This window comes from Pan paniscus, chromosome Y, assembly GCF_029289425.2.
Source record: "Pan paniscus chromosome Y, NHGRI_mPanPan1-v2.0_pri, whole genome shotgun sequence".
Classification (NCBI taxonomy): Eukaryota; Metazoa; Chordata; class Mammalia; order Primates; family Hominidae; genus Pan; species Pan paniscus.
In genome coordinates, this window is record NC_073273.2 from 27,479,830 (window position 1) to 27,551,918 (window position 72,089).

The 72,089-nt window shown below is 43.4% G+C and overlaps 1 non-coding gene and 3 pseudogenes across 1 annotated transcript; 1 reads left to right on the top strand and 3 right to left on the bottom strand.

Annotated features, from left to right (window-relative positions):
- Nucleotides 1-24,586: 24,586 nt before the first annotated feature.
- LOC130541187 (cell division cycle protein 27 homolog) lies at nucleotides 24,587-41,632 on the bottom strand (annotated as a pseudogene).
- LOC129395644 (cell division cycle protein 27 homolog) lies at nucleotides 41,295-42,357 on the bottom strand (annotated as a pseudogene).
- Nucleotides 42,358-44,015: 1,658 nt separating this feature from the next.
- LOC129395643 (proline-rich protein 2-like) lies at nucleotides 44,016-47,320 on the bottom strand (annotated as a pseudogene).
- A 2,954-nt stretch (nucleotides 47,321-50,274) lies between these two features.
- LOC129395799 (5.8S ribosomal RNA) lies at nucleotides 50,275-50,426 on the top strand. Its single transcript, XR_008623012.1, has one exon. It is a non-coding gene; the product is annotated as a 5.8S ribosomal RNA (ribosomal RNA).
- Nucleotides 50,427-72,089: the final 21,663 nt, after the last annotated feature.

Here is a 72,089-nt window from a genome sequence, read left to right on the forward strand (position 1 = left end):
GCCACTTCTGCAGAGGCCTCTACTGCATCCCTGCCTCATGGGCACAATGTCACAGAACAGAATTACATCATGTGGGAGACCATGTGCAGTGTAAGTGTCATAATGGAGCTGGACCCAGAAGGTCCCAGACCCAGGTACAGCTATGTCTCTGCTATAGTCAATGTTTGTATGCCCCTAAAATCTGTGTGTTGAATCCTAACTCCTGATAGGTTAGGATTGAATTAGAAGACAAAGACTTTAGGAAGTGATTTCATCATGAAAGCAAAGACCCCATGAATGGGATAAGTGGCCTTGTAAAAGGGAGCCAAGGGAGCTTGTTCTTCTTCCACCATGTGAGGACCCAGCTAGGAGGTGCCCTCTACAAAGAGCAGGCCCTCAAGAGACACCCAATCTGCCACTACATTGACCTCCCACTTGCCACCATCCAGACCTATGAGGCATAAGTTTCTGTTGCTTATAAGCCCCCTAGGCTAAAGTATTTTGTTACGGCAGCTCAAATGGAATAAGACAGCCTCTGACCATCTTGAGCAACTCACTTACCTGCTGAACTCTTCACAGATTTAACTGTGATGAAATCCCTTCAACAGATGTATATTGAACACCTACTGAGTATAAGAACACACTGTGTTATTGGATAGGATTTAAAGCAAGTCACAATTCCCCAGGGGAAGGCACTGCCATAGCTGAAGAGCAAACCCAAGTTGCTGTGGCAAATGGGGGAAAGGGTGGGTGTCAGAGAAGAAGATAACATGCTAGAGTCCATGTCTGCAGCAATACTGGAACATCCAATAGATGTTTCCCAAAGTGGTGACTTCTCTTCTTACAAAAACTCATAGTTGTCCCTGTGTAAAGTCTTCCCAGAAGTGCAGGGCAGCAGAGAATATGCAGATCAGAAAAGAGAAGAGGACAGAGAGCGCATTCTTGGCATCAGCAGCCACGGCCTTCTTGAAGGAAGGAAAGTATTTCTCCTGGATCCCTGGGTAGCACATAAACATACAGAAATACATTTGTTGGCTATTTGATTCATGGACTCTGAACATTTGCAGACCGGGAGGCTGAGAATCTTCTCCAACCAGATGATGTGGGGCATGGAAGTACAGAAAGGGATCAAAGTAGGAGGAAAACAGAGCAATGAGAAGGGAGCTCTCAGCATGACCAACACAGAGACCTGGGTCTCTGCTACCAACGATAAGAGCTAATGTATAATGATTGCAGGTCTGCAAACAGCAGGCTTTCCATATCACATATGGCAAGCTCTGATGACAACCCTGTGTGACAGGTATTGTTGTCAGAGGCAGAGAGTTGCTACATAATCATATGCAACTGGTGGAATGCCAGAGAGTTTGGTTTTAATTGGTCTTCTTCCTGTTTGCTTTCTATTTGTCCCATCTGTATTTCGTTCTCCTTTTCCTCTTTCTCTGACTTCTTTTGAATTTGTTGAGTATTTTTATTTTGTTTAATCTTCTTTGTTGGCCTTTTACATATAACTATTTTTGCTTGGTTTGGTTTTGAGTTTTAATCATTGCTCTATGGTTTGTGGTATATCACACAGTTTGGATCTGTGTCCCTACCCAAATCTCATGTGGAAATGTAATCCTCAATGCCAAACCTGGGGCCTGGAGGGAGGTGATTGGAGCATAGAGCCAGTTTCTCATGGTTTAACACCATCCCCGCTTGGTACTATATAGCGAGTGAGTTCTCACAAGATCTGGTTGTTTAACAGTGTGTGGCACCTCTCCCTCACTCTCTTCCTCCTGCTCCAGTCACATAAGATATGCCTGCTTCCCCTTTGCCTTCCGTCATGATTGTAAGCTCCCTAAGGCCTCCCAAGAAGCTGAGCAGATGACAGAATCACGCTTCCTGTACAGCCTGCAGAACTGTGAGCCAATTAAAGTTTTTTTTTCATAAATTACCCAGTCTCATTTTCTTTTTTTGAGACGTAGTCTCATCCTGTTGCCCAGGCTGCAGTGCAGTGGTGTGATCTCGGCTCACTGCAACCTCCGCCTTTCTGGTTCAAGTGATTCTGCTGCCTCAGCCTCCTGAGTAGCTAAGCCGGGAATACAGGCATATGCCACAAAGCCCGCCTAATTTTTTTGTATTTTTAGTAGAGACAGGGTTTCACCATGTTGGCCAGGATGATCTCAATCTCTTGAACTCGTAATCCACCCATCTCAGCCTCCCAAAGTGCTGGGATTACAGGCATGAGCCACCATGCCCAGCCCCAGTCTCAGATATTTCTTTTTTTAAAATTTATTTATTATTCTTTTTAAAATTATTATTATTATGCCTTAAGTTTTAGGGCACAACGTGCAGGTTTGTTACATATGTATACATGTGTCATGTTGGTGTGCTGCACCCATTAACTCGTCATTTAGCATTAGGTATATTTCTAATGCTATCCCTCCCCCCTCCCCCCACCCCACAACAATCCCTGGTGTGTGATGTTCCCCTTCCTGTATCCATGTCTTCTCATTGTTCAATTCCCACCTATGAATGAGAACATGTGGTGTTTTGTTTTTTGTCCTTGCAATAGTTTGCTGAGAATGATGGTTTCCAGTTTCATCCATGTCTCTACAAAGGACATGAACTCATCATTTTTTATGGCTGCCTAGTATTCCATGGTGTATATGTGCCACATTTTCTTAATCTCGTCTATCATTGTTGGACATCTTTGTTGGTTCCATGTCTTTGCTATCTTGAATAGTGCAGCAATAAACATATGTGTGCATGTGTCTTTATAGCAGCATTGTTTATAATTCTTTGGGTATATACCCAGTAATGGGATGGCTGGGTCAAATGGTATTTCTAGTTCTAGATCCCTGAGGGATTGCCACACCGATGTCCACAATGGTTGAACTGAATTACAGTCCCACCAACAATCTAAAAGTGTTCCTATTTCCCCACATCCTCTCCAGCACCTGTTTTTTCCTCACTTTTTAATGATCACCATTCTAACTGGTGTGAGATGGTATCTCATTGTGGTTTTGATTTGGATTCCTCTGATGGCCAGTGATGATATTGTGGTTTTGATTTGCATTTCTCTGATGGCCAGCGACGAGGACCATTTTCTCATGTGTTTTTTGGCTGCATAAATGTCTTCTTTTGAGAAGTGTCAGACATTTCTTTATAGCAGTGCAAGAACAGAATAATACAGTATATGTATTTAACTTAGCCTTGGCTGCCATCAACATTATGCCATTTCACAGAAGCAGGATCTGAGGCTCAAGTTATCATCCTGCCTTGGCCTTCCAAAGTGCTGGGATAACAGGCATGTGCCACCATGTCTGGCCTTGCGTTGTTTCTAACCAGATGTCTGCTACCTTTGTTTTTTATTTTTTTTGAGACAGAGTCTCACTCTGTTGCCCAGGCTGGAGTGCAATGGAGCCATCTCAGCTCACTACAACCTCCACCTCCCAGGTTCAAGTGATTCTTCCTGCCTCAGCCTCCTGAGTAGCTGGGGTTACAGATACATGCCACCATGCCCTGCTAATTTTTGTATTTTTAGTAGAGACGGGGTTTTGCCATGTTGTCCATGCTGCTCTTGAACTCCTGGGCTCAAGTGATCATCCTGCCTCAGCATCCCAAAGTGCTGGGATTACAGGTGTGAGCCGCCACGCTCAGCCTATTTTCATCTTGGTTTCTTTCTGTATAATGTCCTTTTCCCTTTGGTAACCTTTCCGATTTTCTCTTTGTCACTGATTTGGGGCAATTTGATTATGATGTCCTTCAGTGTGTCATCCTCATGTCTCTTGTGATAGGGGTTCATTGGTTCTTAGATCTCTGGGTTTACAGTTTTTCTCAAATTTAAATTTTTTCAGCCACAGTTTTTTCAAATATTTTTTCTTCTACTCCTCCCCACCTTCTTCAGGAAATCCAATTACACATATATTAGTCCTGTTGGTGCTGATTTTCTGTTCAATTTTTTTCCATTATTTTCTCCATGTTCCATTTTCGATGGTTTCTACTGCTACAACTTCCAGTTGACTAATCCTTTTTTGTACAATATCTATTCTATTTTAAACACCATTTAGTATATTTTTCATCTCAGGCATTTTATTTTTCATCTCTAGAAGTTCAAGCTGGGTCTTCTATGTCTCCACTTCCATGTTCTAGCTTACCTTTACCTTCTTCTTGTGGAATGTTATCATTACAATGTTTTAATATCATTGCCTGCTAATTCCATCTTATTTGCCATTTCTGTATCTATTGATCAAGTTTTCTTCTCATTATTGAGACATTTCCTTTTTCTTCACATGCCTGGTAATTTTCAGCCAGATGGCAGACAACATGAAATTTATCTTATTGTGTGTTGGATATTGTTGGGTTCCTATAAATATTATTGAGCTATGTTCTAAGATGCAGTTAAATTATCTGGAAAGATTTTGGTTCTTTGAGGGTTTTCTTTGAGGTCTTGTTAAGTAGGACTTTAGCAGCCTCGGCCTAGATCTAATCTTCCACACTACTGAGGCAATTCTTTTCTGAGTGTTCCATCCAATGGTCTGGGAAGTATAAGGTTTGTCCACTGTTGCTGGTCGGAACACCAAATATACCTGGTTCTGTGGGAGGTTCAAGCATTCTTCTTTCTGTTTCCTTCAGGTATTTTCCCCCCACAGACTTGTAGTTTTCACACATATATGTGCTAATCAGTATTTAGGTGAAGACTCTGGAGGTTTTTGTTTTGTGACTTTGTCCTTTTCATGCCCTGAATACTCTGCCCTGCAGAGTTTATCTGAGCTTCTTTAGTCTCCCTGGACTCCCAGCTTCATCTCCTCAATTCAGGACCATCACCAGGCTCAGCCTGGGTTGGCCCTCCTTGAGCTGTGGCCTAGAAATGGTTTGACTTCTGGTCACCGCACCTGGGCAGTCCAGAGTCACAAGAAACCCTAGGCCATGTGGTAGAATGCCCACTGTCCCCACTTCACCACACTGTACTCTCTCCATCCAGTGCTAGCTTTAGCCACGCTGTCTCACAGTCCAGAATGCTAGCCAGAGACCAAACTTTCTGCAGTGCCTTGGCTGGGGCCCACAGATAAGAATGGCCAAGCAGTGCTCCCAGAAGCCAGCAGATGACATCAATCAGTTTTACATCCTCCAGGCACTGAGAATCTCTGAACACCAGAAGTGTCCTCTGTTGCCACAGCTGAACTCTCAAATGAAGACTCCAGAAGGCCCTGAAATGTGTTCAGGCTCTCATCATTGCCTGTCTGTGGCCAAAAGGACACAGACTCTTTCCATGTCTGGTGAGATATCTAGCACACTGGGGGCACTGGAAAGCCCCTTTTCAACTTTAGGCCTTAGCTGTGCTCTCCATTGACCTCAGGCCAGACACTGCACATTATGGGGGACACCGCTGGGTGCTGGGATGAGAATGGCAGTTGGCATGTGAGCTAGGATTGAGAGCCCACCACTCTCTTCCCCAGCCAGGCGGTGGGCAGTTACCATCTCTGGCTTCTGTCACCTTACCAGCCTCCTCTGCTACAATTGCATTTCTGGCAGGCAGTGGATCAGAGAAGCACTAGCAGTTGAGGACGATGTGGAGAATCACTACTGGCCAAGCATTCCCAATCTGACAGCAGAACAGAAGTACAGCAGTGCTGAGGTGAACTTGACAGAGAACTTTGAGACCATGAAGGCAACCATCACTTCCAACTCATCACAACCTGCATCTCCCACAGATTTATTGTAGAAGAACTCAACCATCTCCGTGTCAACAAGAAATGGTCCTCACTCTACACCATCACGCTTGGATTTAGATCATGGGGCTGTTCTGTCTTTAGTATGGAACTGAAAACTTTAATTTCCACAGAAATGTAAGGTTTTGGGCTACAGCCTTACTGAAACAAACAAATACAAGCATAGTGGTCTACAGATGGAATATCTGGGGCTCTAGACAAACTGCTACTTGAAAGTATAATCACTCTCTTTTTGTTTGTTTCTTTACCCTGGTAGGACAATGTCAGAAATTTCCTTGGTCATACAGAATATAAAACATAGTTTCAACAAAAGCAGAATTACAGCTACAAACTATTTTTGGTGTATTTGCCTAAGTATAAGATAGCTGATTGGGGCTTTATCACGTAATGTTAGTTTGCTTAGTTTTCATTAAGTTTGTTAAACTTAAATTGTGAATAAATATATGGCTGATTCATTTTGTAATTAAACTGCACATTGACATAAGGTGTACATTAAAAGTTGCTGCAGGCTGTCATCCAAAATAAAACTTATGTAAAACCAAAAATTCTATAAACCAATGTCAAGGAATGTAACCTAAAATAAAAATACAGTTAACATGGAATTGCAACACTAGAATGGGTGAAATATTTACCCATAAAATCTTCTTTGGAACATTGATATAACACTAGAAAAGAATTTTTCTAAATAACTACAATGTTCAACTCTGACTGCATCTGTGAAGACCAGGCATTTTGAATCATTTCTCTGTGGTGTGTGGCAGTACAATTTTACAGAAATGCACTACAATAATTAATAAAATTCTCTAATGGGAAGATTTTAATGAATAAGTATTTACACTATAAATATTTATAATATTGGTGCTATTATTTCACAAAATAAAAAAGCTGTGTTACAGCCTTTAAAAGCAAATAATAGCCTTGCATTTCTAAATAAAGAAAAAATATAAATTTTATGAAATATGGTTAAGAGTAATTGACAAAATAAAAATTGGGGCATAAATTATATTATAGTTTGGATAGAGGTTGAAAAAAGTGGATGAAAATTTTAATGAGCCCTTTTTGCCTGCACTAAACTTAATCTTATAGGTAAATATTATAACACATATAGGGTACCTACTAGCTGTCTAATTTATTTTTTACATAATGTATAAATCCTAGCCTATTGGTCTTAATATTTGAACCTAAAATAACACACAAACATACAAGAGAACAAAACAAGGAAGAAGTGTATGGAGACAGTGACATTATCAAGGTGGTGGAATAGGGGGTCCCTACTTTTGTATTCCCCTGCAGCCATAAAAACTAGTCATCCATCCATCAACCAAAGTAACTTTATGAGAGATCCAGTCACAGTGGCTCATGACAGTAATCTCCTCCATTCAGGAGCCTGAGGCGGGAGGACTGCCAGGCCGGGAGTTCAAGAATAGCCTGGTCAATATAGGGAGCTTTGGGATACAGGGCATTATGAAACCTTGCTAAAACCCAAAATCGAGGAGAGTCATTTTGAGAAGGCAGGGCCTTTGGTTAACAAGGTGTCATATTATCCAAAGCAATCTCTAAGTTAACTCAAATCCCTATCAAAATCCCTGTCCCACTTTTTATAGTAATAGAAAATGTAAGTCTGCAATGTAGGCTGAATGGCCAAGCCAATCATGAGGAATAAGAAAAAAGCTGGGGACATCATACTCGTGACTCACACGAAACAGTTCAAAAGTCACTGTTTGTAGAAAACCTGGGGAAAACCGGGGGTACTCAGTGGGAGCCACACTCACCCACACATCTGTCATTAGGCTCAACATATAGCAGAACCTGCCCTAGTACCTGTCCCACAAAACAAAGCCCTGAGGACAATCCACCCTGTCCAAAAACATGACAGAACTCACAACCACAGGTGCTCCTGGTAACAAGCCCACTAAAGGTAAAACCCACGTCAGATTCGGCAGCCACCTTGTGATGCAGCTACAAGCCTTTTTACTGCAAACCCAGTAAAGATCTCATCAGCCTTGAGACCCAACAGATGAAGATCTTTACCTACTAAAACGAGTTTATAAAAATGAACAGAAGTGGCTGCGCACGATGGCTCACACCTGTAATCCCAGCACTTTGGGGGCCGAGGTGGGTGGATTATGAGATCAGCAGTTCAAGACCAGCCTGGCCAAGATGGTGAAACACTCTCTCTACTAAAAATACAAAAATTAGCCGGACATGGTGGTTGGCGCCTGTAATCCCAGCTACTCGGGATGCTGAGGGAGACACTTGCTTGAATCTAGGAGGTGGAGGTTGCAGTGAGCCAAGATTGTGCCACAGCACTCCAGCCTGGGTGACAGAACGAGACTCCATCTCAAAAACAAAACAACAACAACAACAAAAAATGGAACGAGGTGTTTGCTTCTCCAAATGCGCAAACACCAATGCAAGTCTATATTATGCCCATTCTAACGGTTCTATTTTAACATAGAACTGGAAGTCTTACATAGAATAATTAAGTCATACATCAAATAATTAAGCAAGAAAAACTAAAAGATTCAAATTGAAAAGAAGAAATAACGTCAGTTTGTAGATGACATAATGTTATATATAAAAAACATAAATAGTACATTTAAATAATGCATTTAATGCATCTATATATAAATAGTCCATCTAATAAATGCACTCAGTAAAGAAGCAGAATATACAATTAGCATACAAATATCAGTTTTGTTTCTATATGCTAGCAAAATACCAGTAAAAAAGAAAAAACAATCTCATTTACAATAGCAATGAAATAATAGATTTCTTAGCAATAAATTTAACCAATGTGGTGAAAGATCTTTACAATAAAAAATAAAATATACTGATGAAAAAAATTAAAGAAGATACAAATAAATGTAAATATATTACATGTTTATGGATTAGAAGAATATTGTCTAAGTGCCATATTATCCAAAGCAATCTGTAGATTAATTTGACCTCCTATCAAAATTCCTGTGCTACTTTTTACAGTAATAGAAAATAAAGTCTGCAATGTATAGAAAACTATAAGAAATATTGAATGGCCAAAGCAATCATGAGGAATAAAATGAAATCTGGGGACATTATACTTTATTATTTAAAACTACATTTCAAGACTACAGTAAACATAATAGAATAGAATGTTTATAGGAACCAACACAAAAACCAATGGAACAGAATACAGAGCCCAGAAGTAAATCTATGCATCTAGAGTTAATCTTTGACAAGGGCACTATGAATACACAATACAAAAAGTGTAGCCTTTTCAATACTTAGTGATGGGAAAACTGGATACTCACAAGCACAATAATAAAACTTGATCATATTTCTTACATAAGACACAAATTGACGTAAAATAAAGACTTAAATTTAATACATAAATCCTTAAAAGAAAATCTTTAAAAAAGCATATGAAAAGCCTTCATGATACTGGCCTTGGCAGTGTTTTTAAATATGATATCAAAAGTATAGCAATAAAACCAGACACAAAGATGTAGTGTATTAAACTATTGTGCACAGCAAAAAATAAGAAAACATTTAAGATGGGAAAACACTTGCAAACCATGCATGATAAGAGGTTAGTATACAAAATATAGCAGAAACTCATAAAAATCAGAAGCTAAACAATAATAATTATAATACCCAACTAAAAAGTAGGCAAAAGACTAAACTTTTTTTATTATTATTATACTTTAACTTTTAGGGTACATGTGCACAACGTGCAGTTTTCTTACATATGTATACATGTGCCATGTTGGTTTGCTGCACCCATTAACTCGTCATTTAGCATTAGGTATATCTCTTAATGCTATCCATCCCCCCTCCCCCACCCCACAACAGGCACCAGTGTGTGATGTTCCCTTTCCTGCGTCCATGTGTTCTCATTGTTCAATTTCCACCTGTGAGTGAGAACATGCGGTGTTTGGTTTTTGGTCCTTGCAATAGTTTGCTGAGAATGATGGTTTTCTGCTTCATCCATGTCCCTACAAATGACATGAACTCATCCTTTTTTACGGCTGCATAGTATTCCATGGTGCATATGTGCCACATTGCCTTAATCCAGTCTATCATTGTTGGACATTTGTGTTGGTTCCAAGTCTTTGCTACTGTGAATAGTGCCGCAATAAACATACTTGTGCATGTGTCTTTAGAACAGCATGATTTATAGTCCTATGGGTATATACCCAGTAATGGGATGGCTGGGTCAAATGGTATTTCTAGTCCTAGATGCCTGAGGGATTGCCACACTGACTTCCACAATAGTTGAATTAGTTTACAGTCCCACCAACAGTGTAAAAGTGTTCCTATTTCTCCACATCCTCTCCAGCACCTGTAGTTTCCTGACTTTTTAATGATCACCATTCTAACTGGTGTGATATGATATCTCATTGTGGTTTTGATTTGCATGTCTCTGATGACCAGTGATGGTGAGTATTTTTTTCATGTGATTTTTGGCTGCATAAATGTCTTCTTTTGAGAAGTGTCTGTTCATATACTTCACCCACTTGTTGTTGGGGTTGTTTGTTGTCTTCTTGTTAATTGGTTTGAGCTCATTGTAGATTCTGGATATTAGCCCTTGGTCATATGAGTAGATTGCAAAAATTTTCTCCCATTCTGTATATTGCCTGTTCACTCTGATGGTGGTTTCTTCTGTGCAGAAGCTCTTTAGTTTAATTAGATCCCATTTGTCAATTTTGGCTTTTGTTGCCATTGCTTTTGGTGTTTTAGACACGAAGTCCTTGCCCATGCCTATGTCCTGAATGGTAATGCCTAGGTTTTCTTCTAAGGTTTTAATGCCTTTAGGTCTAACGTTTAAGTCTTTAATCCATCTTGAATTGATTTTTATATTAGGTGTAAGGAAGGGATCCAGTTTCAGCTTTCTACATATGGCTAGCCAATTTTCACAGCACCATTTATTAAATAGGGAATCCTTTCCTCGTTGCTTGTTTTTCTCAGGTTTGTCAAAGATCAGATATTTGTATATATGTGGCATTATTTCTGAGGGCTCTGTTCGATTCCATTGGTCTACATCTCTCTTTTGGTACCAGTATCGTGCGGTTTTGATTACTGTAGCCTTGTAGCATAGTTTGAAGTCAGGTAGCGTGGTGCCTCCAGCTTTGTTCTTTTGGCTTAGGATTGACTTGGCATTGCAGGCTCTTTTTTGGTTCCATATGAACTTTAAAGTAGTTTTTTCCAATTCTGTGAAGAAAGTCATTGGTAGCTTGACGGGGCTGGCATTGAATCTATAAATTACTTTGGGCAGTATGGCTATTTTCATTATATTCGCTCTTCCTATCCATGAGCATGGAATATTCTTCCATTTGTTTGTATCCTCTTTTATTTCATTGAACAGTGGTTTGTAGTTCTCCTTGAAGAGGTCCTTCACATCGCTTGTAAGTTGGATTCCTAGGTATTTTATCCTCTTTGAAGCAATTGTGAATGGGAGCTCACTCATGATTTGGCTCTCTGTTTGTCTGTTATTGTTGTATAAGAATGCTTGCGATTTTTGCACAGGATTTTGTATCCTGAGACTTTGCTGAAGTTGCTTATCAGCTTAAGGAGATTTTGGGCTGAGACAACGGGGTTTTCTAGATATACAATCATGTCATCAGCACACAGGAGCAATTTCACTTCCTCTTTTCCTAATTGAATGCCTTTTATTCCCTTTTCCTGCCTCATTGCACTGGCCAGAACTTCCAACACTATGTCGAATAGGAGGGGTGAGAGCGGGCATCCCTGTCTTGTGCCAGTTTTCAAAGGGAATGCTTCCAGTTTTTGTCCACTAAGTATGATATTGGCTGTGGGTTTGTCATAGGTAGCTGTTATTATTTTGAGATACGTCCCATCAATACCTAATTTATTGAGAGGTTTTAGCATGAAGTGTTGTTGAATTTTGTCAAAGGCCTTTTCTGCATCTATTGAGATAATTTTGTGGTTTTTGGCTTTGATTCTGTTTATATGCTAGATTACATTTATTAATTTTTGTATGTTGAACCAGCCTTGTATCCCCAGGGATAAAGCCCTCTTGATCATGGTGGATAAGCTTTTTGATGTGTTGCTGGATTCAGTTTGCCAGTATTTTATTGAGGATTTTTGCATCACTGTTCATCAAGGATATTGGTCTAAAATTCTCTTTTTTTGTTTTGTCTCCGCCAGGCTTTGGTATCAGGATGATGCTGGCCTCATAAAATGAGTTAGGGAGGATTCCCTCTTGTTCTATTGATTGGAATAATTTCAGAAGGAATGGTACTAACTCCTCCTTGTACTTTGGTAGAATTCGGCTGTGAATACATCTGGTCCTGGACTTTTTTTGTTTGTAAGCTATTAATTATTTCTTCAATTTCAGAGCCTGTTATTGGTTTATTCAGAGATTCAACTTCTTCCTGCTTTAGTCTTGGGAGAGTGTATGTGTCGAGGAATTTATCCATTTCTTCTAGATTTTCCAGTTTATTTACATAGAGGTGTTTATAGTATACTCTGACGGTTGTTTGTATTTCTATGGGATCAGTCGTGATATCCCCTTTGTCATTTTTATTGCGTCTATTTGATTCACCTCTCTTTTCTTCTTTATTAGTCTTGCTAGCGGTCTATCAATTTTGTTGATTTTTTCAAAAATACAGCTCCTTCATTCATTGATTTTTTTGAAGGTTTCTTTCTGGCTCTATTTCCTTCAGTTCTGCTCTGAGCTTAGTTATTTCTTGACTTCTACTAGCTTTTGAATGTGTTTGCTCTTGCTTCTCTAGTTCTTTTAATTGTGATGTTATGGTGTCAATTTTAGATTTTTCCTGCTTTCTCTTGTGGGCATTTAATGCTATAAATTTCCCTCTACACACTGCTTTGAATGTGTCCCAGAGATTCTGGTATGTTTTATCTTTGTTCTCGTTGGTTTCAAAGAACATCTTTATTTCTGCCTTCATTTCGTTATGTACCCAGTACTCATTCAGGAGCAGGTTGCTCAGTTTCTATGTAGTTGAGTGGTTTTGAGTGAGCTTCTTAATCCTGAGTTGTAGTTTGATTGCACTGTGGTCTGAGAGACAGTTTATTATGATTTCTTTCTTTTTTTTTTTTTTTTTTTTTTACATTTGCTGAGGAGTGCTTTACTTCCAACTATCTGGTCAACTTTGGAATATGTGTGGTGTGGTGCTGAAAAGAATGTATATTCTGTTGATTTGGGGTGGAGAGTTCTGCAGATGCCTATTACGTCCGCTTGGGGCAGAGCTGAGTTCAATTCCTGGATATCCTTGTTAACTTTCTGTCTTTTTGATCTGTCTAATGATGAGAGTGGGGTGTTAAAGTCTCCAATTATTATTGTGTTGGAGTCTAAGTCTGTTTGTAGTTCACTAAGGATTTGCTTTATGAATCTGGGTGCTCCTGTATTGGGTGCATACATATTTATGATAGTTAATTCTTCTTGTTGAATTGATCCCTTTACCATTATGTAATGGTCTTCTTTGCCTCTTTTGATATTTGTTGGTTTGAAGTCTGTTTTATCTGAGACTAGGACTGCAACCCCTGCGTTTTTTATTTTCCATTTGCTTGGTAGACCTTCCTCCATCCTTTTATGTTGAGCCTGTGTGTGTCTCTTCACATAAGATGGGTTTCCTGAATACAGCACACTGATGGGTCTTGACTCTTTATCCAATTTGCCAGTCTGTGTCTTTTAATTCAAGCATTTAGCCTGTTTACAATTAAGGTTAGTATTGTTAAGTGTGAATTTGATCCTGTCATTATGATGTTAGCTGGTTATTTTGCACATTAGTTGATGTAGTTTCTTCCTAGCCTCGATGATCTTTACAATTTGGCATGTTTTTCCAGTGGCTGGTACCAGTTGTTCCTTTCCATGTTTAGTGCTTCCTTCAGGAGCTCTTTTAGGGCAGGTCTGGTGGTGACAAAATCTCTCAGCATCTGCTTGTCTGTAAAGGATTTTATTTCTCCCTCACTTGTGAAGCTTAGTTTGGCTGGATATGAAATTCTGGGTTGAAAATTCTTTTCTTTAAGAATGTTGAACATTGGCCCCCACTGTCTTCTGGCTTGTAGAGTTTCTGCCAAGAGGTCAGCTGTTAGTCTGATGGGCTTCCCTTTGTGGGTAACCAGACCTTTTTCTCTGGCTGCCCTTAACGTCTTTTCCTTCATTTTAACTTTGGTGAATCTGATAATGATGTGTCTTGGAGTTGCCCTTCTCAAGGATTATCTTTGTGGCATTCTCTGTATTTCCTTAATGTGAATGTTGGCCTGCCTTACTAGATTGGGGAAGTTCTCCTGGGTAATATCCTGCTGATTGTTTTCCAACTTGGTTCCATTATCCCCGTCAATTTCAGGTACACCAATTAGACATCGATTTGGTCTTTTCACATAGTCCCATATTTCTTGGAGGCTTTGTTCATTTCTTTTTATTCTTTTTTCTCTAAACTTCTCTTCATGCTTCATTTCATTCATTTCATTTTCCATCACTGATACCTTTTCTTCCAGTTGATTGCATCAGTTACTGAGGCTTGTGCATTCATCACATAGTTCTCTTGTCATAGGTTTCAGCTCCTTCAGGTCCTTTAAGGACTCCTCTGCATTGGTTATTCTAGTTAGCCATTCATCTAATTATTTTTCAAAGTTTTTAACTTCTTTGCCATTGGTTTGAACTTCCTCCTTTAGCTTGGAGTAGTTTGATCTTCTGAAGCCTTCCTCTCTCAACTCACCAAAGTCATTCTCCACCCAGCTTTGTTCTGTTGATGGTGAGGAGCTGTGTTCCTTTGGAGGAGGAGAGATGTTATGATGTTTAGAGTTTCCAGTTTTTCTGCTCTGTTTTTTCCCAATCTTTGTGGTTTTATCTACCTTTGGTCTTTGATGCTGGTGACGTACAGACGGGTTTTTTTTTGTGTGTGTATGTCCTTTCTGTTTGTTAGTTTTCCTTCTAACAGTCAGGACCCTCAGCTGCAAGTCTGTTGGAGTTTACTGGAGGTCCACTCCAGACCCTGTTTACCTGGGTATCAGCAGCGATGGCTGCAGAACAGTGGATATTGGTGAACCACAAATGTTGCTGTCTGATGCTTCTTCTGGAAGTTTTGTCTCAGAGGAGTACCCAGTCGTGTGTGGTGTCAGTCCACCCCTAAGGGGTTGTGCCTCCCAGTTAGGCTACTCAGGGATCAGGTACTCACTTGAGGACGCAGTCTGCCCATTCTCAGATATCAAGCTGTGTGCTGGGAGAACGACTACTCTCTTAAAAGCTGTGGGACAGGGACATTTATGTCTGCAGAGGTTATTGCTGTCTTTAGTTTGTCTGTGCCCTACCCCCAGAGGTGGAGCCTACAGAGGCAGGCAGGCCTCCTTGAGCTGTGGTGGGCTCCACCCAGTTTGAGCTTCCGGGCAGCTTTGTTTACCTACTCAAGCCTGAGCAATGGTGGACGCCCCTCCCGCAGCCCTACTGCCACCTTGCAGTTTGATCTCAGACTGCTGTGCTAGCAATGAGCAAGGTTCCGTGGGCATAGGACTGTCCGAGCCATGTGCAGGATATATTCTCCTGTGTGCTGTTTGTGAAGCTGGTTGTAGAAGTTCAGTATTAGGGTGCGAGTGATGCGATTTTCCAGGTGCCATCTGTCACCCCTTTCTTTGACTAGGAAAGGGATTTCCCTGACCCCTTGTGAATCCCAGGTGAGATGATGCCTTGCCCTGTTTCAACTCATGCCTGGAGCACTGTACCCACTGTCCTGCACCCACTGACTGGTACTCCCCACTGAGATGAGCCTGGTACCCTAGTTGGAAATGCAGAAATCACCCATCTTTGGCGTCACTCACGCTGGGAGCTGTAGACGGGAGCTGTTCCTTTCTGCCCTCTTGGTCCCACTGACCAAGAGTAAACATTTTTTACAAACATATTCAAATGGCCAACAGGTGTGTAGAAAGATGCTAAACATTACCATTCATGAGAAAATTGCAAATCAAAAGATACCACTTTACAGCAGTTGGAATGGCAAATATATAAAAAAAAAAAGAAACATGACAAGTGTTAATAAGGATGTGACAAACTATTTCTGTACAGTCTTAGTGAGTTGCAAACTGGAAGAGTCATTATGAAAATTAGTTTGCAGGTTATTTTAAAAAATAGAAGTATCGTACAATCCTGAAATTCCACTTCTGTCTACAAACAAAATAAAATCAGCATCTCAAAAATTATCTGCACCCTTGTATTCAATGCAGCATTATTCACAACGGTCAAGGGTATTTTTTTTTAAACAACTTATCTGTAGCTGCTGAATGGATAAGGAAAATGTGGTATAAATATACAACTGAATATTATTCACCCATAAAAAAAGAATGAAATTCTGGTATTTCAACAACATGAATGGACCTGGGTACATTATGCTGTGCAAAATAAGCCAGGCACAGGAAGACAAACATTGTATGTTCTCACTTAAATGAAGAATTTAAAAATCCTGAACTCGTGGAAGCAGAGAGTACAATGGTAATGACCAGGCCTGGAGGTAGAAAAAATGATAAGGTGTTCAGAGTACAAACTTTCAGTTATAAGATAAAAAAGTTTTGGGTGTCTAATGTATAGCTTTAAGATGTAGTTAATAACAGTGTTTTGTATGCTTAAAATTTGCTACTACAGTAGGAGACCTCAAATGTTCTCACTACAAAAAACATAACCATGTAAGGTGACATAAATATTCATCAACTTACTTGTATTAAACATTTTACAACATATATACCTATCAAACTTTTATAATATACACAATACATAATTATGCACTTTTTATTGGTCAAAAAATTAATGTTATGTACACATGCATATATTCACATAAGTGTGTATATACACAGATATAAAACATATACATATATATCAATTACATATGTTGTTATGTATATACTTGTGTGTGTGTGTGCATATATCAATGACAAAATCCTAGTAGGCTTCAAACTAAACAAGAGAAAATTATAAAATAATTATTTAAAAATCAAGAAAAAATGGGTATTTAATACATGCTCAGCAATATTTTAAGTTCTTCAATGGCAAAGTACATGTTTTAAATGTAGAAAGTAGATACATTATACCATATTACAGTTTAGGAATTATGGCACAGAGTGCTGACAGTATTAGCCTCAATACAGACTAAAAACTTAAAATTTTGAAGTAAAATAACATTTGGTTTTATTTTATGGGGCAGAGGCTTAGTGTTCTGATTAAATTATTGAGTATGAATTTCTGTAGAATCACATTTGAAACCTTCACAGGATATGAAATTATAAAGCAGAAAACATACAACATCTGGATGTGGTGTTTCTGGGATTTCTAAACCTAATCCCAATATCTCCACTACTCTCACACATTTTAGACAAGACTCAAAATGGAAATTAGAAAATGTTTAACATAGAGTTCCTTAAAAATCACAGACAGCCCCATGTCCTCACAAGCAATAAAAGAGCAAGCAGTCAGGTCCTCCAGTCCCTTGTAAGCCATGCAAAGGGCTTTGATTTTCTTTATAACCTAGAAGAGTGATCGTTGAAGGGGAAGTCCAGTCCTAGAAAATTGAAGAGCATGGGGCAGAAGATGTCTGTCTCTAATGAAAGCAAGAGAAAGAAATCAGAGCTTATCAGAAAAGATTTCCATTGGAGCATAGCTTCACAAACCACACTTTTTAAGATCTGGCTTTCTCCTTGACCTTTGGTCACCTCATCTGTGTCATCTGTCTTATTCACTCCCACCTATTCGGATATTTGGCTACTATCTCCGGTCTCCTCACACTCTGGGGCTTTTTCTTTTACTCAATGTAGGTGATCAGGTTTAGCTTAGAGAACAGCCAAGGACTCTGTGTTAGAAAAAGTAATATGACTTATGCTGTGATTTTCCAATTAATACTTAGTACTGTGCTCAGTGGAAAAACACAGAACATTATAAAATAGTCTAAAAATGTAATATCAAATACTATTTCCTCACAGAAACGTTATGATATTTAAAAACTTTTCTAAATTTGTGGGTCCTTAGCTCCACGACCCAGTGCTGCTGAATCAAAACTTGGTGGTGGTTGGCTGTGCATGGTGACTCACACCGCTGATCACAGCACTTTGAGAGGCCAAGGCAGTCAAATCACTTAAGCCCAAGAGTTTGAGGCCAGCCTGGGCCACATGGTGAGACCTACTCTACTGGCTGAGGGTGGGGAGGAGGGGGAAAGTTGGTGGTAATGGGAGGTGGTAATGCGATTATAAGGTGTGGGCAACCATATTTTGTGCCTCTAAATTTGTGGAGTTAACACTAATCTAAAATTAAGGATACAGATCAGCTGAAGAAAGAAAAACATTAATGTCGAGATAAAACTTCCTTGTGGGGGTCTGCAGCTGCAATACCACCAGGCGGCAGCATCCCACCTCTTTCACCCGGCTGCAGCCCCACCAGGAGCCCGGCTCCATTCGGGGCGCTGCGGCAGGTACTAGACCCGGAAGGCGAAGGCGTGGATTTCCTGCCCTCCGGGGTGTCTTCCCGCTCCGCGGACCCCAGGGAATTCAATTCATTCATCAAGCTCCGCCTCAACTGTCCAAGCTGGGGCAGCTGGTCCCACAGTCGCCAGCCAAGGCCTCTGCTCCAGAACCCGTGGGCTGCTTTCCTGAGTGGAAGGACATTGTCTTCACCAGCCACAAAAAAATCCGTTCCTTTGCACCCTGTTTCCCATTGCCACCGACTTCGTGTAAACTCTAGTCCTGAGGACACGAGAGAGACACAGGCCTGGCCCCATGGACATGCTCAGTGCCACGGCTTCCAGCAGTTGGACAGGTGAACTCTACAAATCTCGGGGCCCATCGCACCAAGGAGACAGAAAGAAGCAAACAAAGGAAGGACCCTATGAAATGCACCCCCAAAGCAACCAACCAATCCAAGAAAAAAAAACAAAAAAAACAACACCTCTCAGGGATCCGTTGGTTTTCCCACGTGGGCGGCCCTGATCCCCTGTTCTAGCCTGGCCCAAGCACCCTCCACCTCACCCTGGCCTGCTCAAAGTGCCCTGTCCACTTCAGCAGAGCCTCCCTCTCCAAGTCTCTGTCTCCCTCGCTCTACAACTCCTTCACCCTCTCCCTTTCTCTACTTCCTCCTTCAGCTCCGGCTCTTCTGTCACCTTCTGTCTCTCTCCCCCTCCACCTTTCTCTCTCTCCCCCCGTTTCTATCTCTCCTTCCCAGTCTCCCTAGCTCTCTTTCAAGCTGTGTCTGTGTCTTTTTTTCTGTATGTCCTTATGTCTGTGTCCGTGTGTCCATGTGTCTCTGTGTGTTTGTGTGTCCGTGTGTGTCTGTGTGTCCGTGTGTGTGTGTCCGTGTGTGTGAGTGTGTGCCTGTGCACGTGCACCCGTGTGTATCTGTGTGTGTGTCGAGGTGGGTTTGCTCGTGGTGGTGGTGTGCTGTGTCTGGGTGTCCGTCAGCCCCTCTTTCCCGGGATCAGGCTGCCGGGGCTCTAGTGCCAGCATGGTGCAAAGCAAGGCCTTCCTGTCCCATTGGCCACGGGTGGGTCCTCATCAGGACAAGCGATGATGGTGCGGGCGTTGTGAGAAAAAGAGCCCGCGGGGCTGGGCTGGCTGTTTGCCCCTAGGCAGCCCTGGCAGCTCTGGGTGTGTGGGGCAAGAGGGGGCCTTGCAGGAGGGGTGGCGAGGGATCCAAAACAATTTTTCCATGGCAAGGCAGAGGACCAGAGGGGATCCCAGTACTGTGGGCCCCGCACCCTGACGCGTCCGAGCACACCCTGCCCTGAGCCGGCCAGATGTGTTGGAAGCTCGGGAGCTTGCGAGCTGGGGGAAGGCCTGGAGTGTCAGCGAAAGGGAGACCGCCTGGTGGGCCTGGACCCTGGGCAGGGGACTGAGGCATCACGGCCTGAGGACGGATTCCTGTTTCCTGCAACATCGGGAGTCTCCAAAATGGCCTGTTTTGAAACTGGAAAGGAGACCGAAGACACGATGCTGCTTTTCCACGATTCGCTGGAGGTTTCTGTGTCCCCACAGAGCTCGGGAAACAAACTGTCAACATGGTTACGCTTTCGGGGGCCAGAGACACGTGAGCAACAGGCCCCCTTGCAGATGGCAAAGGAACGTGGAATCTGGAATCATTGTTCACTTGGCTTGAGTGTGACTCCTGTGTGGATGGGAGTATCTGCCTCGTGCTCTGTTGCAGGCTCAGCGTGGGGATATGTCATCTATGAACCATGTGGATGAAAAACGGACAACCATTCCAGTCTCGGCCCTGCTCTCTGGGGAATTCGCTCATTCCTTGGGAGGTGGAATTCGTCTGAATCGCTCCCGGATGAAGTAACCTAGGCTGGCAATCCCGAGGGCCAGTGAGCGCACCGCCAGCCGACACGGCCGTGGGCCCAGCACTCAGCCTGCACTGGGCACCCAACATTTTTCCGGAGTTCGAGGTCCTGCTGGTCCTGGAGGCAGAAGACCACTTTCCTCTTTGCCTTCCTTTCTCTGTTTCTTGCTCCTTTTCTCCTTCTGTCCATCCTTCCCTCTGTTCTTCCTTCTCTCCCTCTCTCCCTCCCTGTCTCCCTCCCTCCCTCTGTTCTTCTCTCCTTCCCTCTCTCCCTCCATCCATACCTCCCTTTCTCCCTCCTTCCCTCCCTCCCTTCCTCCCTTCCAAGGTCCCTCCTTTCATCCGTCCTTTCCTCCCTCTGTCCCTCTCTCTCACTTTGTCTCCGTTCCTTTCCCCATCTCTGCCTGGCTTTCCTCCAACCTAGAAAGGGCAGAACTACGGTTTGCATGAGATCTCGGGGTCTACATTTAGTTGCCGGGCGCTCCACGTGATGCCGAGGAGGATGGCGGTGCACGGGTGGTCGCGGGAGGGTGCAGCGGGGAGGTAGTGGAGTTGAGCTGCAGAAACGAGAACAGGCCTGGCCACTGCCCAGGCCAGTGTTTCCCGGGGTGGAGGTCTCACCCTACACCACTGAAGAACGCAGGGTTGGGGGGGTGTAAGGCGTGTGGGAGCAGGGGAAGTGATGAGAGCCCTGCCTGGGCTGGTCCCAAACCCTAGCAGGCCGCCCGCGGACCCACGCATGAGCAGCAGACGGCCCATCTCTGAGTACCTGGGCTGGCTCTGAAATCCTTGGGATGCTCAGCAAAGAATGACAGACCTCCTTTCTGTAGAGTCTCTAGCCGTACCTGGACTCAGGGATCCAAGACACGTCAGCTGGAAGGGAAGACACAGGTCTCCATACCGAGCCAGAGGTTCACCGCGAAAGAGGAGCCACCGCCCTGCCCCCACCAGGTCCCAACCCTGCGTCCTAAAGCTCCTCCAGCTGAGCTCAGTGTTCTTCTAGGCTGAGGAGTGGTTCCAGAAAAGCGGGCTCTTCCAAGTTCTTCAACTCCCCCAGCAGCTCCTTTGCTAGGAAAGGTTGTGCCTTTTGCTGAAATTCTGGGGTCGACAGAAGCTCATATAACAGGGTGGATGCGAGTACAGATGAAGACTCCAGCTCCTGGAGCAGTTGGGAGGGTGCCTGGATGGCTTACATCTGCTCCTGACACTCAGAGGCCTCCATGGGCGCAAGCTGCGGAGGTAGATGTGCCTCGGCTTCATGTTCCCACGTGCCCTGGCGACCTGTGGACCCTGGCCGCAGACCCAGTACGGACTCATGTGGGACATGTGAGACGCAAGCACACCTTGCCCCTGTGACTCAGCCTGAGCGGCTCAAGTTGTCCCACTGAGTACGCACCCAGAAGGCCGCCATGCTGCTGGTCCTGGTTCCTCTGCCATCTGTTTGACTCAGCCTGAGAGGCCCAAGCTGTCCCATTGAGCACCCACCCAGAAAGCCACCGTACTACGGGTCCTGGTCCTCCTGCCATCTGTTCGGATGCGGAGGTCACCCAGGTGACTGAGGGTGGGACAGCGCCACTTCCGAAGGAGTCAGGGCAGCAAACCCAAAATCCCCATGTGCCGCGGCAGGTTGGGAGATTCCTTCTGCCTGCGAAGCCTGGCTGGGCTGCAGCAGAGGGGTGACCTTTGCTGTCTGGCTCACGAAAGCCCCCTGTTCCCCACTCCCTGGCGTGGGTGAAAGCGACCAAGGAGGGAGGGTGACACCCGCGGTGGGCCTCGTTGCACAGGCCGCGTGCGTGTGCAGGTTCCCTGCCACCCTGGCGTGGATACCTGGACCTTCGATTATGACAGGAAATCTGAATCCTGGACTCCAAAATGCCGGTCTCTCTCTCCAGTTCGGGTACAGGTTCTGCTCAAAGCAAGCTGGCAGGACATCTTTTTCATTCAGGTTACAAATGAGTCTCCTTCGCCGTCCTTGTCCTCGGGCTTCTGCGGGGAATGGGCTGTCAGAAGGTGTCGGGAGAGCCATCGTGAGGGCACCTGGCCAGAATTTCACCGACAGACACGGGCAGAGAGAGGCTGGAGGCTCCCGTGCGCCTCAATTGGCCTCTGTGCTTCACGCAGGTCCAGTGAGGAGTCCGACCCCGCCAGTGGCCCTTATAAAGACCCACAAGCTTCACCCCCTCGTGAATATGCATCAGCACCCAAGGGCCCTGGGTAACGCGCCCTCTGAAGGGTCCAGAAACCACAGACACAGGGCCTTGTGTGGTAGGTGAAGGTGGGGCCAGATCATCTGGGAAAGGAGGGCTTCTGGGGCTGGCTCCCTGAGTTCTCCAGAATTCTACGGATACTGGAAGTTTCTCTCTGGGCTCACACACGATTTCAGGGAGAAACCACCCTGGAAGTGTGTAGTGTGGAACTGAACCTCCATGATAGTCTTGAGTTTTCCAGGCCCTCTGCGTGAAGGCGGCAATGCCTGTGGGTGTCGCTGTTGCCGTGATAGTCTCAAACACGCAGGTGTGTGGATCTCATTCATTTTCTTTTTTTATTTTAATTTTCTATTTCTACCTCTTAATGTCAATGATAAAGTCACAGCTACTTACAGCCATCTAAGAAAGTGGCCTCACTCATGCTCATTCACTCATTCTGTGGCCTATCAAGCATCACACATAACAATGGTTTTGCTTTTTTAAAAAAAACAAATACTTTATACAGTGAACTATAGAAAAAAAAAATTCTAAATATACTTTAAAAATTCTAGAGTGTTAAGGTAACCTCATTTTTTAAAATACTGAAAATGTAAAGGGTCCATATAGAGAGTTGTATTAAGTACATACTTCCTATTTTAATAATTCACTTGCTGTGCTCTTAAAATCTCTATGAGAGAAGCAGATATTTTATTCATGTCTTTTGGCAAGAGATTCAAAAGCAAAAGTAGAAGGGCTGTTAAATTTCATAAAATTTGTGGGATTTTTAAAAGCTAAATTATTCAATATTTTGTATTGTTATCACACTCATATATCGCCTGGAATATATATACAGCAACCCAACAACAGTGATTGCAACAAAAGTAAGATAAATAGGTCTACAAAGCATTTGATTTCCTTATTAGATAAATGAAGTTTTCATAGAGGAAGTGCAAATTCAGATCAGGTTACATAAGCTTAACAATTATTCAAACCTTATATAAAATTAAATCTAACCCTCACCACTACAAATCTGTAAGGAATCACTGTCAGGAATCTACAGGACATGGCTCATATTTACATTGGACACACACTTAGAAATTTCATAAATGATGAGATGCAGGCCAAGGGTATTCCTCAAAGGGCTCCACCCAAAAGGAAAAGAAAGAGAGTTAAACAGAGAATTACCACACGTATTTGTGGGTAATCAGCTTATTCCTCAGCCTCTAGACAGTGAGGAGGATGAAAAAATGGAAGAAGATAGTAAAGAAGAGGAAGAAAAAGATCACAGTGAAGCGATGAAGCCAGAGGAGCCACCTCAAAATTTACTGAGAGAAAAAATCTTGAAACTGCCCCTCCCTGAATCTTTAAAAGCTTACTTGACATATTTTAGAGACAAATAACTTAGATCAAGAAGAAAGAATGACTACTGACAATTCCTTTAGTCTGAAAATGTAGCATTTGTTAGGAATTAAAAGAATTATTTATTTCATCAGAGCAAATTATAGTGGAAAAACTATCACTTGTTACTGTCAGTAACATAAATGATGTATTGAGTGAATAAAAGAATCCCTTTTATAAAATCTGTTTTTCTTTAAATCTTGGAAAATTGTTGTTTCACCTCAGAGTGATTTCAAAGTGGAATGTAACAGTAGTGAAGACTTGTGTGCTATAAATCCTTTTCTGATTCCCTGTGGATCTCGTTCATTTTCATGTAGAAAACGAAAGCGAATCTACAGAGAAAAGAAACGTCTGGTGCATCACGGCCTGACGATGGATTCCTGTTTCCTGCAACATGGGGAGTCTCCACTATGGCCTGTTTCCCAACAGGAAACTGGAAAGGAGAGTGAAGACACGATGCTGCTTTTCCACACTTCTCTGGAGGTTTCTGTGTCCCCACAGAGCTCGGGAAACAAACAATCAACATGGTCACGCTTTGGGGGCCAGAGACGCATGAGCAACAGGCCCCCTTGCAGAAGGCAAAGGAATGTGGAACCCGAAACCACGCTTCAGTCGGCCAGAATGTGACTCCTGTGTGGATGGGACTATCCACCTCGCGTGGGGCTCAACGTGGGGCTCAACGTGGGGCTATCTCATCTGTGAACCATGTGGATGAAAAATGGACAATCACCCGAGTCTCGGCTCATTGCTCTCTGGGCAATTCCCTCATTCCTTGGGAAAGGAAATTCTAACCCAGGCTGGCGATCCAGAGGGCCAGTGAGAGCCCCACAGGCCGACGCAGCTGTGGGTCGAGCACTTAGCCTGCACTGGGCACCCAACATTTTCCGGAGTGCGAGATCCTGCTGGTCCTGGAGGCAGAAGACTGCTTTTCTCTCTGCCTTCCTCTCTCTGTTTCTTGCTCCCTCCCTCCCTCTTTCCCTCTGTCCCTCCCTCAGTTCCTCCCTTCCTCCTTCCCTCCCTCCTTCCCTCTCTCCTTCCTTCTATCCCTCCATCCTTTCCAAGGCCCCTCGGTCCATCCGTTCTTTCCTCCCTCCATCTCTCCCTCCCTCTCTGTCTCCGTTCACCTCTCCATCTCTGCCTGAATTCTCTCCCGCGTAGAAAGGGCAGCACCCCGGCTTGGGCGGGGTCTCTGGTCTGCATTTAGCTGTCAGGCGCTCCACGGTGATGCCGAGGAAGCTGGCGGGGCAAGGGTAGGCTATTGACGGTGGGGAGGGGAGGCAGAGGTTTCGAGACACGGAAGGAAGAGAAGGCCTGGCATCTGCCCGTGCCAGTGTTTCCCGGGATGGAGGTCTCCGCCCGCCCCACTGAAGAACGAGGTGGGGGGCAAGAGGGAAGGGATGAGAGCTCTACCTAGGCTAGTTAGAAAACCTAGGCTGCTGCCTGCTAACCCGCGCATGAGCAGTAGACAGTCCGCCTCCCAGTACCTGGACAGGCCCTGGGATCCCCGGGATGCTCAGAAAAGAATGGCAGCCCGCCTCTGAGTGGAGTCTCTCATGGGACCTGGAACTCAGGGATCCTAGGCAGGTCAGTTGGAAGGGAAGACACGCCTCTCCATATCCAGTGAGAGGTTCACCGCAAAACAGAGGCCACCGCACTGCCCCTACCCCGCCCCAACCCCGCGTCCTAAAGCTCCTCCAGCACAGCCAAGTGTTCTTCCTGGCTGAGGAATGGTTCTAGCGGAGCGGGCTCTTCCACGTCCTTCAGCTCCCCCAGTGGCGCCGGATCTAGGAAAGGTTGTGCCACTTTGCCCCAGCCACTTTGACCCAACCTGGAGCTCACAAAAACATATGTTGTATGAAATCAAGGTTTAAGGGATCTAGGGCTGTGCAGGATGTGCCTTGTTAACAAAATGTTTACAAGCAGTACACTTGGTAAAAGTCATCGCCATTCTCTAGTCTCAACAAACGAGGGGCACAATGCACTGCAGAAAGCCGCAGAGACCTCTGCCCTTGAAAGCAGGGTATTGTCTAAGTTTTCTCCCCATGTGATAGTCTGAAATATGACCTCATGGGATGAGAAAGACCTGACTGTCCCCCAGCCTGACCCCCGTTAAGGGTCTGTGCTGAGGTGGATTAGTAAAACAGGAAAGCCTCTTGCAGTTGAGATAGAGGAAGGCCACTGTCTGCTCGCTGCCCCTGGGAATTGAATGTCTCAGTATAAAACCCAATTGTACATTTGTTCAATTCTGAGATAGGAGAAACACCGCCCTATTGTGGGAGGTGACACATGTTTGCAGTAATGCTGGTTTGTTATTCTTTACTCCACTGAGATGTTTGGGTGGAAAGAAACATAAATCTGGCTTACATGCACGTCCAGTCATAGTCCCTTCCCTTGAACTTAATTATGACATAGATTTTTTTGCTCATATGTTTTTTGCTGACCTTCTCCTTATTATCACCCTGCTCTCCTACTACATTCCTTTTTGCTGAAATAATAAAAATAATAACCAATAAAAACTCAGGGATCTCAGAGGCCGGTGCTGGTGCAGGTCCTTGGTATGCAGAGCGCCAGTCCCCTGGGCCTACTGTTGTTTCTCTATACTTTGTCTCTGTGTCTTAATTCTTTTCTCAGTCTCTCATCCCACCTGACTAGAAATACCCACAAGTCGGGAGGGGTAGGCCACCCCTTCACTCACCAGCAAAAAGATTATGACTTGGTAAAGCTCAGATATTCATTAGTATTTTTCAGCAATAAGGTATTTTAAGTTAAGGTATGTACACAGTTTTTTAGACATAATGTGATTACTAATTAATTAATTAATAATTATTAAATACTCATTACACTACAACATAGTTTAAGCATAACTTTTATAAGCACTGGGAAACAAAATGTTTATGTGACTAACTTGATTGCAACATTTGCCTTATTGTGGTTGTCTGGAACCAAACCCACACTATCTCTGAGTATGCTTGTAGGTTTTTGGTTGTTCTTTGTTTTGAGATGGGGTTTCACTCTGTCACCCAGGCCAGAGTGCAGTGGCATGATCATAGCTCACTGCAGCCTCAAACTGCTGGGTCAAGTGACTGTTCTACCACAGCTTCCTGAGTAGCTGGGACTACAGGCATGCAGCACTATGCCTGGCTTTTTTTTTTTTTTTTTTTTTTTTGAGACGGAGTCTCACTCTTTCGCTCAGGCCAGAGTGCAGTGGCTATCTCGGCTCACTGCAAGCTCTGCCTCCTGGTTTCACGCCATCCTCCTGCCTCAGCCTAATGAATAGCTGGGACTACAGGTGCCCAAACCAGGCCCGGCTAATTTTTTGTATTTTTAGTAGAGACCGGGTTTCACCATGTTAGCCAGGATGGTCTCGATCTGCTGACCTCGTGATCTGCCCGCCTCGGCCTCCTAAAGTGCTGGGATGACAGGCGTGAGCCACCGCGCCTGGCCTGCCTTTTCTTTCTAGTGGCACAAGCCCCATGGAGTGTGGTGCGTCCGATCTTCGATGCTTTTGAACAGTGTAGAAAGTATTGCTGTTTGAATTTAATTTTTTACTACATGTATGGTCTCGATAGATCACAAGAAGATCAATAAGCCCTTCTCCTTATTCTACTTCCCTTTCTAGCAATGGAGAACTTTGATTGGATGTTTCCTGCCTACAGACAGGAATGAGTCTGCTGTTTTCTTTTTTAAACCCGAGGGGACTCAGCCTGAGGGCCTTGAGCATGGCCACCCTCCCCCAACCCCCAACTGGTGATTCTGGTGGTGGTGGTGGTTTTGTGTTCCAGCTTCTGTTTTGTTGTTGTTGTTGCTGCTGCTGCTGGTGGTCCTGTCGTCCTTGTTCTGGTATTTTACAGACTCAGGGGGTGTACGTGCTTGTTTGTTAGATCGGCATACTACTGCCTCCAGTTGTAGAAGTGGACCTCCAGTGTATCCAATACCCACGTGGTGAACGTTGTCTCCGACGGGTGATTTATTCATTCCTCGTCCCCTTCCTACCCTCCTCCTCCCTTTTGGAGTGTCTGTTATTTCCATCTTGATGACCATGTGCGTACCCACTGTTTACCTCCCACTTGTAAGCAGAAGGCAGTTCACTGAGTACATACTTGCTTCCAGCTCTATCCATGTTGTGGGAAAAGATGTGAAATTGCTCTTTTTTGTGCCTGTACCATTGGAGAATTTTAACTTTCTTGGTGGTTGTTTTTCTTTTTTCTTTTCTTTTCTCTTCTCTTCTTTTCTTCTCTTTTCTTTTCTTTCTTCATCCTCCTCCTCCTTCTTTTTTACATTTTTTTCAGCTGGGCTCTCCTACTTGTGTTGCTCAGTTGCTCAGGCTGTTCTCAAACTCCTGGCCTAGAAACTTCTCCCATCACATCCACCATCTAGTTGTTGAAATGAGCATCTCTTGTAAAATTAAAAAGATAAAAAAATAAAGAGAAAGACAAAAAGCAAGGGGTGAACTTTTCTCTTGCCACCTCCCAGTGTGTACCTTGGACCCGATAGGAGGGAGGGAGCTTGGCTGGGTGGGCTTTTGTTGCTAAATCCTCCCTAGGGCCTCCTTCCCTCTCCGCCTTGTCCCCACTTCTCCCCCAGCCAAGGCTCCCACCGCCGCCATGGGATTTTCCATGGGAGAGATATGCGAGAGGACAGATGCGGCTTCCAGATCTATAACCTGCCAGATGTCTCTGGCTCAGGGTCCCCCATCAGCTGCCTGCCACCTTCCAGGGAGCTCTGAGGCTGATGTCCCGCCCCCCTTCACGTCCCGCCACCCTCCTCTGGCTGGCCTTTGCCTGGCGACCCCAAGGGAACCACGTTGACACTGCTTTTGAATCCTCCAATGAAGACTTCCACCAGATGCCCCGGGTGGGCCGGATGGGATGGACTGGATCACCCCGGACTGTGCTGTTCTTGGGGGTTGGTTGACGTACATGGTGGACTGGCAGCCCCAGCATTGTAAAGGGTGCCCAGGTATGGAAATGTCACATAGGATGCCCTCCTTTCCGTCAGCCTGCCTTCAGCTTCCTCAGGCATGAAGACAACTTCCCATCAGAACCTCTTTTCTTCCCTTTCTCCACCACACAGATGAGATGCATGAGAGGGAGAAACAGCTCAATAGATATTCTGAACTTCATTTGTGGAATCCTCAGTCATCTAGAAACAGAGAGGTGACTAGACAGGGACCCAAATCAAACACCATTTCCAGGTCCTCACGGTGGGATTGATCTCTCTCTCTCTCTCTCTTTCTCACACACACACACACACACACACACACACACACACACACACACACACAGGCAATTTCCACATCTAGTTCACAAACCACACTAATTTACCCTTTTCACAGTATGCAGTCTGAGGAAAACCCACCCCAGGCTCTACCCAGCAGCTGACGAAACCTCTTCTCTACAAATTATTAAAAAGATTATCTGGGCTGGGCACAGTGTCTCCCGCCTGTCATCCCAGCACTTTGGGAGGCCAAGGCGGGTGGATCACTTGAGGCCAGGAGTTCAAGACCAGACTGGCCAACATGGCAAAACCCCATCTTGATGAAATATAGAACAATTAGCCAGGCCTGGTGGCATAAGCTTGTAATCACAACTACTCAGGAGACTGAGGCGGGCGAGTTGCTTGAACCAGGGGTGCCGAGATTGCAGTGAGCTGAGATCGTGCCATGGCAATTATTGAGACAAAGCGAGACTCTGTCTCAATAATAATCACAATATTGTTATAAGATGAGTTTTGTGTGCTGATACCCACCTGTAGTCGCAGATACTCAGGAGGCTGAGATAAGGAGAAGATCACTTGAGGCCCCACAGGTCAAGGCTTCAGTCAGCTGTATCCTGGGTAGTTACCAGTCAAGGAGATATGCCCCTCCCCATTTTCTATTTTCTTTTCTCTCTTCTTTTTTCTTCTCTCTTCTTTCTTTCTTTCTTTCTATCTTTTTCTTTCTTTCTCTCTTTCTTTCTTTCCTTTTTCTTTCTTTCCTGCCTGACTGACTGCCTCCTACCTTCCTTCTTTTCTCCCTTCCTCCCTTCCTCCCTTCCTTCTTTCCTCCCACCTCGGCCTCCCAAAATGCTGGGATTACTGGTGTGAGGCACCATGCCTGCTTGGCCTAAAGAGACACCCTTTGAAAGTAAGACACAGCACCTTCCAGTGATCTGATTGATTGATTGACTGATTTAGAGACAGCGTCTCGCTCTGTCGCCCTGGGAGTGGTGCCATCATAACTCACTCACTGCAGCATGGATGCTCCTGGACTCAAGTGATCCTCCCACCTCAGCCTCCAGAGTAGAGTACCTGGGACCACAGGCAGGTGCCACTGTGCCCAGATCATTTTTATTTATTTATTTATTTATTTTCCTGAGACAGAGTTTCACTTTTGTTGCCCAGACTGGAGTGCAATGGCACGATCTTGGCCCACAGCAACCTCTGCCTCCCAAGTTCAAGCGATTCTCCTGCGTCAGCCTCCTGAGTAGCTGGGATTGCAGGCATATGCCACCACGTCTGCCTGATTATGTATTGTTAGTAGAGGCGGGGCTTCTCCATGTTGGTCAGGCTGGTCTCGAACTCCCAACCTGAGGTGATCCGCCCTCCTCGGCCTCCCAAAGTGCTGGAATGGCAGGCGTGAGCCACTGCACCTGGCCTTCATTTTTATGTTTTTCCACAGACAGGGTCTCATCATTTTGTTGCAACCCTCCTGAACCAGTGTCTCAAAGTGCTGGCGTGGTAGGCATGAGCCACTGCACCTGGACTCTGGGGAATGATTCAAGACCATGACCGCTGTACTAATTCTTTCTTTCTTTCTTTCTTTCTTTCTTTCTTTCTTTCTTTCTTACTTTCTTTCTTTCTTTCTTTTCTTTCTTTCTTTCTTCCATTGATGAATTTTTTTATTATTGATTGATTGATTGATTGATTGATTTTGAGACGGAGTCTCTCTCTGGTCCAGGCGAGGCGAGGCAAGGGGCATCACTTTGGAAGCCGCAGCACCGCCTTCTAAAGCCCCATTCAAATGCACAAAGCCTTATTTCCTTCCTGGAGTTGGAGCTGATGCCTTCCATCGCCTTGGGCTTCTCTCCATTCAGAAGCTGTTACCGGCACAACCCCACCCAGTGGCTGGCTGCTGCTGAGGATTAGCGGGTGTGGTGGGGCTGGAAACTCGGTCCCCTATTGTTGCAAGCTCAGCCAAGACATCCCCCGACCCCCATCCCTTGCTCACCCTTTGAGATCCCCTGACTCCACCGCCTTGGAGGCTTACCTCTTACTTTAATTTGTCTTTCTTCCTTTCCTGCATTTGAGGAGGGGGTGCAGGAATGAGGGTGTGTGTGGGAAGGGGCTATGGGGTGGGAATGGAGGGGAGAGTCCTAAGGGTCTATTTAGTGTCATTCCTCTTTCACCGCCACCACCGAAGATGAAAGCAACAATTAGCTAAATACCACATGTTCTCATCCATAAGTGGGAACTTATAGATGAGAGTTCTGCGTGGGCAGAACCAGGGGGACCAGAGACGCGGGAGCCTACTTGAGGGAGGAAGGGTGGAAGGAGAGACAGCTTCAGGAAAAAACAAACAAACAAAAAAAACCATGAAAACTGTTGAGCCCTGTGCTGAGTATCCGGCTGATGAATTCATCTGCACACTGAACACCCCCGTCAGAAGTTTACCTATGTAACAATCTTGCACATGTATGTTTGAATAAGAAATGAAAGTTAGGGGAGAAAGAGAGAGAAGGGAGAGACAGAGAGAGGGAGAGAGGGAAAGAGAGAGAGAAGTGAAACGAAACACCACCTCCTGGACCTGAGTCAGGGGGTTTCCGGCCTTTTGGGGGAACATTCAGCGACAATGCAGTATTTGGGCCTCTTCTTTTTTTTTTTTTTCCTTCTTTTCTTTTTTTTTTGACTGAGTTTCTCTTGCTCTGTTACCCAGGCTGTGGTGCAGTGGCACTCTCTCGGCTCACTGAAACCTCTGCTTCCCAGGTTCCAATGATTCTTCTTCTGTAGCTGGGATTACAGGTGTGCACCACGACAGCCGGCTAATTTTTCTGTTTTTAGTAGAGACGGGGTTTCTTCATGTTGGCCACGTTGGTATTGAACTCCTGACCTCAAGCGATCCACCCTCCTGGGCCTCCCAAAGTGCTGGGACGGCAGGCCTGAGCTGCCGGGATTTCAGCCTTTAAAAGCACGGGCCCTTACACTTTTCGCTGTGGCCCTTACACTCAGAATGACGTGTCTTCTCTGCCTTAGGTTGACTCCTTGAGTCCCCTATGCCATTGCACTCTAGCCTGGGCAGCAAGACCGAAACTCTGTCCCCCCACCTTCTGGTGCAAAATAAAATAAAATAAAATAAATAAATAAATAAATAAATAAATAAATAAATAAATAAATAAAATCTCTACACATGACATATAAGTGTGTGTTCCCATGAGTGATTTCTAAGAAATGGCGCTGTACACTGAACACAGTGGCACACGTCTGTCATCCCAGCACTTTGGGAGGCCGAGGTGGGTGTTTCACGAGGTCAGGAGTTCAAGACCAACCTAGACAACATGGGGAAATCCTGTCTCTACTGAAAATAAGAAACTGAGCTGGGCGCAGTGGGGCAGACAGCTGTAATCCCAGCTACTCAGGAGGTTGAGGTGGGAGAATAGCTTGAATCTGGAAGGCAGATGTTGCAGTAACCCGGGATGGCGCCACTGCACTACAGCCTGGGTGACAGAGTGAGACTTGGTCTCCAAACACATAAATAAATAAATGTAAAAAAGAAAGAAAGAAAAGAAAAGGAAAGGAAAGGAAAGGAAAGAAAAGAAAAAAGAAAAGAAAAGAAAACCAGAAAAGAAAGAGAAAATGAAAGAAAAGACACTGTATTGCTACTGGGCCAGGACCTCTCTTTCTGTGTATTTCTCTCTGTCTCTCTGTCCATCTCTGTCTTTCTCTATCTGTCTCTTTCTCTGTCTATCTGTCTGTCTCTTTCTTTCTCTCTATCTCTGTCTCTCTCTGCCTGTCTCATGGTGTCTGTCTTCTAACTCTCTTTCTCTGCCTGTCTGTCTCTCTCTCTCCCCCTCCCTGTCTGTTTCTCTCTCTCTCTGTCTCTCTCTTTCTGTCTGTTTCTCTCTGTCTCTCTCTGTCTGTCTCTGTTTCTCTCTGTCTCTGTCTCTCTGTGCCTATCTTCTGTCTTACTCTCTTTCTCTACCCTTCTGTCTCTCTCTTTGTCTGTCCCTCTCCCTCCCTTTCTGTCTCTCTCTCTCACTCTCTCTCTGTCTCTCACTCTTTCTGTTTCTCTCTGTCTCTCTCTCCATCTCTCTCTGTCTCCCTCTTTCTCTCTGTCTCTGTCTGTCTCTCTCTGCCTGTCTCTCTCACTGTCTGTCTTCTGCCTTACTCTCTTCCTCTGCCTGTCTCTCTCTTTCTCTCTTTCTCCCTCCCTGCCTTTCCGTTTCCCTCTCTCTCTCTCTCTGTCTCTCTCTCTGTCTGTTTCTCTCTATCTCTTCCTCTCTTCCTCTGTCTGTCTGTCTCTCTCTTTCTTTTTCTTTTTTTTTTTCAGAGGGAGTCTCACTGTGTCACCCAGGCAGGAGTACAGTGGCGCCATCTTGGCTCACTGCAAGCTCCACCTCCCAGGTTCACGCTATTCTCCTGCCTCAGCCTCCGGAGTAGCTGGGACTATAGGCTCCCGCCACCAAGCCCGGCTAATTTTTTGTATTTTTAGTAGAGACGGGATTTCACCGTGTTAGCCAGGATAGTCTCGATCTCCAATCTTCTGAGCTCGTGTTCCGCCCGCCTTGGCCTCCCAAAGTGCTGGGATGACAGGAGTGAGCCACCACACCCAGACTGTCTCTCTCTTTCTTTCTCTCTCTTTCTCTCTCTCTCTGTGCCTATCTTCTGTCTTACTCTCTTTCTCTCCCTGTCTGTCTCTCTCTCTCTCTCTCCGTCTCTCTCTCTCTTGCTGTTTCTCTCTGTCCATCTTTGTCTGTCTCTTTCTCTGTTTGTCTCTCTCTTTCTTTCTCTCTGTCTCTCTCTCCCTCTGCCTGTCTCTCTCACTGTGTCTGTCTTCTGTCTTACTCTCCTTCTCTGTCTGTCTGTCTGTCTCTCTCTCCCCCTCTCTTTCTGTTTCTCTCTCTATCTCTCACTCGCTCCGTCTCTCTCTTTCTGTCTGTTTCTCTCTGTCTCTGTCTCTCTGCCTGCCTGTCTCTCTCTCTCTGTCTCTCTCCCTCCCTGTCTGTTTCTCTCTCTTTCTCTATCTCTCTCTCTTTCTGTTTTTCTCTGTCCATCTCTGTCTTTCTCTGTCTCTCTTTCTCTCTGTCTGTCTCTCTCTTTCTCTGCCTGTCTCTCTCACTGTGTCTGTCTTCTGTCTTAATCTTTCTCTGCCTTTCTGTTTGTCTCTCTCTCTCCCTCCCTTTCTCTCTCTCTCTCTCCATCTCTCTCTCTTTCTGTTTCTCTCTGTCTGTCTCTGTCTGTCTCTGTGTGTCTGTTTCTCTCTCTTTCTCTGTCTCTCTCTCTGTTTCTGTTTATTTCTCTCTGTTTGTCTCTCTCTCTCTGTCTCTCTCCCTCCCTGACTGTCTGTTTCTCTCTCTGTCTCTGTATCTCTCTCTTTCTTTCTGTTTCTCTCTGTCTCTCTCTGTCCATCTCTGTCTTTCTATGTCTGTCTCTTTCTCTGTCAGTCTGTCAGAGCCCCCGTGCTGGGGAGGGCCCTGCCCCTTCCAAGAAAGTGAGAAGCACCTGCTTAGAGAGGCCGAGAGGAATCTAGACAGACAGGCCTTGCTAGGCTTCGCCACTCGGTGCATGATTTTGGGAGGTCGAGGCCGGATCCTCACTTGGATGGAAGGGGCATTTTCCAACTTTTCTCTCTGTCATGTGTGGCGTCCCTACTTCTTGTATTTCCCTGATAAGCTCCTCGACTGAGAAATACACGTTTAAGGCCAGGCGCGGTGGCTCACGTCTGTCATCCCAGCAGTTTGGGAGGCCGAGGCGGGTGGATCACCTGAGGTTGGGAGTTCGAGACCAGCCTTGCCAACACAGCAAAACCCCGTCTCTACTAAAAATATTAAATTGAGTCGGGCGCGGTGGGGCAGGTGCCTGTAATGCCAGCTACTCGGGAGGCTGAGGCAGGAGAATCGCTTGAACCTGGGAGGCAGAGGCTGCAGTGAGCCGAGATCGCGCCACTGCACTACAGCCCGGGCTGTAGAGTGAGTGAGACTCTATCTCTAAATAAATAAATAAATAAATAAATAAATAAATAAATAAATAAATAAATAAATGCATTCTTTTCCGTGCTGACTGACACTTGCAGGCATCGGTTGTCTTCGGGCATCACTTAGTGGCCACTGTTATTGAAAGTCGAGGTGACACAGAGGGAGGTCTCCCGGACTTCACCGAGCCTGGGGCAACGGGTTTCTCTCTCTCCCTTCTGGAGGCCCCTCCCTCTCTACCTGGTTGCCTAGGGAACCTCTGCCCTGGCGGGGGCCCTATTTTTCTTTGATTAGCGCTTTAGTTTTCTATGTGTGTTGGTTTCTTTCATGCGCATTGACTCTTCTACTTGGGTTTTAGGAGGGGTCAGTTTAATTTTCAAGTCGCCGCCTGGCTCCCCCCACTACCTATGTCCCTTTACCTTCATTTAGTGAATCAGTTAGGTGGGTTCCCCCCAAAACCCCTACCCCCCGCCTCCCAACACCCTGCTTGGAAACCTTCCAGAGCCACCCAGGTGCGCCTCCCTCTTCTCTCCCCTTCTCCCACCCCTTGCCAGAGATCTCATTCTTGCTAGGCTGACATTTGCAACGGTGAGCGTCAGGCCTCACTCAGTGGCCATGGTTTTTGAAGATGGGGGTGGCACGGTCCCACTTCCCCAGAGACAGCTTGGGCCGATGGCATAGCCCTTGACCCGCGTGGGCAAGCGGGCAGGTCTGCAGTTTTGGGGTTTTCCCCAGCTTCCTTCTTCAGGCCTCCCTCCCTAGGAAAGCTTCACCCTGGCTGGGTCTCAATCACTTTTTATCATGATGTTTTAGTTTCTCGCCCTCCCGCCGGCATAGTTTCACAATGGGAATGGTGTCACAGCTCTAGTCTGGACCTTCTTAGTATTTGCCCAGAATTGAAACGCTTTCTGAAAACTAATACTTTGCTCACTTAAGATTTCCAGGGACGGTGCCTTGGTCCGTGTTTGTTGTTTTGTTTTTTTTGTGTTTTTCCTTTTTCGTATGTATTTCTTTTCAGATGAAGTAGAAATCCCCAATTTTCAGGAGGACATATATTTTCCCCAAGACATGTTAGCTGCTGTTTTCTCCTGTTGTTAACTAGCGCTTTTGTGAATCTCTCAACGTGTAGTGAGAGCCGGTTGATATTTACTATACTTCAGAGCATCTTATTTTCTGGAAATCCGTAAGTGAATGCTGCGGCTGCTCTTGCTGCTGCTGCTGCTCTTGTTGCTGTTGTTGCTGTTGTTTTCAAAGACCACCCCAGCCACTGTTTACGGGATCAAAAGCATTATAAAATATGTGTAATTATTTCCTGAGCACGCCCTTCCTCCTCCTCTCTCTGTCTCTCTGTCTCTGTCTCTCTCTTTCTCTGTCTTCTCTCTCTCTCTGTCTCTCTCTCTCTGCCTATTTCTCTCTCTCTCTCTCTCTGCCTGTCTCTCTCACTGTGTCTGTCTTCTGTCTTACTCCCTTTCTCTGCCTGCCTGTCTGTCTCTCTCTCTCTGTTTGTCTGTCTTTCACTGTCTCTCTCTCTCCGTGTCTGTTTCTCTCCATCTCTGTCTCTGTCTCTCTTTCTGTCTGTTTCTCTCGGTCTCTCTCCCTCCATCTCTGTCTGTCTCTCTCTTTCTTTCTCTCTGTCTTTATCTGTCTCTCTCTGCCTGTCTCTCTCACTGTGTCTGTCTTCTATCTTACTCTCTTTCTCTGCCTGCCTGTCTCTCTCTCTCTCTTTGTTTCTCTCTGTCTCTCTCTGTCCATCTCTGTCTTTGTCTGTCTGTCTCTTTGTCTGTCTGTATCTCTCTTTCCTATCTCGCTGTCTCTGTCTCTCTCACTGTGTCTGTCTTCTGTCTTATTCTCTTTCTTTGCCTGTCTGTCTGTCTGTTGGTCTCTCTCTCTTGCTCTCTCTCCCTGTCTGTCTGTCTCTCTCTCTCCCTGTTTTTTTCTCTCTTGTTTTTTTTCTCTCTCTCTCTTTGCCTGTCTGTTTCTCTGTCTCTGTCTCTCTGTCTCTCTCTCTCTCCCTGTCTCTCTCTCTGTGTCTGTCTTCTGTCTTACTTTCTCTGCCTGTCTGTCTGTCTCTCTCTCTCCTTGTCTGTTTCTCTCTCTGTCTCTGTCTCTCTCTTTCTGTCTCTCTCTCTCCCTCTGTCTGTCTCTGTCTTTCTCTGTCTCTTTCTCTCTCTCTGTCTGTCTCTTTCTTTCTCTCTGTTTCTCCATCTGTCTCTGTCTCTCTCTCTTTGTGTGTGTGTCTGCCTTCTGTCTTACTCTCTTTCTCTGCCTGTCGGTCTTCCTGTCTGTCTGTCTGTCTCTGTCTCTGTCTGTCTCTCTCTCTTTCTGTCTCTATCTCTCTTTCTGTTTCTCTCTCTGTCCATCTCTGTCTTTCTCTGTGTCTTTATCTGTCTGTCTCTCTCTCTTTTTCTCTTTGTGTATCTTTGTATCTCTCTGTCTGTCTCTCTCAGTCTCTGTCTCTCTCTTTCTTGCTCACTCTCTGGCTCTTGCTATCTCCCACCCTCTCTTTCTTTGCAAAATAAGTTCAAGTACATCTAATCTAATCCATTACCATGGCCTGAATTCTTAACTTTAGGCATCCCAGATATGATCTCCCTACAGAATGCTGTACAGAACTGGCAAGTTGATTTCTTGACTTGGAAACCTCATAGATACTACATATTAATAAAGATCCAACCTTAAAATCTGGGGTTGCCTCTCCCTCGACTGTCTCAAAAAGGCATACCTCTGTTCACCTAGGATGCTGGGAGGGTTTTCTCAATGTGCATCTGCTCGTGTCCTACATGACCTGTGACCAAGCCCTGTCCGTTCTGTCTCAAATGTGTATCTGCAAACACTTCTCTCCATTTCCACAACTACCCACAGCCCATTGTGGAACCACTGGCCCTTTGAAAAAAATCCCAGACGTAGCTTTGGCTTTTTGGCTAGGAGGCCTAAACGTGCTGAGAACTTTCTTGCCCAGGATCCTGTGTGAACAAAAGTGGCTCTGCTGGGAGCTGGGATCCTTGGGACCATGCTTGCTAGTGCTGGATGAGTCTCTGGAAGGAAGCACGGGACTCCGCAAAGCTGACTTCTCCCACTGAGGTCAAACGGATACCTCTGCATTGGCCCAAGGCCTCCAACTTACATCACCATCATCATCACTGTCAGCATCCTTGTGAGCCTGCCCAAGGACCCGACTCCGGGGAGACTCTTGGGAGCCTGGCCATCCTCGGCTAAAGTCCAAAGGGATGGCGACTTCCACCCACAAGGTCCCCACTGAACTGCAAAGATGTGGAGCATAGGTCAGAGAGGGGACCAGGAGGGGAGGCGTCCTGACAGGCGATGAGTTCCCTAGGCTCTGGCCACCCCACTCACGTCCCACGTCCCGGGCACCCGTGGGACACCGCCGCTTTATCGCCTTCTTTGTCCACAGCCGGCCTCACCCCATCCTGCAACCCAGGCACACACGCTGGAGGTTACAAAACCACTTGGCGCGAATAGAGCCTGACGGAGGGAGAGCTCATTTCACTAGGCAGAGGGGTGCGGTGGGGTGGGGTGGGGGGTGGGGGGTCTGTAGAAAGCCTGATTCTCCCTCGTGGGTGGCTACAGGATGCAAATGAATATCGCTTCTTGGACGGAGGGGCTTCCTTAGGCCATCACGTTTGCGGGGCTATCTCTCAAACCCTTCCTTGAGGCCACAGAATAGATTCCACCACACCCCTCGACGTTTCCCCAGGTGCTGGATGTATCCTGTCAAGAGACCTGAGCCTGACACATTGAGTTAAACACCTTTATTGTCTTTGTGTGTTTGTTTGTTTCTGAGATGGAGTCTTGTTCTGTCCCCCCCGGCTGGAGTGCAGTGGCGTGATCTCAGCTCACTGCAACCTCTGCCTCCTGGGTTCCAGCGATTCTTCTGCCTCAGCGCCACCATGCCCGACTCATTTTTTTATTTTTAGTAGACATGGGGTTTGACCCTGTTTCATCGGTTTTCACTGGAGATTATAGATTCGAGTCACACCTCATTGTGTGTCACATCATGACTTCTTTTTTTTTTTAAGCAAAATATATCTGCTTTATTTGAGTGGCTTTGTGTATCGTTATAATTGTGTTATAGATGGAGAAAAGGTATTAAACACGGTGATAATGATAGTGAAAGTGAAAACAAAAGAAAGTCTATCTATTTTGTAGTTAGAATAAAGTTGCTCAGTATTTAGAGTTACCTAAATAAGTCAGCATTTAAACTTCTCCTAGTAAAAGCTTGCCGATCTGAATAATCCTCCTTTAAACACAATTTTTGATATGGTTAAGTTTTTTAAGAATGTGGCTCTTGCAAAATAGCTGAACAGACAATACACATTTAAAAAAGAACAAGACAAGGATCAACCAGACTTGAGAAAAAATAAAAAACAACACAAGTCTTATGAAGAACTGAGTTCTTAAAATATTATGGAGAACATAGCTATTGGAAGAGAAGGCAGTATTGGCAAGTTGGTTGTTACATTGGTCAGCAAAAGCTAGCACTTTTTTTTTGGCAACCTTTCAGGCACTGCAACTACTACTGTAAAATGAGATAGAATCCATTAAACAACATATTCACAAATCAAAAAATGTTTTAGTAATATAATGCTTCAGATTTAGAAGGAAATCAAGTGATAAACCACTGCTATAATAATTAACTCCAAAGATAACCCTATCTGACAAAAACTACCACAGAGTTATGACTTCAGAATTATACTTTCTCTTGATATTTATTTATTTATTTATTTTATTGTATTTTATTGTATTTTTTTTTTCTTGAGACAGCGTCTCACTCTGTGGCACAAGCTGGAGTGCAATGGCGTAATCTTGGCTCACTGCAACATCCACTTCCTGGGTTCAAGCGATTCTCCTGCCTCAGCCTCCCGAGTAGCTGAGACTACAGGCATCTGCCACCATGCCCAGCTAATTTTTATACTTTTAATAGAGACGGGGTTTCACCATGTTGGCCAGGATGGTCTCAATCTCTTGACCTTGTGAGCCACCTGCCTCGGCCTCCCAAAGTGCTGGGATGACAGGCATGAGCCACTGTGCCTGACATTCTCTTGATATTTAAACTTTTAAGTCAGTCCAGAAAAATACAATAAATGTCAACAGTAAGTATGGTGTTGAGGCAGAAGTAGGACCAAAATTTTTCATGTTATTCAGTTGATAACAATATGACCTGGTAGTAATTTCCGATGTGTCTACTTATACCCAAGTACAAAAAAGTAAAACAGAGATACTGCTAAATAAAAGGGTACACTAAGTTCTTAATAGTAACTCAATAAACTGGAACACTGTCAAAAAGCAGCAACTAGTGATTTTTTTCAGGGTTTTTTTCTATTACCCAGTAAGTGAATTATGCTATTCCTTTCCAATTTCCCAAGCACTTTTTGTCCCAATCACCATTTATGTGTTCGAAGAGAAAGTAGCAAATCAATTAACGAAACTAAACAAGCAAACAAACAAAACCCAACTATGGTATCTGCAAAAGTTTGGTAGAAGACTGAAACTGTTGAGTGTAAGGATCTGGTATTCTATTATCATTAGTTAAATTAAGAGTTTGCTAAAGACATTCATTTCATAAGAAAACATGTTAGTTTGAAGTTATTGAACAGTATGTATCACCCCTAAGTATTATTAACCAAATTCAGGAAAATAAAGAGCTATCTAACAAGAAAAATTATTGACTACCAGCACCATCAACAAGACTTTGTCTTTACACTTCATTACCACTTACCATATATTATAATGTCTAGGATTGACTCTGATAGTATTTCAAAAACAAGCTAATGCTTTGTCCATTCTTCAGTTAAGACAAACTCATGCCCTAATAGAGTATAGGCATAAGCATAATTTGGATCCACTTGGATAGCTCTCTGGAGGAATTTAATTGCAATATCGTGTTCCTGTTGCAGACTAAAACAGTTCCCTGCAGCACACCAGGCCTCTGGTGAATTTTTATCCATGTCTGTTAAGTCTTTTGACAGAACTGAAAGAGCAACATGTTTTTGAAGATGCCAAAGTGTTGTAGAGTAGATTTCCATGGCTTTGACTCTATAATCCTCAATCCTTCTAACCTCTGAGAATATTCTTTCAGCTTGCATGTACTCTGAAAGTTCAAAATAGACCCTTCCAATTTGGCACAGTACCCAACCAGAATTGTAGTGGTGAGAAGGTAGATGGCTCAAAATATTTATAGCTTCTTTGCAGTGGTATGAACACAAAGCTAAATAACCTTTCCCCTTTTCAGGAAGAAGCCTCATCAAGCCTTCTGCTGCTGCTTTTTGTAGATTAATACCTGAATCTCAGGTGTGATTGTGGATATTTTCCCTTCTGAATTGATGGAAGAGTCCAATTTTGTAATTTCCAGGCTGTCATTTATATGAGGCTGAGTTATTCCTCCTTTATTTGTTTTACTTTTTGTTTTTCTGTTTGGGATTTTAGGTGGAAACTTCATTTTTAATTTCTTCCTATTCTTCTTGGTTGTGGAACTGTCACTAGTAAAGACTTGTGAACTTTTTTGATGCAGTGCATTTGGGGGAGATGTCATAGTGGGGCTCAATACCTGAGGTGTTGTACTTGTTTATGGACCAGGACTTCCCGTTTGTGAAAGAATTGGAGTTACCTCTCGGCTATTTCCACTCTGTGAGAAGACAGATTTTGCTCCAGTTTGGCCAATTCTGGCAACCGACTTTTTTGAAGGGGCTCCGGTGGATGGCACATCAATTACAGAAGGTGTATCAGTGTAGTTTTGGAAATAGGATCCATCTCAAGGACTTGGGGTTTCTAATGGCAAAATCCCAAAACTTGGGGTTAATGGACTAAGAGCTGCTGGTCCTCTTAATAAACTTCGACCAGTTTTTGGTTTATTTTGAACCTGTTTGATAATATGGAAGTTCCTGTTCCCAGTTGGACAGTATCACGTGAAATTACAGCTGAATCAATGGAAGACACTGGGGAATCTGTATTCAAGGAATACTTTGAATTGGGAGATTCTAAATTCAATCTGTTTAATTCAGTTGTGTCCTGGGGTGTTTCCGTAAGAAAGGTCTCAGACTGTTTGTGACATAAACTATGATTAGGTACTTGTGTTGTGCAAGAGTTGGGCAGACAGTTGCTAAAGTTCTGTAAAGATGTGAATTTAAATGTTTGGTCAGGATCTGGCTTTTCATCTATTTCACATAATGATTCAAGGGATACCAGAGGAAAGGATTTAAACTAAGGCACTTTTGGTAGTATTCTGATCCTTTGACAAGCTGATCTGTCTTGCAATATACATGTCCCAACAATGGAAGGGGAAAGCAAGCTGAATCACCAAACTTGGTAACAATATCATCATGGCTTTTCTGCTTATGGAACACTCCACCAGATAAGATTTGTTCCCCTTCTGCAAGCTTGCTGAGATCAACACAACATTTTGCAAGCAGGTATTTGCATTGCAGTGTAGGAAAACTGTGTACTTTGAAGAGACTATATGTGTTATAGGCCTTTCCTGGGTAGTAAGAACAGGTAGCCAGTAAAAACAAGGCTTCTTCTGAGTGTACTTCTGCATAAAGGCATTCTGCGGGGAAAACCCCATCTTGGTAAGCATAGTGGTTTAGTGCTTGCCATGTAGCAGGCTGGAGGGGTTCCTGCAGCACCGTCATCCTCGAGGCTCAGACCCAATTTCTGCAGTGCCTCAGGTACCCCTTCCACCCCTCCCACCACCCTCCCCCCAATAGCGGCTCCGGCCCGGCCAGCCTGGGCTCATTTAAACTCACCAGTTTTGTGGGTTGCCTGTTCACTCTGATGGTAGTTTCTTTTGCTGTACAGAAGCTCTTTAGTTTAATTAGATCACATTTGTCAATTTTGGCTTTTGTTGCCATTGCTTTTGGTGTTTTAGACATGAAGTCCTTGCCCAGGCCTATGTCCTGAATGGTAATACCTAGGTTTTCTTCTAGGGTTTTTATGGTTTCAGGTCTAACATTTAAGTCTTTAATCCATCTTGCATTGATTTTTGTATAAGGTGTAAGGAAGGGATCCAGTTTCAGCTTTCTACATATGGCTAGCCAGTTTTCCCAGCGCCATTTATTAAATAGGGAATCCTTTCCCCATTGCTTGTTTTTCTCAGGTTTGTCAAAGATCAGATAGTTGTAGATTTGTGGCATTATTTCTGGGGGCTCTGTTCTGTTCCATTGATCTATATCTCTGTTTTGGTACCAGTACCATGCTGTTTTGGTTACTGTAGCCTTGTAGAATAGTCTGAAGTCAGGTAGTGTGATGCCTCCAGCTTTGCTCTTTTGGCTTAGGATTGACTTGGAGATTCAGGCTCTTTTTTGGTCCCATATGAACTTTAAAGTAGCTTTTTCCAATTCTGTGAAGAAAGTCATTGGTAGCTTGATGGGGATGGAAAAGGGATCTAGAACTAGAAATACCATTTGACCCAGCGATCGTATTACTGGGTATATACCCAAAGGACTATAAATCATGCTGCTATAAAGACACATGCACATGTATATTTATTGTGGCACTATTCACAATAGCAAAGTCTTGGAACCAATTCAAATGTCCAACAATGATAGACTGGATTAAGAAAATGTGACACGTATACACCATGGAATACTATGCAGCCATAAAAAATGATGAGTTCATGTCCTTTGTAGGGACATGGATGAAATTGGAAATCATCATTCTCAGTAAACTATCACAAGGACAAAAAACCAAACACCACATGTTCTCACTCATAGGTGGGTATTGAACAATGAGAACACATGGACACAGGAAGGGGAACATCACACTCTGGGAACTGTTGTGGGGTGGGGGAGGGGGCAGGGATAGCATTAGGAGATAATATGTAGTGCTAGATGACAAGTTAATGGGTGTAGCACACCAGCATGGCACATGTATACATATGTAACTAACCTGCACATTGTGCGCATGTCCCCTAAAATTTAAAGTATAATAATAATAATAATAATAATAATAATAATAATAATAATAATAATAAATAAACTCACCAGTTACCAGGGGATGGGGGAGGCCAAGCCAGAATGACTTCTTTACCCTGCCGACTCTGGGAAGCCCGGCCCCTTGTGATCCATTGCAAAGCGAGAGTCACCTCATATTTGGAAAATGGATGCACTCCCAAGTTCAGTGGAGGGATGTGGCATGTAGGATGAAGGACTCTCTTCCTTCTGATTCGGTCTGCATAGTGGGGCCTAGGGTTGGAGCTCTCTCTGTGCGGACTGCCGACTCCCTCTACCTTGGGTTCCATCGACCCCAGCCTGGGACATGGGCCTTGGCAGATTCTGGCCCTTCCTGGCCCTTACATCGCTGTCAGAAACCCCATCTCGTGCTTGGATGCCCCAGTGACTGTGGCTCGTGCCTTTCTGGAAACACTGGAAATCTCTCCTCTATGCATGGTCACCTAAAACCCCAGGAGCTCAGGACAAGGGCCGCCATCCACCTCACTGCTTTCAGAAGAGAATGCTGAGAGTCTCTTACAGACTGTCTCTTGACTTGAGTTCTTCATGAGTGTGTGGTTAAGATGTAATGAGACCAGATGTATTAACTCAGGCAGGGTGCTGGTGGCTCACGTCTGTACTCCCAACATTTTGGGAGGCTGAGGCTGTAGGATCCCTTGAGGAATTGCCTAACCCTGAGGACCTTGAGGCTGCAGTGAGTGAGCCATAATGGTGTCACTGCACTCCAGTCTCGGCAAAAGACAGAGTGAGGCCCTGTCACAGGCCGGCCGGCAGGCAGGCGGAAAGACAACAGCTGTATTATGTTCTTCTCAGGGTAGGAAGTAAAAATTACAGAATACAGCACTTATTTTATTTTATTTTTGGACAGAGTTTCACTCTTGTTGCCCACGCTGGGGTGTAACAGCACCGTCATGGCTCACCGCAACCTCCTCCTGCCGTGTTCAAGCAATTCTCCTGCTTCAGTCTCCTGAGTAGCTGGGATTACAGGCATGTGTTACCACACCCGGCTGATTTTGTATTGTTAGTAGAGACGGCATTTCTCTATGTGGGTCATGCGGGTCTCAAACTGGCAACCTCAGGTGATCTGCCCACCTTGGCCTCCCAAAGGGCTGGGATGACAGGAGTGAACAATTGCACCCGCCCGGCTACGTTTTTTTTTTTTTAAATTTTCAATTTTAATCTATTCATTTTTCTTATTATTTTTTGAGATGGAGTCTCGCTCTCTTGCCCAGACTGGAGTGCAGTGGCGTGATGTCGGCTCACTGCAAGCTCTGCCTCCTGGGTTCATGCCATTCTCCTGTCTCAGCCTCCCAAGAAGCTGGGACTACAGGCGCCCGCCACCACAGCTGGCTAATTTTTTGTATTTTGAGTAGAGACGGGGTTCTTGTGGTAGCCAGGATGGTCTCTATCTCTTGACCTCCGTGATCCGCCTGCCTCGGCCTCCCAAAGTGCTGGCATTACAGGCGTGAGCCACCGCGACCGGCCTATTTATCTATTTATTAACTTGTGTCCAGGTTAGGAAACCAGGTAGTTTTTGTATTTTTTTAGAGACAAAATACAAGGTTTCACCATGTTGCCAGGGCTCCGGATCGAGGGATCCACCTTCCCTTGCTCCCAAAGGGCGGGGATGACAGGCGTGAGCCTACCGCGCCCGGCTCCCCCTTCCCACCTCCAGCTTATCCCTCAGGTGCCTGAGGCCCAGCGGTGGTGTGTGGTTCCCACCCCCAGCGCCCCGTCCTCCAGTCACCGCCGCGGTGTCTGCAAGTGGGTCCTAAGGGAGCTCGTTGGTGTGGGGGTTGAGGCGGTAGAGGGAGACGTGCCCCTCCCATGCAGGGAAGGGCTCCGCCTGGTCTGGCAAACTCAGGTCCAGTGCTCCCCTCTGGTGGGTGCGCGCCGGCTGTGTGAACGATCGCGGTGGGCTTGGGCAGGCGACGCGTGCGCCGGCCGGCCGCCGAGGGGCTACCGTTCTGCCTCCGACAGGTTGTGTGTGGGTTTACTTGGAGGTGCTTTGCCTGGGAGAAAGGAGGCGGTGGACGGGGGGCTGGGGGGCCCTTGCGGGATTGCGCGCACGCGCATTGGCCAGGACCCCCGCCCAGACCGCGAAGGCTGAAGGTTCCCACACGCAGAATTTACCTGGTATGCAGGCCCCCTCCCTTCCCCAGGCGTCCCTGAGCACCTCTGCGGGCCTGACGAGGGGCGACTGGGGGTAGGGAGTGTGACCCACCCTCAGTGAGAAAGCCTTCTGTAGCGATCTGAGAGGTGTGCATTTGGGGTACGGGATCCCCCGGCCTGCCGCCTCTCTCTGCGTTATGGTAGCGCTGCCATAGCGACTCGCTTGCAGAGAACCCTCCTCGGCTTCCCCCTCGACGGGGTGAGGGGGGGAGATGGAGGGTTCCACCGGCTTCCGCGGTGGGGACCGAGGGCGGCTCGTCGCCTACTGTGTAGCCCCCACCTCCCCATTTCCAGACGGGGGAGGATCCCGCCGGTCGGTGCCGGCGTCCTAGCGGTTGGGAGGCTGCGCAAGCGGTGGCTGTGCCTGGCATTCCGTCCGGCGCATGACCCGCTCCACTGTGAGCCGGCTCTCCGCCCGCTCCCCTGGGGAGCAGCGACCAGTGCGGATGACCGTGTTTGCGTGGTACGGGGTTGGGCCACCTGGCCCTAGGAAGCATCCCAAGTGGGGGCCACGCCGGTCTCCCGGAGCTTGACCGGGTCGGAGGATGGACGAGAAATGAGCAACGTGGCCCTGGCGTTGGGTTTGTGGCTGAGGTCGCTTTGGGGTCCCGATGGCGGGAACCAGGGCTCGTGAGGCGGGTCTCGGTGGGTGCCGAGGGCCATCTGGCGTCCTAGGCGGAGTGCCGAGGGACCTCCCTCGTGTCGGTGGCGGTGGGATCCCATGGCCGCGTTTTCCTGGTGGCCCGGCCATGCCTGAGGTTTCTCCCCGAGCCGCCCCTCTGTGGGCTCCCGGGTGACCTTGCCCTCGCGGTCCCTGGTCTTTCCTGTCTGTGCCCCCCACCCCACCTGCGGATCCTCTCTCCCTGAGCGGCTCACCCGCTTAGGCTGTGGTTGCCCCGTCTGGGACCAAACCCGGCTCCGCCTTGTGGGGCGCTGCCGGGGGCCACTGGTTGGCCCTTTGTTCGTGTCCCCGGGTGCGCGCCTTCGGGACCAGGTCGGCGGCTCCCCGCGTGGGTCTGGTGGGCGCCCGGAGGGTTTGGAGTCGGCCTGCGCCGCGTGCAGGAAAGAGGGTTCCGGGGGCTGGCCGTGACGGCGGCGGCGATGGGGGAGCCGCGGGCCCGCCGAAGGCCAGTCGACCGCTCCTGGTACCGCGCAGGGTCGCCTTCGTGCTCGGAGGCCGCTGGTGGTGAGACCCTGGGCACTACAGTCCGCCTCTGGTTCGCTGCCCAAACATCGGGGCCGCCCCGTGCCCGCCGTGCACGAGCGGCTGCTGGTCCCTCACAGCTGCCACGCACGGGTTGGGCGGTCTGCCTCCTCGCACGTTGGTGCGAAGGGTTGGGAGTGGTGATCAGGTCGGGGATGTGTCATGTGGGTGTATGGGATGTCCGGTTCGCCGCGCCACCGCCCCCCTCCCACCGCCCCGCCTTGCTTCCCTCCCTCCCACATACCCCGTTGCCTGCCCTGCCATGCCCATCCTCATGACCTGGACTCCGGGCTCATCCTCCTGAGGCCCGGAGGCCGCTTTCTACTTACATGGTTGATCCTACCAGCACCATATGCTTGTCTCAAAGATTAAGCCATACATGTCTAAGTAGGCAGGGCCGGTCCGTGAAACTGTGAATGGCTCATTAAATCAGTTATGGTTCTTTTGGTCACTCGCTCCTCTCCTAATTGGAAAACTGTGGTAATTCTAAAGCTAATACATGCCAAAGGGCGCTGACCTCCTTCGCGGGGAAGATGCGTGTATTTATCAGATCAAAACCAACCCAGTCAGCCCCTCTCCAGCCCCGGCCGGAGGGTCAGGTGCCACCAGCTTTTGTGACTCTAGATAACCTCAGGCCAATGGCATGCCCCCAGTGGCAGCGACGACCCATTCGAAAATCTGCCTTATCAACTTTCGATGGTAGTTGCTGTGCCTACCACGGTGACCATGGGTGATGGGGAATCAGAGTTCGACTCTGAAGAGGGAGCCTGAGAAACAGCTACCACATTCAAGGAAGGCAGCAGGTGCAAAAATTACCCACTCCCGACCCGGGGAGGTAGTGATGAAAAATAACAATACAGGACTCTTTCGAGGCCCTGTAATTGAAATGAGTCTACTTTAAATCCTTTAGGAGGATCCATTGGAGGGCAAGTCTGGAGCCAGCAGCCACAGTAATTCCAGCTCCAATAGCATATATTAAAGTTGTTTAAAAGCCCGTAGTTAGATCTTGGGAGTGGGTGGGCAGGCTAGCCATGGCCCGTCCCCGCCCCTTGCCTCTCAGCACCCCCTCGATGCTCTTAGCTGAGTGTCCCGTGGCCCAAAGCGTTTACTTTGAAAAAGTTAGAGTGTTCAAAGCAGGCCCGAGCCACCTAGATATCTCAGCTAGGAAAGATGGAATAGAACCTCGGTTCTTTTTTGTTGGTTTTCAGGACTGAGGCCATGATTAAGAGGGACGGCTGGGGGCATTCGTATTGTGCCACTAGAGGTGAAATTCTTGGACTGGTGCAGTTCTGACAAGAGCTAAAGCATTTGCCAAGAATGTTTTCATTAACCAAGAACGAAAGTCGGAGTTCCAAAGACGATCAGATACCGTCGTAGTTCCGACCATAAACAATGCCGACTGGTGATGCCGCGGCGTTATTTCCATGACCCGCTGGGCAGCTTCCCAGAAACCAAAGTCTTTGGATTTTTGGGTTCCAAGGTGAGTATGGTTGCAAAGCTGAAACTTAAAGGAATTGGTGGAAGGGCACCACAAGGAGTGGAGCCTGCAGCTTAATTTGACTCAACATGGGAAACCTCACCCGGCCTGGACATGGACAGGATTGACAGATTGATAGGTCTTTCTTGATTCCATGGGTGGTGGTGCATGGCCTTAGTTGGTGGAGTGATTTGTCTGGTTAATTCTGATAATGAAGGAGACTCTGGCACGCTAACTAGTTACACGACCCCCAAGCGGTCAGCATCCCCCAACTTCTTAGAGGGATAAGTGGCATTTAGCCACCCGAGATTGAGAAATAACAGGTCTGTGATGCCCTTAGATGTCCGGGGCTGCACGCGTGCTGCACTGACTGGCTCAGCGTGTGCCTACCGTATGTGGCAGACGCGGGTAACCTGTTGAACACCATTGGTGATGGTGATCGGGGATTGCAATTATTCCCCATGAATGACGAATTCCCAGTAAGTGCAGGTCATAGACTTGCGTGAAGTCCCTACCCTTTGTACACACTGCCAGTCACTACTACTGATTGGATGGTTCAGTGAGGCCCTTGGATCGGCCCCGCCAGGTCAGCCCACTGCCCTGGTGGAGCACTGAGAAGACAGTCGAACTTGACTATCTAGAGGAACTAAAAGTCATAACAAAATTTCCATAGTTGAACATGTCGAGGGATCATTAACGGAGAAGAGCAAAGCTGCAGAGGCGCCACTGCGTCCTTCCTTCTTGGCTGACTGTGTTCCCCATGTGGCATGTGTGCTGGCGGGGTTGTGCCATTTGTTTGTTGCATGGCCCTGCCTGCCCCGAGAGCCGGAGAACTCGGGAGGGAGAGAGAGGGTAGACAGAGACACACGTGCTGGGATGAAACTGTGTGTGCGTGTCGGGGGGCAGGCTGGATGGCTCACCGGCCTGGTGAGCAGCGGGGAACTGTCCCCTGCCGTGGCCCCCACGTGTGTGTCGGCGGGCGCGGGGGTGGTTCTCGGCATCACGACGAGTTGTGGGTCTCTGTGTCCTCCCTGCCGGGGCTGTCATCCCTCCCTGTCCTGCTGGCTCAGCCCCATCCCACCTGCTCCCGTTGGGGCCGGCCGGGTTCGCATCGCTGCCACTGCCACCATCATTGCCTCTGCCACACCGCGCCACCTGGCCCGGCCTGGCCCACTGGCTCTCCCCAGCCTTCCCACTAGGGCTTCTTGAGGGTAGGGGGCTGGACGCCAGCCCTCCACTCCTCGTCCGCCTCCACCATCCAGGTACCCAGCACTTTCTAGTGCGGAGGTTTAAGGACCCCTTGTGGGGGTCACCTGTCCACCCGTGGGTTGGGTGCTGTGGGCCCACGGGGGAGTCCGTTTGGGAGGGGTCTGCCCCTCCCTCACCTCCACTGCTGACTCCGTCTCCCCAGCTGCCGGGGCCGTGCTGCACTTGCGTGTCACTGCTGATGCCGGTGGGGGCTGTACCCAGTGGCCATCGTGCTGTCGCATGTGTGCCACGCATGTGGCGTATGCCCTGTGCTGTGGGGGCAGGAACCCCCGGGAGCCTGTGGGGTGGTGGCAGCATTTGTCCCTCTCACTCCCGTGGACGGCACCACCTCCCCGTGTTGTGAAACCTTCCAACCCCTCTCTGGAGTCTCGTCCCATTGCTGTCTGACTGGCCGGCCTGAGGTAACCCCTCTGGGGGACGTGCTGTGCCAGGAGGACCTCCCATTGTTGGGAGCGCCCTTGCCAAATCGACCTTGTATGACTTTTAGCGGTGGATCACTTGGCTCCTGCGTTGATGAAGAATGCAGCTAGCTGTGAGAATTAATGTGAATTGCAGGACACATTGATCATCGACACTTCGAACGCACTTGCGGCCCGGGTTCCTCCCAGGGCTATGCCTGTCTGAGCTTTGCTTGCCAATCATTAGCCCCTGGGGGTGCCTCCGGGCTCCTTGGGGTGCACAGCTGGGGGTTCCATGGCAGGGCCCGTGGGGACCTCCATCCCCCCAAGTGCAGACCCGGCGACATCTGCCCTCCTCTCCTGCCATGCCTGCCCCTTCCCCCCCCACCCCCACTGCAGGCCCTGTGTGGTCACGCGTTGGGTGGCGTGGGGGAAGAGGGGCTCCTGGCTGTGAGGAAGAGAGAGAGGTTGGAGCCATCACCTGCAAAAACACAGAGGGAAGAGAGCCCGCTGGTGTTGAGTTCCTGTGGCCACCACCGCGGTCCTGTTTCTTCCCTCAGGGGCTCCCTCGTGCCTCACACAGCTCGTGGTGCAGGGTTTGTTGGTGCTGGTGGGATGGATGGTCCTGTGCGATCATTGTCGTTGCGCATCATCGGTGGTGGAGGCTTGTTGGGCAGGGAGGATGGCAAGTAGGAAGGGTCCACTGGGGAGAGGGTGGGGGAGCATGTCCCAGTTGCCTTAATTTGCTGCCCACCCCTGGTGGCAGCCCGGCGACCGGCCGACCGCCGCTCCAGCGCCCCTCCTCCCCATCACCCCTCCCAGGCACCATCCTCTTCTCCTGCCTGCCCCCCACCTGCCTGGCTTGTGACGTGGTGTGTCCGGGGCCAGAAGCCCACCAAGCGGCCCATCTGGCAGCGCTCATGGCCATGGTCCTGGGGTTCATTTGCCCCTGGTGGTGATCCCCTGGATGCTACAGTGTCATACGCCATCAGGTGCCCACCTCCTGCTCTTGGCTGCGCGGTGCCTGGCACCCCGTCCAGAGCTTTGATGTCAGGGCGGGTTGGTGCTGCCACATCCTCGGACCTGTCCCCCACCTACATTTAGTACGTAGGCAATCCCATGTAACTTATCAAAGCTAGCAAGTCCCTAGACTTGGTGCAGCCACTGTAGGGTTGGCCTCCCAGTAGCATCATTAACATCAATTGTAATTGGTAGGCAATCACGTAGTTTCACATTTCATTACCTGAGTTATACAAATGTGTAAAAAAATACAGTTTTAATAAAAGGGAGTAAAGGATAATAAGAGTAATATTCACAATCTCTAGTTGGAAGACGTAGTGTTTTCTCACAAATGATGCATTCCTGGAGCAAGGTCATTTTGTGTTTGGTTTGTTAAATATCTATTTCCATTTTGACAAACCACTGGAAAATCCCAGCTTCACAAGAACTCTCCATGAGAACGATCACACAAAAGAACACCCATAACACAAAATCAAAACAAGGGTGGTCCAGGATTCACATTAAAGACTCATTACCAAATTTTCTTAGAAGAGGTAAAGAACACAAAGTTACTTTTATGTGACGGAAAACAGAGAGAAAGAGTAAATAGAAAAATAAATGTTATGCAACAACAGTGAAAACCAAGCTATGGAAAAAAATGAATGGAATTGTTTTGTTTGGTATTGATTTCCTATCCTGATATCAGAAAGTACAGGAAAGAACAAAGCAAATTTTTTTGAGACAAATAGAACATAAAACAGATGAATGTTAAAGACTATTTTACAGTGCTAACAAAACTATCTGTGACTTGTTTTTTCCCTTTAAAAATTCGAGTTTGCACAATTACATTTATATAAATTATTGAAATAAAATTGTAAAGATGGAGAACAGACTATGGGGTTGCCAAGGGGAAGGGGTGGAGGAAAACGTGTCAGAGTGTCAGCAAAGATTGCAAGTTGGAGCCTTGTGGTGAGGCTACGGTTCTGTATCTTGACTGTGGAAGTGGTAGTTACAGAGATCTACACCACATAAAAATGCACAGAACACACGCACACACATACACACATACAAAAATGAATGCATACAAAACGGTTGCGATCTGAGTAAGCTTTCTGAATTGTACCTATGTCAGTTTCCAGGTTTTGATAATGCTCTATGGCTATGCGAGATGCCACCACTGGAATTAGTGAAGAGTACCTAAGACATCCCTGGACATTTTACAACTTCCTGTGAATCTATAATTATTTCAAAAGAAACTTGAAAGTCATAGCAGACTTTCACTTCAAAGAGGAAAAAAAACTGAAGATTAATGGAATTGTTGAAGAACATCAAATACTCAATAATCTGTATGAGAGCTGTATTCTGTCCATTCACAGCACAGCTGTCATTTAGCCTTTTCCTGACGTGCCCTGGAGGACTTGAGCTCCTCTTGGATTGCCAAGGCCAATAGTGTTTATTTGTTACTAAATTTGTACTGGACTACCAAAAAATGAAAAGTGATTGAATGATCATTTATAATAACAACAAGTAATTTTACTTATAAAGAGACAATAATGGTAACAGATTTAAATCTTTAGGGTAAAGAATAGGATCTTTGTAAGACAATATTGGCAAAATTTAAAAAGAAAATTAAGGAATCAGAAACATAAGTAGTTCAGTATTGTGAAAAAATTCTTGATCTGAGAAGCAAAAGAACAGTATTTCTGTTTTGCGTTTCTCTCCAAACCTGATGAATCACCTTAGGTGTGTTTTGCTTCTGCGCCAAAGCTGCTGAATCACCTTAGACAATGCATGCCCTTTCCCTGAATATGTTTTCTTTTCTGCAAAATAAAGTGAGATAGATCATCTCCAAGGTCCCCCAAATATTCACATTTTCACCTCCACATGAACTTCAGTTGAATTCCTAATTTCAGTGTGGATAATACATGTGTGCTGCACCACAAGCAGTATGTCTAAACTCTCATGTTGGTCCTAAAAACTAATTATGAACAGTTTGGAAATTCTGTTGTTGTAGAATCTGCAAAGGGATATTTGTGAGTGCTTTGAGGCCATGGTGAAAAAGAAATACCTTCACATAAAAACTCTAAAGAAGGTTTTGGAGGAACTGCTTTGTGATGTCTGCATTCATCTCACAGAGTTAAACGTTTCATTCCTTTGATAAGTCTGGAAACTCAGTTCTTGTACAATCTGCAAAGTGATGTTTGTGAGTGCTTTGAGTTCTATGGTGAAAAAGGAAATATCTTCACATAAAAACTAGACAGAAGCTTTCTGAAAAACTACTTTGTGACATGTGCATTCATCTCACAGAGTTAAACCATTCTTTTGATTGAAAAGCTTGGAAATGGTGTTCTTGCAGAATCTGCAGAGGGATATTTGTGAGTGCTTTGAGGCCTATGGTGAAAAATGAAATATCTTCACATAAAAACCAGAAAGAAGGCTTATGAGAAACTGCTTTGTGATGTGTGCATTCATCTCACAGAGGTAAAGGTTTATTTTCATTGAGCAGATTGGAAACTCTGTTCTTGTAGGATCCACAAAGGGATATTTGTGAGCAGTTTGAGGCCTATCGTGAAAAAGGAAATATCATCCCATGAAATCTTGACAGAAGTTTCTGAGAAACTTCCTGGTTATGTGTGCATTCATCTCACAGAGTTGAAATATTCTTTGGATTGGGCAGTTTGGAAACAGTATTTTTGTAGAATTGTCAAAGAGATATTTGTGAGCACTTGGAAGCCAATGGTGAAAAAGGAAATATCTTCACATAAAAACTAGACAGAAGCTTTCTGAGAAACTGTTTTGTGATGTGTGCATTCATCTCAGAGTTGAACCATTCTTTTGATTGAGTAGTTTGGTAACAGTCTTTTTGTAGAATCTGAAAAGGGATATTTGTGAGTGCTTTGAAGCCTATGGTGAAAAAGGAAATATCTTCACATAAAAAACTAGAAAGAAGGTTTTTGAGAAACTACTTTGTGATGTGTGAATGAATCTCACAGAGTTGAACCTTTCTGTTGATTGAGCATTTTGGAAACAATCTTTTTGAAGAATCTGCAAAGGGATATTTGGGAACACTTTGAGGCCTATGGTGAAAACGTAAATATCTTCACATGAAAACTAGACAGAAGCTTTTTGAGACACATCTGTGTGATGTGTGCACTCATCTCACAGAGTTGAACCATTCCTTTGAGCAGTTCACAAAGAGTCTTTTTGTAGAATATGCAAGGGGATATTTGTGAGTGCTTTGAGGCCTATGGTGAAAAAGAAAATATCTTCACATAAAAACTAGACAGAAGGTTTCTGAGAAACTGCTCTACAATGTGTGCATTCATCTCACAGAGGTAAACATTTCTTTTCACGTAGCAGATGGGAAACTCTTTTCTTGTAGAATCTGCAAAGGGATATTTGTGAGAAGTTTGAGGCTTATGGTGAAAAAGGAAATATCATCGCATAAAAACGTGACAGAATTTTCTGAGAAAATTCCTAGCTATGTGTGCATTCACCTCAGAGAGTTGAATGATTCTTTTGATTAAGAAGTTTGGAAAGAGTATTTTTGTAGAATCAGCAAAGGGATATTTTTCAGCTCTCTGAGCCTTATGGTGAAAAAGGAAATATCTTCAATAAAAACTATAAGAATGTTTCTGAGAAGCTGTTTTGCAAGGTGTGCATTCAACTCACAGAGATAAAACTTTCTATTCTTTGATGAGTCTGGAAACTCTATTCTTGTACAATCTGCAATGGGATATTTGTGAGAAGCTTGAGGCCTATGGTGAAAAAGGAAATATCTTCACATAAAAACTAGACAGAAGATTTCAGAGAAACGTCTTTGTGATATGTGCATTCATCTCACAGAGTTGAATCATTCTTTTGAATGAGAAGTTTGGAAACAGTCTTTTCAGAGAATCTGCAAAGGCATATTTTGAGCATGTTGATAGGTATGGTGAAAAGGGAAATATCTTTACATAAAAACTGGACAGAAGCTTTCTGAGAAACTTATTTGTGATGTGTGCATTCATTTTACAGTGTTGAACCTTTCTTTTGATTGAGCAGTTTGGAAAGAGTCCTTTTCTATAATTTTCTAGAATCTGCAGAGGGATATATGTGAGCCCTTTATGGCCTAAGTTGAAATAGGAAATATATTCACATAGAAACTAGACAGAAGCATTCTGAGAAACTGCTTTGTGAAGTGTGCTTTCATCTCACAGAGTTGAACCTCCCTTTTGATTGAAGAGTCTGGAAACAGTCTTTCTGTAGAATATGCAAATGGATATTTGGAGTGCTTTGAGGCCTATGGTGAAAAAGGAAATATCCTCACATAAAAACTAGACAGAAGAATTCTGAGAAACTTCTTTGTGATGTATGCATTCATCTCACAGAGTTGAACCTTTCTTCTGATTGAGGAGTTTCAAAACAGTCCTTTTGTAGAATCTGCAAGGGGATATTTGTGAGCCCATTGAGGCCTACGGTGAAATAGGAAATATCTTCACATAAAAACTAGTCAGAAGATTTCTGAGAAACTTCTTTGTGATGTGTGCTTTCAACCCACAGAGTTGAGCCTTTCTTTTGATTGAGCAGTTTGGAAACACACTTTTTGTAAAATCTGCAAATGGATATTTGAAGCACTTTGAGGACAATGGTGAAAAAGGAAATATCTTCATATAAAAACTAGAAAGCAACATTCTATGAAACTTCTTTGTGATGTGTTCTTTCATTTCACAGAGTTGAACCTTTCTATTCATTGAGGAGATCAGAAACCATCTTTTTGTAGATTCTGCATATGGATATTTGGAGCAGTTTGAAGACTTGCTGAGAAAGGAAATATCTTCACATAAAAACTAGACAGAAGCATTCTGAGAAACTTCTTGGTGACATGTGCATTTACCACACAGAGTTGAACCTTTCTTTTGATTGAACAGCTTGGAAACAATCTTTATATAGTATCTCCAGGGGATGTTTGAGAGTGGTTTGAGGCTTATGGTGAAAAAGGAAATATATTCACATAAAAACTAGACTGAAGCTTTCTGAGAAACTTCTTTGTGATGTATGAATTCATCTCACAGTGTTGAATCTTTCGTTGGATTGAGCAGTTTGGAAAAAATCCTTTTGTAGAATCTGCAAAGGTATATTTCTGAGCCCATTGAGGCCTATGGTGAAATATGAAATATCTTCCCATAAAAACTAGACTGAAGGTTTCTAAGAAACTCCTTTGTGATCTGTGCTTCCATCTCACAGAGTTGAACCTCTCTTTGGATTGAGCAGTTTGGAAATACTCTTTTTGTAGAATCTGCAAATGGATATTTGGAGCACTTTGAGGCCCATGGTAAAAAAGGAAATATCTTCACATAAAAACTAAATGGAAGCTTTCTGAGAAACTTTTTTGTGATGTGCACATTCATCTCACAGAGTTGAACAGTTCTTTTGATTGAGCAGTTAGAAATAGACTTTTCATAGAATCCACAAATGTATATTTGAAGCAGTTTTAGGTCTATGGTGAAAAAGGAAACTTCTTCACATAAAAACTAGACAGAAGCATTCTGAGAAACTTCTTTGTGATGAGAGCTTTCATCTCAGAGAGTTTAACCTTTCTTTTCATTGAGCAGTTTGGAAACAGTCTTTTTGTAGAATCTGCAAAGGGAATATTTGTGAGCCGTTTGAGGCATGTGGTGAAACAGTAAATGCCTTCACATAAAAACTAGATAGATGTATTTTGAGAAACCTCTTGGACGTTTGAATTCATCTCACAGAGTTGAACCTTTCTTTTCATTGAACAGTTTGGAAACAGTCTTTTTGTACAATCTGCAAAGGGATATTTCTGAGCCATTTGAGGCTTATGGTGAAAAAGAAATATCTTCCCACAAAAACTAGACAGAAGCATTCTTAGAAACTACTTTGTGATGTGTCCATTCATCTCACGGAGTTGAAACTTTCTTTTGATTGAGCAGTTTGGTAACAGCATTTTTGTAGCATCTGCAAAGATATATTTGTGAGCCCTTTATGGCCTATGGTGAAATAGGAAATATCTTCATATAAAAACTAAACAGTAGCTTTCTGAGAAACTTCTCTGTGATTTATGCTTTCATCTCACAGAGTTGAACATTTCCTTCAATTAAGCAGGTTGGAAGCAGTGTTTTGTACAATCTGCAAATGGATATTTGCAGCCCTTTGAGGCCTATGGTGAAAAGGGAAATATCTTCACATAAAAATTAGATGGAAGCATTCTGAGAAACTTCTTGGTGATGTTTGCATTCATCTCACACAGTTGAACATTTCTTTGATTGAAGATTTGGAAAAAGTCTTTTTGTAAAATCTACAAAGGGATAATTGTGAAGCCTTTGAGGCCAATGGTGAAGTAGGAAATATCTTCATATAAAAACTACACAGAAACATTCTGAGAAACTTTTTTGTGATGGGTGCATTCATCTCACAGAGTTGAAGCTTTCTTTTGCTAGAGCAGTTTGGAAACAGTCCTTTGTAGAATCCCCAAAGGGACAATTCTGAGCCATTGAGGCCTTTGGTGATATAGGAAATATCTTCACATAAAAGCTAGACAGAAGCTTTCTGAGAAACTACTTTTAAATAAGTGCTTTCATCTTAAGGAGTTGAGCATTTCTTTTGACTGAGCAGTTTGGAAATACTCTTTTTGCAGAATCTGCAAATGGATAATTGAAGCGCTTTGAGGCCTATGGTGAAAAAGGAAATATCTTCACATAAAAACTAAACAGAAGCTTTCTGATAAACTACTTTGTAATGCATGCATTCATCTCACAGTGTTGAAACTTTCTTTGGATTGAGCAGTTTGTAAATGTCTTTTTGTAGAATCTGCAAATGGATATCTGTAGTGCTTTGAGGCCTATGGTGAAAAAGGAAATATTTTCACAGAAAACCAGACAGAAGCATTCTGAGAAACTTCCTTATGATGTGTTCTTTCTTCTCACAGAGTAGAAGCTTTCTTTTGATTGAGCAGATTGGAAACAGTCTTTTTGTACTGTCTGCAGAGGGATATATCAGAGTGTTTTCAGGCCCATGGAGATAAATAAATATCTTCACACAAAAACTAGACAGAAGCATTCTGAAAAACTTCTTCATAATGTGTGCATTCATCACACGTATTTGAACCTTTCTTCTGATTAAGCAGTTTGGAAACGGTCCTTTTGTAGAACCTCAATAGCGCAAAGAGCCTTCTGAAACTTCCCATTCTGAGGCTTCAGGGGTTTCAGAGGCTCCATGATGAAGTTTATGTTCAGGTGTTCGAAGCAACCTTGTGAGAAATTACTGGAGTTTTAAAGTTACCTATGAAGCAATCCTCCATGAGAAGAAACTGGGCGTGGTGGCTAATGAGAGAGAGACAGGACCTTTATTTTTTATGGAAAAAACAGCTGTCTCTGATATCTAGGGCAACCTGGTCTTTGACAGGGAGAAGACTAAAGAAATCAACTTGGTGATATGAAGAGTTCTCTCAACTCCTTAAATTTAAGGAGTCTACATACACTAGCTAGTAATCAACATAAGCATGGGACCAGAAATCAGTGAATCTAGCATTGAAAGAGTAAAGGCCTCCAGTGAGTGGAAGTACTATATATATATATATATGTGTGTGTATATATATATATGTATATATTATATATATATATATGTATATATTATATATATATATAAAATATATGTATATGTATGTGTGTATATATATACACACATACATATACATATATGTATATGTATATATAGACACATATATACATATGTGAATCAATATCATGAAAATGGCCATACTGCCTAAGGAAATTTACAGATACAATGCCACCCCATCAAGCTACCAATGACTTTCTTCACAAAATTGGAAAAAACTACTTTAAAGTTCATATGGAAACAAAAAAGAGCCTGCAATGCCAAGTCAATCCTAAGCCAAAAGAACAAAGCTGGAGGCATCACACTACCAGCCTTCAAACTATACTACAAGGCTACAGTAACCAAAACAGCATGGTACTGGTACCAAAACAGAGATATAGATCAATGGAACAGAACAGAGCCCTCAGAAATAATGCCGCATATCAACAACTATCTGATCTTTGATAAACCTGAGAAAAACAAGCATTGGGGAAGGGATTCCCTATTTAATAAATGGTGCTGGGAAAACTGGCTAGCCATATGTAGAAAGCTGAAAATAGATCCCTTCCTTACACCTTACACAAAAATAAATTCAAGATGGATTAAATACTTAAACATTAGACCTAAAACCATAAAAACCCTAGAAGAAAACCTAGGCATTACCATTCAGGACATAGGCCTGGACAAGGACTTCATGTCTAAAACACCAAAAGCAATGGCAACAGAAGAAAAAATTGACAAATGGGATCTAATTAAACTAAAGAGCTTCTACACGTCAAAATAAACTATCATCAGAGTGAACAGGCAACCTACAAAACGGGAGAAAATTTTCGCAACCTACTCATCTGACAAAGGGCTAATATCCAGAGTCTACAATGAACTCAAACAAATGTACAAGAAAAAAACAAACAACCTCATCAAAAAGTAGGCAAAGGACACGAACAGACACTTCTCAAAAGAAGACATTTATGCAGCCAAAAAACCATGAAAAAATGCTCACCATCACTGGCCATCAGAGAAATGCAAATCAAAACCACAATGAGATACCATCTCACACCAGTTAGAATGGCAATCATTAAAAAGTCAGGAAACAGCAGGTGCTGGAGAGGATGTGGAGAAATAGGAACACTTTTACACTGTTGGTGGGACTGTAAACTAGCTCAACCATTGTGGGAGTCAGTGTGGCGATTCCTCAGGGATCTAGACCTAGAAATACCACTTGACCCAGCCATCCCATTACTGGGTATATACCCAAAGGGCTATAAATCATGCTGCTATAAAGACTCATGCACACTTGTGTTTATTGCGGCATTATTCACAATAGCAAAGACTTGGAACCAACCCAAATGTCCAACAATGATAGACTGGATTAAGAAAATGTGGCACATATTCACCATGGAATACTATGCAGCCATAAAAAATGATGAGTTCATGTCATTTGTAGGGACATGGATGAAATTGGAAATCATCATTCTCAGTAAACTATCACAAGAACAAACAACCAAACACCGCATACTCTCAGTCATAGGTGGGAATTGAACAATGAGAACACATAGACACAGGAAGGGGAACATCACTCTGGGGACTGTTGTGGGGTGGGGAGAGGGGGGAGGGATAGCATTAGGAGATAGTCCTAATGCTAGATGATGAGTTAGTGGGTGCAGCACACCAGCATGGCACATGTATACGTATGTAACTAACCTGCACAATGTGCACATGTACCCTAAAACTTAAAGTATAATAATAAAAATAAATAAATAATAAAGGAAAAAAACACATCCCTTTGCAGATTCTCCAAAAAGAATGTTTCCAAACTGCTCAATCAAAAGAAAGATTCAACTCTTTGAGATGCATACACACATCATAAAGAAGTTTCCCAGAAAACATGAGTCTAGTTTCTATTTGAAGATATTTCCTTTTTCACCAGAAGCCTCAAAGTGTTCACAAATATCTCTTTGCAGGTTCTATGAAAAGACTGTTTCCAAACTGTTCAATGAAAAGAAAGTTTCAACCCTGTAAGATGAATACACACATCAAAAAGAAGTTTTTTAGAAAGCTGCTGTCTACATTTTGTTTTTTGATATTTCCTTTTTCACCATAGGACTCAAACCGCTGAAACATATCACTTTTCAGATTCAACAAAAAGACGGCTTCCAAACTGCTGAATGAAAAGAAAGGTTCAACTCTCTGAGATGAATGCACACATCACAAAGAAGTTTCTCAGAATGCTTCTCTCTAGGTTTTATGTGAAGATATTTCCTTTTTCACTGCAGACCTCAAACTACTCATAAATATCCCTTTGCCTATTCTACAAAAAGACTGTTTCCAACTCGATAAGTGAAAAGAAAGTTTCAACTCTGTGAGATGAATGCACACATCAAAAGGAAGTTTCTCAGAAAGTTTCTGTCTAGTTTTTATGTGAAGATAATTCCTTTTTCACCATATGCCTCAAAATGCCTTCAAATACCCCTTTACAGATTCTACAAAAAGACTGTTTCAAAACTACTCAATCAAAACAAAGGTTAAACTCTGTGAGATGAATGCACACATTTCAGAGAAGTTTCTCAGAAAGTTTCTGTATAGTTTTTATGTAAAGATATTTGCTTTTTCACCATAGGCCTCAAAGAGCTCAAAAATGTCTCCTTACAGATTCTACAAAAAGACTGTTTTTGAACTGGTGAATAAAAAGAAATGTTCAACTCTGTGAGATGAATGTACTCATCCTTAAGAAGTTTCTCAGAAAGCTTCTTTATAGGTTTAGGTGAAGATATTTCCTTTTTCACCATAAGCCTGAAAGCATTCACAGATATCACTTTGCAGATTGTACAAAAAGACTGTTTAAAAACTACTCAATCAAAAAAAAAGTTCAACTATGTGAGATGAATGCACACATCACCAAGAAGTTTCTCAGAAAGCTTCTGTTTATATTTTATTTATAGATAATTCTTTTTTCACCATAGGTTTCAAACCACTCACAAATATTCCTTGCAGTTTCTAAAAAAGACTGTTTTCACACTACTCAATCAAAAGAGAGGTTCAACTCTGTGAGATGAAAACACACATCACAAAGTAGTCTCTCAGGAAGCTTCTGTCTAGTTTTTATGTGAAGAGAATTCCTTTTTCAAGACAGGCTTCAATGGGCTTACAACTATCCCTATGCAGATTCTACAAAAAGACTGTTTCCAAACTGCTCAATCAAAAGGAAGATTCAACTCAGTGAGATGAATGCACACATCACAAAGAAGTTTCTCAGAGAGTTTCTGTCTAGATATTATTTGTAGATAATTCCTTTTTCACCATAGGCCTTAAAGGGCTCACAGATATCTCTCTGCAGATTCTACAAAAACACTGTTTCCAAACTGCTCAATCTAAAGAAGGGTTCAACACTGTGAGCTGAATGCACACATCACAAAGAAGTTTCTCAGAATGCTTCTGTCTAGTTTTTATGTGAAGATATTTCCTTTTACACCATAGACCTTAAATCACTCAAAAATGTCCCTGTGCACATTCTACATAAAGACTGTTTCCAAACTGCTGAATGAAAGGAAATGTTAAACTCTGTGAGATGAAAACACACAACACAACGAAGTTTCTCAGAATGCTTCTGTCTAGTTTTTATATGAAGATATTTCCTCTTTCACCACAGGCCTCAAAGGGTTCACAAATATCTCTATGCAGATTCTACAAAAAGAATGCTTCCAAACTGATCAGTCAAAAAGAAGCTTCAACTCTGTGAGATGAATGCACACATCACAAAAAGTTTCTCAGAAAGTTTCTGTCTAGATTTTTGGGAAGATGTTTCCTTTTTCACCATAAACTTAAAATTGTTCACAAATATCACTTTGCAGATTATACAAAAAGACAGCTCCCAAACTGCTCAATCAAAATAAAGTTTCCACTCTGTGAAATGAATGCACACATCATAAAGATGTTTCTCAGAAAGCTTTTGTTTAGTTTTTTTGTGAAGACATTTCCTTTTTCACTGTATGCCAAAAATGGATCAGAAATATCCCTTTTCAGATTCTACAAAAAGATTGCTTCCAAACTGCTCAATCAAAAGAAAGGTTCAACTCTGTGAGATGAATGAACACATCACTAAGAAGTTTCTCAGAAAGCTTCTGTCAACTTTTCTGTGAATATATTTTCTTTCTCACCATGAGCCTCAAACTGCCCAAAAATATCGTTTTGCAGATACTCCAAAAAGACTGTTTACAAACTGATCAATCAAAAGAAAGTTTCAGCTCTATTTGAAGAATTCACATATCACAAAGACGTTTATCAGAAACCTTTTGTCTAGTTTTTATTTGAAGATATTTCCTTTTTCACTGTAAGCCTCAAAGTGTTCACAAATATCACTTTGCAGATTCTACAAATAGACTGTTCCCAAACTGCTCAATCAAAATAAAGGTTCAACTCTGTGAGCTGAATGCACACTTCACAAAGAAGTTTCTCAGAAAGCTTCTGTCTAGTTTTTATGTGAAGATATTTGTTTTTCCACGATAGGTGACAAAATGCTCCAAATTTCCAATTGCAGATCCTACAAAAAGAGTGTTTCAAAATTGCTCAATCAAAAGAAGGTTCAACTCTGTGAGATGAATGCACATATCACAAAGAAGTGTCTCAGAATTCTTCTCTCTAGTTTTTATGTGAAGATATTTCCTTCTCCACCATAGGCCCCGAAGTGTTCTAAATATCCACTTGCAGATTCTACAAAAAGATTCTTTCCAAACTGTTCTACCAAAGAAAGGTTCAACTCAGTGAGATGAACGCATACATCACAAAAATGTTTCTAAGAAAGCTTCTGTCTAGGTTTTATGTGAAGATATTTCCTTTTTTACCATAGATCTCAAAGCTCTCTCAAATATCCCTTTGCAGATTCTACAAGAAGATGGTTTCCAAACTTCTCAATCAAAAGAAAAGTTCATATCTGTGAGGTGAATGCACACATCACAAGGAAGATTCTCAGAAAGCTTCTGTCTAGTTGTTATCAGATGTTATTTCCTTTTTCACCATAAGCTTCAAAGCCTTCAGAAATATCAATGTTCAGATTCTACAGAAAGTATGTTTCCAAACTGCTCAATGAAAAGAAAAGTTCAAATCTGAGAGATGAATGCACACATCACAAAGAGGTTTATCAGAAATCTTCTTTCTAGTTTTTATGTGAAGATATTTCCTTTTTCACCATAGACTTCCTACCACTCACAAATATCCCTTTGCAGATTATACAAAAAGACTGTTTCCAAACAGCTCAATCAAGAGAACAGTTCAACTCTATGACATGAATGCATGCATCACAAAGAAGTTTCTCAGAAATATTCTGTCTAGTTTTTATGTTAATATATTTACTTTCTCACCATATGCCTTAAGCCTCTCACAAATTTCCCTTTGCAGATGCTCCAAAAAGATGGTTTCCAAACTGCTCAATCAAAAGTAAAGTTCAACCTTGTGAAATGAATGCACAAATGACAACGAAGTTCCTCAGAAAGCTTCTATGTAGATTTTATTTGTGAACATTTCTTTTTTCACCATAAGCCTCAAACTGCTCACAAATATCCCTTTCAGAATCTACAAAAAGACTGTTTCCAAACTGCTCAATCAAAAGAAAGTTTCAACTCTGTGAGACAAATGCTTACATCACACAGAAGTTTCTCAGAAAGTTTCTGTCTAGTCTTAATGTGAGGATATTTCTGTTTTCACCATAAGCCTGAAAGCTTTCACAAATATCCCTTGCAGATTCTACAAAAAGAGTGTTTCCAAACTGCTCAATCAAAAGAATTGTTCATCTATGTGAGATGAATGTACATATCACAAAGAAGTTTCTCAGAAAGCTTGTATCTAGCATTTATGTGAAGATATTTCCTTTTTCACCATAGGCCTCAAAGCGTTCACAAGCATCACTTTGCAGATTCTACAAAATGACGGCTACCAAACTGCTCAATGAAAACAAAGGTTAAGCTCTGTGAGCTGGATGCACACATCACAATGAAGTATTTCAGAAAGCTTCTGCCTAATTTTTATGTGAAGCTATTTCCTTTTTCAACATAGGCCTCAGGTGCACACTAATGTCCCTTTGCAGTTTCTAGAAAAAGCTTGTTTCCAACTCCTCAATCAAAACATAGGTTCAACTCTGTGAGATGAATGCAAACATCAAAAAGAAGTTTCTCACAAAGCTTCTGTCTACATTTTATTTGTGAATATTTCCTTTTTCACAGTAGACCTCAAAGTGCTCACAAATGTCCCTTTGTAGATTCTACAAAAAGACAGTTTCCAAACTGCCAAATCAAAAGAAAGATTCAACTCTGTGAGGCGAACGCATACATCATAAAGAAGTCTCTCAGAAAGCTTCTGTCTATTTTTTTTGTGAACTTATTTCCCTTTTCACCATAAGCCTCAAAGTGTAAACAAATATCACTTTGCAGATTATACAAAAAGACTGCCTCCAAAGTGCTCCATCAAAACAAAGATTAAATTCTCTGAGACGAATGCACACATCATGAAGTTTCTCAGAAAGGGTCTGCCTAGTTTTTATGTGAAGATATTTCTTTTTCACCATAGGCCTCAGGTGCACACAAATGTCCTTATACAGATTCTACAAAAACACAGTTTCCAAACTGCTCAATCAAAAGAAAGGTTCAACTCTGTGGCATGAATGCACACATCACAAAGTATCTCAGAATGCTTCTGTCTAGTATTAATGTGAAGATATTTCCTCTTTGACCATGTGCCTCAAACTGCCTACAAGTATCCCTTTGCAGATTCTAGAAAAAGACTGTTTCCAAACTGCTTAATCAAAAGAAAGTTTCAACTCTGTGAGGTGCATGAACAGATCACATATAAGTTTCTCAGAAAGCTTCTGTCTAGTTTTTATGTGAAGATATTTCCTTTTTCTCCATAGGCCTCAAACTGCCTATAAATACACCTTTGCAGAATGTACAAAAAGGCTGTTTCCAAACTGCTCAATCAAAGAAAAGTTTCAAATCTGTGAGATTAATGCACACATCACAAAGAAGTTTCTCAGAACGTTACTATCTAGATTTTATTAGGGCATATTTCCTTTTTCACCATAGGCCTCAAACCACTCCAAATATCCCTTGGCAGATCCTACAAAAATACTGTTTCCAAACTGCTTAATCAAAAGAAATTTTCAAACTTCTGTGATGAATGCACACATGAGAAAGAAGTTTCTCAGTAGATTTCTCTCTAGTTTTTATGTGAAAATATTTCATTTGTCACCATAAGTCTCAAAGCGTTCACAAAAATAATTTTGCAGATTGTACAAAAAGACTTTTGCCAAACTGCTCAATGAAAAGTAAGGTTCAACTCTGTAACATAAAGGCATACATCATAAAGAAGTTTCTCAGAAGGCTTCTCTCTAGTTTTTATGCGAAGATATTTCCTTTCTCACTATAGGCCTCAAACCGTTCACAAATATCCCTCTGCAGATTCTAAATAAAGACTGTTTCCAAAGTGCTCAATCAAAAGAAAGTTTCAATTCTGTGATACGAATGCACACATCCAAAGAAGTTTCTCAGAAATCTTCCATCTAGTTTTTATGTGAACATATTTCTTTTTCAGCATAGGCCTCAAACCACTCAAAAATATCCTTCTGTGGATTCAACAAAAAATCTGTTTCCAAACTGCTCAATCAAAGGAAATTTCAACTGTGTGAGATGAGAACACACATCAAAAAGAAGTTTGTCAGAACTCTTCTGTCTAGTTTTTATGTGAAGATATTTATTTTTCAGCATAGGCCTCAAATCACTCAGAAATATCCCATTGCAGAAAGTGTAAGAAGATTGTTTCCAAACTGCTCAATGAAAAGAAAGGTTCAACTCTGTGACACGAATGCAAACATCAAAAAGAAGTTTCTCAAAAACCTTCTAACTAGTTTTTATGTGAAGATATTTCCTTTATCACCATAGGCCTCAATCTACTCACAATATTTCTATGCAGATTCTACAAAAAGACTGTTTCCAAACTACTCAATCAAAAGGAAGTTTCAACTCTGTGAGATGAAATCAAACATCACAAAAGAAGATACTCAGAAAGCTTCTGTCTAGTTTTTATGTGAAAATATTTCCTATTTCACCATAGGCCTCAAAGGGCTCATAAATATCACTTTGCAGTTTCTAGAAAAAGACTGTTTCCAAACTGTTAAATCAAAAGAAAAGTTCAACACTGTGAAACGAATGTACACATCACAAAGAAGTTCCTCACAATGCTTCTATCCGGTTTTTATGTGAATATTTCCTTTTTCTCAAGAGGCCTCAAACCGCACACGAATATCCCTCTACAGATCCTTCAAAAAGACTTTTTCCAAGCTACTCAAACCAAAAAAATGTTGAAATATGTGAGATGAATGCACACATCATGAAGAAGTTCCTTAGAAAGGTTTTGTCTAGTTTTTATGTGAAGATATTTCCTTGTTCACCATAGGCCTCAAAGTGCTCCAAATATTCAATTGCACATTCTACTAAACGATTTTTTCCAAACTGCTCAATCAAAAGAAAGGTTCAACTCTATGAGATGAAAGCACACATCACAAAGAAGTTTCTCAGAAACATCGGTCTAGTTTTATGTGAAGGTATTTCCTTTTTCTCCATAGGCCTCAAATTGCTCAAAACTATCTATTTGCAGATTCTACAAAAAGATGGTTTCCAAACTGCTCAATCAAAAGAAAGGTTCAACTCTGTGATATGAAAGCACACATCACAAAGAAGTTTCTCAGAAAGCTTCTGTCTGATTTTATGTGTAGATATTTCCTTTTTCAGAATAGGCCTCAATGGGCTCAGAATTATCCTTTGCAGATTCTACAAAAAGACTGTTTCAAAACTGTTCAATCAAAAGAAAGTTTCAACTCCATGAGAGAAATTTTTTCACCACTGGCCTCAAAGTGCTACAAATATCTATTTGCATATTCTATGAATAGACTGTTTCCAAACTGCTCAACTAAAAGAAAGGTTCAACTCTGTGATATGAATGCACACATCTCAAATAATTTTCTTAGAAAGCTTCTGTCTAATTTTTATGGGAAGATATTCTTTTTCACCATGGGCCTCAAAGTGCTGCAAATATCCACTTGCAGATTCTACAAAAATACTGTTTCCAAACTGCTAAATCAAAGGAAAGTTCAACTGTGTGAGATAAATGCACACATCACAAAGAAGTTTATCAGAAAACTTCTGTCTAGTTTTTATGTGAAGCCATTATCTATTTCACCCTTGGCTCAATGTGCTCCAAATATCCATTTGCAGACTCTGCAAAAAGACTGTTTCCAAACTGCTCAATCAAAAGAAAGGTTCAACTCTGTGAGATTAAATAACACATCACAAAGATGTTTCTCAGAAAGTTTCTGTCTAGCTTTTATGTGAAGATATTTCCCGTTTCACCATAGACCTTAAAGGGCTCACAAATATCCCTTTCCAGATTCTATAAAAAACAGCTTCCCAACTGCTCAATCAAAAGAAAGTTTCAACTCTGTGAGAGGAAAGCCACATCCCAAAGAAGTTTCTCAGAAAGCTTCTGTCTAGTTTTTATGTGAAGATATTTCCTATTTCACCACAGGCCTCAATAGGTTCACAAATATCCCTTTGCATATTCCACAAAAAGACTGTTTCCAAACTGCTCAGTCAAAAGAAACTTTTAACTCTGTGAGTTGAGTGCACACATCACAAGAAGTTTATGAGAATGCTTCTGTCTAGTTTTTATGTGAAGATATTTCCTATTTCACCGTAGGCCTCAAAGTGCTCGCAAATATCCCTTTGCAGATTTTATGAAAAGACTCTTTCCAAGCTCCCCTATCTAAAGAAAGTTTCAACTCTGTGAGATGAATGAACACATCACAAATAAGTTTCTCAGAATGCTTCAGTCTAGTTTTTATGTGAAGACATTTCTTTGTCACCATAGGGCTCAAACCACTCAGAAATATCCTTTTGCATATTGAACAAAAACACTATTTCCTATCTGCTCTATGAAAAGAAAGATTCAACTCTGTGAGTTGAATGCAAACATCACAAAAAAGTTTCTCAGAAAGCATCTGTCTAGTTTTCATGTCAAGATATTTCCTTTTTTACCATCAGCCTCAAAGCCCAACAAATATCCATTTGCAGATTATACGAAAAGACTGTTTCCAAACTGCTCAATCCAAAGAATGGTTCAACTCTCTGAAATGAAATATCACACCACAAAGAAGTTTCTCAGAAAGCCTCTGTCTAGTTTTTATATGAAGATATTTCGTGTTTCACCGTAGGACTCAAAGGGCTCTCAAATATCCCTTTGCAATTCTGTGAAGAAAGTCATTGGTAGCTTGATGGGGATGGCATTGAATCTATAAATTACCTTGGGCAGTATGGCCATTTTCACGATATTGATTCTTCCTACCCATGAGCATGGAATGTTCTTCCATTTGTTTGTATCCTCTTTTATTTCCTTGAGGAGTGGTTTGTAGTTCTCCTTGAAGAGGTCCTTCCCATCCCTTGCAAGTTGGATTCCTAGGTATTTTATTCTCTTTGAAGCAATTGTGAATGGGAGTTCACTCATGATTTGGATCTCTGTCTGTTGTTGGTGTATAGGAATGCTTGTGATTTTTGCACATGGATTTTGTATCCTGAGACTTTGCTGAAGTTGCTTATCAGCTTAAGGAGATTTTGGGCTGAGATGATGGTGTTTTCTAGGTATAAAATCATGTCATCTGCAAACAGGGACAATTTGACTTCCTCTTTTGCTAATTGAATGCCCTTTATTTTCTTCTCCTGCCTGATTGCCCTGGCCAGAACTTCCAACACTATGTTGAATAGGAGTGATGAGAGAGGGCATGACAGTCTTGTGCCAGTTTTCAAAGGGAATGCTTCCAGTTTTTGTCCACTCAGTATGATATTGGCTGTGGGTTTGTCACAGATAGCTGTTATTATTTTGAGATAGTCCCATCAATACCTAATTTATTGAGAGTTTTTGGCATGAAGAGTTGTTGAATTTTGTCAAAGGCCTTTTCTGCATCTATTGAGATAATCATGTGGTTTTTGTCTTTGGCTCTGTTTATTTGCTGGATTACATTTATTGATTCTTGTATGTTGAACCAGCTTTGCATCCCAGGGATGAAGCCCACTTGATGATGGTGGATAAGCTTTTTAATGTGCTGCTGGATTCTTTTTGCCAGTATTTTATTGAGGATTTTTGTATCAATGTTCATCAAGGATATTGGTCTAAAATTCTCTTTTTTGGTTGTGTCTCTGCCTGGCTTTGGTATCAGAATGATGCTGGCCTCATAAAACGAGTTAGAGAGGATTCCCTCTTTTTCTATTGATTGGAATAGTTTCAGAAGGAATGGTACCAGTTCCTCCTTGTACCTCTTGTAGAATTCAGCTGTGAATTCATCTGGTCCTGGACTCTTTTTGTTTGTAAGCTATTGATTATTGTCACAATTTCAGATCCTGTTATTTGTCTATTCAGAGTTTGAGCAGTTTGAGGCATGTGGTGAAAAAAGAAATCTTCATATAAAAACTAGACAGAAGCATTCTGAGAAACCATTTTGTGATGTGTGCATTCATCTCACAGAGTTGAATTTTCTTTCATTGAGTAGTTTGGAAACAGTCTTTTTGTAGAATATGCAGAGGGATATTTGTGAGATTTTTGAGGCCTCTTGTGAAAAAGGAAATATCCACAAATAATATCTAGAGAGAAGGCTTCTTATAAAGTTCTTTCTGATGTGTGCATTCATCACACAGGGTTGAACCTGTCTTTGGATTGAGCAGTTTGGAAAGAGTTTTTTCGTAGAATCTGAAAAGGAAAATTTGTGAATGCTTTGAGGCTTCTGGTGTAAAAGAAGTATCTTCACATTAAAACTAGACAGAAACGTTCTTAGAAACTTCTTTGTAATGTGTGCATTCATCACACACAGCTGAACTTTCGTTTGATTTAGCAGTTTGGAAACAGTACTTTTGTAGATTCTACAAAGTGTTATTTATGAGTGGTTTGAGGCCTATGGTGAAAAAGGGAGTATCGACAAAAAAGAGCTAGACAGAAACTTTCTGAGAAACTTCTCTGCGATGTGTGCATTCATCTCACAGAGTAGAAAGCTTTCTCTGATTGAGCAGTTTGGAAACAATCTTTTTGTAGAATCTGCAAAGGGATATATGTAGGCAGTTTCAGGTCTATGGTGAAAATGGAAATATCTTCACATAAAAACTAGAAAGAAGCTTTCTGAGAAAATTCCTTGTGATGTGCTCATTCATCTCACAGATTTGAAGTGTTCTTTTCATTGACCAGTTTGGATACAGTCGTTTTGTAGAATCTGCTTTGTGATATTTGTGAGCCCTTTGAAGCCTATGGTGAAAAAAGAAATATCTTCACACAAAAACTAGACAGAAGCTTTCTGAGAAACTTCGTTGTGATATATGCATTCATCCCAAAGAGTTGAGCCTGTCTTTGGGTTGAGCAATTTTGAAACAGTTCTTTTGTAGAATGTTCAAAGGGATATTTCGGATCCTTTTTTGGCCTATGGTGAAAAAGGAAATGTCTTCACATAAAAACTAGACAGAAACATTCTGAGAACCTTCTTTGTTATTTGTGCATTCTTCTCACAACTTTGAACCTGTCTTTAGATAGAGCAGGTTGGAAAATGTCTTTTAGTAGAATCTGCAAAGTGATCATTTGAATGCTTTGAGACTTATGGTAAAAAAAGAAATATCTTCACTTAAAAACTGAACAGAAGCCTTCTGAGAAATTTCTTTGTGATGTGTGCATTCATCTCAAAGAGTTGAAGCTTTGTGTCCATTGAGCAGTTTGGGAACAGTCTTTTTGTAAAATCTGTAAAGGGACATTTATGAGCACTTTGAGGCCTATATTGAAAAAGGAAACATCTTTAAATAAAAACTAGACAGAAGCTTTCTGAGAAACTTCTTTGTGATGCGTGCATTCACCTCACAGAGTTAAACCTTTCTTTTGATTGAGTAGTTTGGAATCAGTCTCTTTGTAGAATATGCAAAGGGTTATTTATTAGCTGTTTGAGGCCTATGGTGTGAAAGGGAGTATCAACAAATAAAAACTAGACAGAAACTTTCTGAGAAACTTCTCTGTGATGTGTGCATTCATCTCGCAGAGTGGAAGCTTTCTTTGAGCCATTTGGAAACAGTCTTTTTGTAGAATCTGTAAAGGGATATATGTAGGTGGTTTGAGGTCTATGGTGAAAACGGAAATATCTTCACATAAAAATTAACTGCTCATTGGGAAGAAAATTTACTTCAGTGTGATGAATGTGCATGTCACAAAGGAGTTACTCAGAAAATTTATTTCTACTTTT